Raw genomic sequence first — 72,089 nt, 5'->3', positions numbered from 1 at the left:
TTACATTGCCGAAAATAAAAATGTTAAAAAATATGTGTCAAATATTTTTGAATACGTTTTCGGTGTGTCCGCGACGCACTCGGCAGCTTTCCACGGCGTAACGGTAAAGAAGCGCTGATCTAGTTCAAAATGCAGCATGAAAACGTTAACAAACCGGACGTAGTGAAATCATTCGCGCGAAGCGCGAAAATTTTTCGCACTTACGTAGTTAAAATAGTTAAAAAGTAATTGAAATAAACTTGTATATAGTTTGTCAAAGAGGCGACGGGCCCGATGAATTACAGTAGGTTGCCGACCCCAGTCTTACACCAACATCTGATATTAACGCAGACAACTAACAGCGACCAACATCAGCACCGTCTAACTTGACGTTTTCAGAGAGAAAAACCGCTTGATTTATATTATTAATTGTCGAACACACACTTGCTGATCAGCCAACCCGAACGAATAACAATAGGCGTAAGAGAAAAACTATCGAGCCTTTACGGTCGACTAAACAAAAGACGAAAAATGGCGTTTTGCGTTTGATTTTGGTTTCGCATTTGGTCAAGACGCGTGACCCAATTCCATTAAAAAACACGCAGCTTCGGACGGTGAGTAAAACTCCGACAAAAACGAACAAAAAACGATGATGTCACTTACGAAAAGGGATACGCCACTGTATATGGTGTATATTTCCCAACCATGTATTGTGAATTATATGAACCCCTATAAGCGGTTGCAGAATAACCACCGTATTTAATTACGTAATGGGTGAAATAAAGGCTGTGGAGTCAGGGATGGACTCGGGACGAAATGTCACATTTGACCGGAGTCGGACTCGGGTTTACTTTTTTGGCCGGAGTCGGACTCGGGTTATTTTTAAGCGACTCCGCAGCCCGGCACAACAGTAGTGATATCTTTGCGTGCATTGAGCCCAACCCCTTAAACGCGACTGTTTTTGCGAGTTATCATTATGGATTTGAAAAATATTTATTTTGATAGATTTTTGTTGACATTAAAAGCGGCTACAATAGAGCAGTGTGCGTAACCAGGGAATATTTCACCGTAGGTATAAATTGACGTCATTCGTACCACATAGTGACATCTTTGCGTGTAATTAACCCAACCCCTTAAACGCGACTGTATTTCAAGTTGCTTGTGTTGGACTTCAAACACATTTGGTTTTGATCGGCCTTTCTTAAAGTTTGAAAGCGTCTAGATTAAAGCAGTGTGTTTAGCCAGGTTATATTTCACCGTGCGTACGAATTGACGTCAGTCGGCAATACCTTTATGACTTATAATGAATACAAACTGATAAAACACAATCATCATATACTAGTAATTAGGCCTAAAATTATGATTCGCATGTGGCTTTAAAGCACATTAGCAGCTGGACAGCAATGGTTGCGTTGTTTGGAATACAAAAATTAAAAAAAAAATCCCCATTTTAAACAATATAATAGTATCCCCATTTTAAACCTTTTCCGGACAAAATAAGCGTTTTTTAACCGATTAGTGTCATTTTAAGGGTTTTTGCATTTACCTATAATTAACGGCAAAAAGTAGGTCATGGGGGAGGGGTATTCCCTCGTTTCATTTAAATTGTTATACGATGGCGTTAAATTAACCCCATAATGATGTCAATATCGTTTGCTAGAACGATTTCCAATATTGCTGATCCCAGTATAAGCCTTTTGCTTGTTAAAGAGTTCTTAAGTTGGAGATACATCAAAAGTGATTAGCGATTATACAATAAATAAAACAGTGTAGGTAACTTGGTATAGGCCCTAAAGCAAAATCAGTTGCTGACAAAACAACACACATTAATTTTGGAAATAAAAAAACGTTTATTAATATAACTGAGCAAATCCAGCCTACGCTTACAGAAGGCATTTCTAGCTTATCGTTTGCTCGCGATTCGAGCTGAAGTAAATTAAACACGAGGCGTTAACCATTTACTAACTGTTCGGTGGCTGGGATAAGCTAAGCGTGCAGAGCAAAATGTTACGCTACATATTCTACCAAGAAAGTTATACATTCATGCTAGTTAACTCACATCATAAAACAAAATGTATTTCATTCGTTAAAGAATAGTTTTTTTCCAGCAACATCATGGCAAGAAAAGTCTCAGGAAGCAGCTGACAAGGTCATCGGAACTCTACCAAGCAACCCAGTTCCTCTTGACATCATTCGGAATTCGCAAGCACCATTGGAGGAGTTTGGTTTAAAAGGGTTGAAGCAACTCAGAGAAAAACAGGTCAACTCAACCATTCTTAAACTCAACCAACTATTTCCTGCTGCAAAACAAGAAGCAATCGATGAAGCCAAAAGTAAGAAATTTAGAAATAAAGCAGCATATGACGATTACGTTGAGAGGCATGGCAACGTGGTCGGTATGACTGGAATAGCTGGAATTGGAAAAACTACTGCTATTATACAGACACTAACGGAGCTTGCAGATGAATTACCTGCAGATCAAAAGGGATATTGGCTTTTTAAATACTTGAAGACTTTAGATCTTAATAAAAAAATGGGCGTTTTGGAATTGCTGTCATCCGACCCAAGCTGGAAACACACAAAAGAAATAGATGATCAAATACTGGAAAGACTTTCCAAATCCAACAAGCTGTTTATCTTCCTGGATGGTTTGGACGAACCTAGGTTCAAGGATCTTGACTTGGATGCTCCAGTGATCGGATTGTACGATCGCGCAACGCCGATGGTCATTTTGCAAAACCTACTCCGTGGCGACATTCTTCCAAATGCTCACAAGTTGCTTACTTCACGACCGGGAGCTTTTCTCAAGCTACACCCAAGTTGCAAGCCCCACTTTGTAGTCAAGGTAATCGGCTTCAACGAAAGCTCTCAAGATTTGTATTTCCGACAAATTTGCCCAAAGAAAGAAGAATATGAGAAGGTCACCAAGTCACTTGATCAAAACCCACATGCAAAGGCTTTGTGCTTTCTTCCTATATTTGCGAAAACCGTCGCTCCTTACATCATAAAGCATGGCACTAAAGATGGCACTTTTACGCTCACAGATGTGTTTGCGGCTTTTGTGGATGATTGTATTCGCTCGACTAAGTTTAAGGAACATCCAAGAATTTTGCGCAAACTTTCAGACTTGGCTTTACACGGAATGCTCAACGACAAGATTATGTTCGACGAAGAAGTCTTTGATGAAGTCGGACTTAATTCTGAAGGAATGGAGGACTTTCTCAACATGCAAGTTTTCTCTAGCGACCTCAACCTTCGTATACTGGAAGGGGATAAAGTATTCTTCTTCATTCATTTGCTGTGGCAAGAGTTTTTCACATCACTCAAGCTGTTGTTCGATACAGACCTGGCTACATTTTCTGGGCAGCTGCAAAGCATGGAAAGTAATACGTGGGAAATGGTTCTTCGGTTTCTTTTCGGGTTGCTAAACACGGGACTCCACCGTAAGCTAAAGCCTATTTTTAAAATCTCTTCCACCGATGTTGCTAGCAAGAAACGTTTGCTGAAAGGCTTGGTTGATTCGCTTGGATCTCAACTTTTATCAAACGATGGCGAGAGCTTTAACTCCGATTTGTTTAAGCTTTGCAGTTTGGCGCAGGAATCAAACGATGAAGAAATCACCGCGAAAGTGGCCGATTCCTTCCCTGGAGAGCTTCGTACAAAGGGTGGAACGATCCTTCCCAGTGAAGTGTCAAGCCTCAGTCACGTGCTTCGAGCAACACAAAGAGAGCTGGTCATCAGCATCGGGGACTCTCCCTACTCAGTCACATTTACCGACAACGGTTTAGAAATGTTGATGGAGACAATGGCGAGAACCAAACACAAGGTTTGTGAAGTTTTACTGTTGTTTTAAGTTTTAATTTTTATACACTATTTTCAAATAAATGCAACAAAGCAGCGGTAAACGCTAAACGAACCCTGCACCGTTTTGAAGCCACACAACATTTAACTTTCTGAAGCAGGAGTCGGTAACCTTTTTTAGTCGCGGACCTGACCAAAATTTAAAAAGGGCTCGGCGAGCCGTAATAAATATAAACTTAAAATTTTCGTAAAATGTTGAGTTTTGAGCGTTTCATTATAATAACTGTTAATCAGTGGCGACCTAGTTTTTTTTTAGTTGAAAATCAGCTTTTATCTAACACTAGGCGAAATGCCCGGCGTTTCCCATGTTAAATAGAATATTTACCGGTTATTCTCACTGGTTAAAAAATAATTACACCTACAATAACCATCATAATGTACGAAGTCTACCTGAATTTAATCTAGTTAAACAAAATGAAACAATCCATCATACTTTGGCTCTTTATTACTATTGCACATTACATTGTACCATGTTAAACTGACAGCCTCATGTTATAGCCTATAATTATGGAATCAGCAAATAACCCGAAAGTTATGTTACGGATAGCGTATAAAGTTCTTAAGAGGCATAAATAATGCAAACATATTTTTGTAATGTCATAACAAATTTGCTTATGCCTAAACGTTTGTACTGCGTGTCACTAAATAGAAAATTCAAATCATGTCATATCGTATGTCTAAAATCAGTTAACCTAATGCTTTTCCACAGTCAGAGTAACACCCCACAGCCTGTGTGAAAGCGGCATTAATAGAATGTCGTGTTTAATTATATGACTTATCTGCGTGGCTCTAAAGATCTAATTCTTTTGTCTCAAAGACTAAAAATTAACGTAGGCCTGTAACCTAAAAAGCAGTATCTGAAATTTTGTGTCTGAAATAGGTCACTAAAGAAAAGTCGCGCTGTGGCCGTATAATTACTAATTCACGTGTTACCAGCATAGTATAAGCTTTCTGAAGCCGCAAAATATAGCCGATGATTTAAAAAAATATTGGGGTATTTAACATCAAACCAAAATGCAACGGTGTGTGTTTGTTTTAATTGAGGTACTAAACACACAGGGACGCCGGAGAGGGGGGGGGGAAGCGCCCCTCCTTTCCTTTGCCAAGTGGGGCAAGAGGGGGGGAAAGTGCCCTTTTCATAAAAAATGATATATTGCTTTCACAACGTTAAATATTATGCGACGTAAATCATAAAGGGTCTAGGGATTGAGCTACGGAATAATGCAAAAAAATTCGTAAAATGACATGCTTGACATTTGTTAAAACATTTTTAGTGCCATTTCAAGCCAATCTAGAGGGCGTAAAAATTTTGCCGGGGGAATACCCCCGAATCCCCCAATATTTCGGCTCGCTACGCTCGCTTGCGGTCTATGTTTCCCTTACCAAAAAAGTCGCCACCCTTGCCCTGCAATCGCTCCGGCGTCCCTGTAAACACACAAACTTGGCTAAACACGTCTCGCATATATTTATTAACGAAAACCTGTGAAATTAGACTTTTACGTGGTTAAACAAACTGCAAAAAGCTATAAACGTTTGCACTGCGTGTCACTAAATAGAAATTTAATTATTAGATCATATCGTATGTCTAAAATCGGTTAACCTAATGCTTACCCACAATCAGAGTAACACCCCACAGCCTGTGTAAAAGCGGTATTAATGTGAAAGCGGAATGGCGTGTTTAACTTTGTGACATATCTGCGTGGCTTTAAAGATCTAATGCTTTGTTGCCGTAAATTTCCAGTAAATTGTTCATTTGGTTTAAACAGTGTAAAGATGAAAAATTAACGTATAACCTAAAAAGCAGTTTTGTGTCTGAAATAGGCCACAAAAAATCACTAATTCACGTGTTACCAACATTGTATAAGCTGGCTGAAGCCGTATATTATAGCCGATAATTACAAAAAATTGCGGTATTTACAACAAACAAATTGCAACGTTGTGTGTTTTTTTAAATGGAGCTACTAAACACGACTCGCATATTTTACCTAACGAAAACCCGTGACATATATCGATGGAAAATCGCTTAAAATGTAGTAGCAGCAATTATTCAAATTGGCGAAATTCAAGCAAATACGTAACACCCATACTGCGTCCAACGAAAGAAAATCCTCTTTTAAAAGTAAATTTGCTTAAAGTTCAAACCGCTACAATAAACGCGATATAAACTTTGCCACATGAAACTTTATTTTTACCAAGGCAATGTACTTCACGCAGGTTATTGCCTTATAAATGTGTGAAAAGGTTTAACCCGTTTCGTCATACGGTTTTGCAAATCGCACGCCCGCTCTTTCAAGTTAACATGCAACGAATGTTTTGTGATGTTTTTGAAATGGTATAAAAATTGCTTACCCGTGACCGGTTCGCGACGGCGTTCGCTTGAGATGCGAGACTTTCTCTCATAGAAAGAAACAAATTTTTTTCTGTCTGGGAGCACACGAGTTTCTTTCTATTTTACCGACTTGCTCGGCGACTCGCTTAAGAGGAGCAATATGAGCCATACGTTTCTCTGTCGTTTCCCTAAAACGCGAACATGCTGACCAACAAACTTTTCCATTTTATATATTAGATTTGAAAAAAGGACGGTAAAGCGTTTGCGCCAAGCGCGAAGAAAAGCTATTGTGCAAATATTTGATGTTCCCCGGGGGTAGCGAAAGGACGTGAGGTTCATCGAGTGTGCTGCCGCCGATAAACATAGTCTAATCATAACCAACAATAAAATTGAAAAAAAAGATATGCGGAAAATTTAATCGTTAATCTATGATGTAATTTGAATAGGATATGATGTAATTTAGATAGAACCGTTAAAATGTCGGTATAGTTTATTTTTATATTTAAACCACACAAGAACTATAGTGTGCAGCACCATAAAATACAATCAGACATACTAAGATAGCGTAACGTTCATTGTTGATAGTACTAGTTTATGTTCGTTGATAGTACTAGTTTATGTACTGCATTTTGGCCGAAAAAAATGCGCAAAAAGTGCGCAAATTTTTTACATTTATGTAGTTAAAATGGACAACAAATTCTGGCAACGGCCAAGGCCAAGCGGCCAAGTTGCAAAAGAGGTGAAGGGCCGGATGAATTATATTGGCGGGGTTGCCGACCCCTGCTCTTAAAAGATACTTTAAACTTCTATTACCACATGATGGCAGTAGAGTGTCCCCGAGTTTTTTGACATTAGTGGACAACTTGTTTTTTTCACAACGGTTTGATTTCCTGTTGTTCACCGAGAATTGATGGCACACATATTGCTGTATAGTCGGCAAAACATATTCATGGTCTGATGTTACGACATTTAAATGGCGTTGTTATGCCGAAAAACAGACCGTCATTGCTCGCCTCTGTGATTAAACCGGTGAAATTAAACAAATTACCAACGCGGTTTGTACAACTTTGTTGCGCAATAAAATGCGCGACTTTAATTGAGTCTATTTAGCTAAAAACTCAAAACGCATTTTTTTTTTATACACTAATATTTTTCTCTTTTATTTTCTGATATAACCCTCTTAATTGGCGCGACACATTACGTTTTTCAGTTTGTTATTGGACATTAGATTTGGGATGTTATACTCTGCACTCCCCAAACTCTTCGTAGTCACTGTCTTCCCTACAGCGTTAAACGCTTTCACCCCCAGCAAGTATTTAAGTTTTTTAATTCAGTATCCAGATTTTATTATTTCGTTGATGATACTAACTGGAAACGTTTTAACGCGAGTTTCATGTTTAATGAGGGAATAATTAATTTACAAATAAAAAAAGAAGTTTTAAATAAAAAAAGTTCAAACAAGCGCATTTTTAGGAGCAATAACTACAGTTTGAGTTTAAAACTGTTCGGATCTCATGCCTTAACAATGTGCGTACTCTATACAGCCGAGTAACTAGGAAATTTAGTGAAATTGTTTCTAAGTGCATATATATATAACATTTTAGCTCTACAAATTACTAAATTAATTACAGTTTACAATAAAACGTCATATTGACCCGCATTTTTGCTTCAGCGACTTTGCTTACACTTTTTAACCACGTCATTGACTAAAGGTAGCCAACAATGGCGGGCGAGGCAAACTTATCGGCGTATAAGTTTAAGAACCTCATCTATCTGGGACAGCGTTCTTACCAACATATCTTGTTGTTATTTTGTAGATGGAGGTTGTAAGTGTGGAGATAACTAGATCACGTGACTTCACTGCCTTGTCCAGCTGCGTCCATAAGATAAACCGCCTGGTGTTGGCCTATACGAGCGATCTGTCCGGTTTCGAGGTTCTTACCGAAGCAATCGCACGCAGAGAAACCCCTGTAAGTTTACTTACGTGCAACAATTGACATGGTTATGTCACAATGGTCATTATTGCGATGGGGCGGGCGCAATTCTCCAATCACACTATCGACAATCAAGCGGTTAGGGGAAGTCCCTGGGTGAAACGCGGACGCGTGAAACTGCACAGGGGAAAGTCCCACCAAGCATGGGTAGTGTTTGGGATGTTCGTAGTCACCATCAAGGTTTTATTATTTCGTTGATGATACTAACTGGAAACGTTTAAACGCAAGTTTCGTGTTTAATGAGGAGATAATTAATTTACAAATACAAAAACAAAGTTTTAAATAAAACAAAGTTCAAGCAAGCGAATTTTAGGATCAACATATCTTGTTGTTATTTTGTAGATGGAGCTTGTATATGTGACGACAACTGGATCACGTGACTTCACTGCCTTGTCCACCTGCGTCCATAAGATCAACCGCCTTGTGTTGAACAATTCGAGCGATCTGTCCGGTTTGGAGGTTCTTACCGAAGCAATCGCACGCAGAGAAACACCTGTAAGTTAACTTTCGTGCAACAATTGGCATGTTTATGTCACAATGGTCATTATTGCGATGAGGCGGGCGCGATTATCCAATCACACTATCGACAATCAAGCGGTTAGGGGAAGTCCCTGGGTGAAACGCGGACGCGTGAAACTGCACAGGGGAAAGTCCCACCAAGCATGGGTAGTGTTTGGGATGTTCGTAGTCACCATCAAGGTTTTATTATTTCGTTGATGATACTAACTGGAAACGTTTAAACGCAAGTTTCGTGTTTAATGAGGGATAATTTTTTGAACCAATAAAAAAGCAATTTTTTATAAATAAAAAAACACAATAGAAGCAAGCGAGTTTCAGTTACATTAAACCACAGTTCGAGTTTTAAAACTGTAATTAGGAATTTTAGCAAAATAATTTTGAGCGCATAAATATATGGAATTTTAACTTTTACAACGACTCAATTAAGTACAGTTTAAAATAAAACGTTATAAGAGCGATCTATCCGGTTTCGAGGTTCTTATTGAAGCAATCGCACGCAAAGAAACCCCTGGAAGTCTTACGTGCAACAAGTGACAATTACATGGTTTGTAATTGCCGCAATTATAATTCGCCTAATTGTTAAGTCTATCGACTTTCAACTTAATTTCATCAAAAAATTGATATTGTTTCTCCGTCATTCAGCGAATATGATGATTTGTGTCCAGTAAGTTTACGAAGCCATGAAAGATACATACACGTTTACTTGTCAATTCAACTGAATAAAACCGACATTTTTGGAAAGACAATTTGTGACGTTTTATTCAGATTTCACATTCCGTTACATAATACTCGATATTCGAACACGGTTCAAAAATCTGGAAAATCAAATTTTGTAAAATGATTGAACTGAATTATGAAATTCTTCGGTATATTTAGTCACTCCGAATATTACCGATTTCATTATCCCACCACCTGGTACAACACTTTCACCTAAGGATGCCCGAAACAGCGGATTCGTCCCGATATCAAGCTAAATAAGTCAAGTTCTTTCTCGTAATGTTTTCCGGGTTAATCGGCACGAAATGATTTAGCAATGGTAAACTAAGTCTATATTTTAATATGTTTCCTTGAAGAAATATATTTTAAATATAGAAATTATTGCGTAACTCGGACTATAATGATGAATCACGTGCCGTGTACGTTTGATGTGTTTATTTCTTTAGAGCAATTGGTCGCGCAAATATTTATCGAGTAGAATCTAAAATTAACATTTACAACTTTTCCGGTTTACAATCCATTTGACCTCTGTCTGTATTTAGCTGTTCAAATAGGTTTTATCAGTAAGTTTAAAACTTTCGTTAACAAACCAAACTATATTTTGTGTAGATGGAAGAATTAATCGTGGTCAAGTTGGGGTCACGTGAGTTGAGTTGCCTGGCAACAAGTGTAAACAACATCAACAAGCTGAGGTTGTTTGATTGCGACACTGCTGGGTCAAATCTGCAAGCTCTAACTGACGCCATCTCAAGCAGAAACCATCCCGTATGTTTATGTTAGTTGTGATAAGTAAATACGTTAGCATTAACCGCACATGCATGAGTGTCTGCATATATTAGGGGGATGGGGGGCAAAAAATATTTTTTACGAATTGTTTATATTAAACATACCGAGACATGTAGGTTTATCCTTAATACATCAGTGAGAGTATAATACACGCTTCCATACAACTAAAGTCGGCACTTGTTTGCAAAAAAATGAAAGTCGGCACTTGTTTGCAAAAAATTAGCCTCTCTTGTTTTGTCTAGTTAATAATTCCAACTGTTCTAACAGCCTTGTGCATATTGATAGATGTTTAAAAAGGTCTACAAACAAACACTCAAAAATGTCAGCCGAAGAGGGTTTGGAGACCTGGGACAAGCACATGGGACATTTATCTGTAAACCACAAACGTTCAAAAAATTGTTTATTCAGATACACACTATTTTGCGCGTTCAGTTTTCACAATTAGGCTTATTTGCTCCAATATCTGGATATTTTGTGCAAATGTTTGTAACACGACAAATAAGAAAAATTCAGTTTCGACAGCGGCTTTTGCTTTCACACAGACAATGCTATATTCATTAAACACATTCGGTAGTGGCATGTTTTTCAGGCAAATATGTTGACTTATTTCGGTACTTCACTATTACGACAATAATACAAATTTTTAGCAAATTATTATTCTACCTAGGAAATTTAATTTTGTGTCATAGACACAGCAGTTTCTTGTTTATTCCATAATGCTCCAGATGTTCAGCATGGGCGCCCGCAGAGGGGGGGGCAAGGGGGTGCACTTGCCCCCCTGGAATTTCAAAATGTGATTATTAGTATTATTTGTTAGTGTAATGTGTATTACTTATGAAGGTTAAAAATAATATACACTATCCATTGCCCCCAGTGGCGTATCCAGAGGTGGCGGGAGTTCTTACCACCCCTTTTTGTAAGTGATATTATCGTTTTTGGTTCGTTTTTGTCATGGTTTAACAAACTGTTCGAAGCGGCGTGCTTTTTAAGTAATTGGGTCACGCGTCTTAATCTAATGCGAAGCCAAAATCGAGTGCAAAACGCCGTTTTTCGTCTTTAGTTTGGTCGACCGTAAACGCTGGATAGTTTTTCTCTTTCGTTATTTGTTTAGGTCAGTGGTTCTCAACCTTTTTTCTTTCGTGTCCCATTTACCTTGCAAAAAAATTCTGTGGCCCAATAGAATTTTTATGAAAGAAAAAACTTTAAAATAGGTTTAGAACAAAACACAGCAGAATATATTTCAAAACAGATTGTTTAATCAACCGTGCATTAGTGAGATACTAGCGGCTCAACAATAAATTTACATTCCTTTTTAATACCTCCCAAACCATTATTCCTTTAAAATGAAATAAAATGACAAATGAAACTAAATCTAGCTTTTTAAATTGGTATGTGGCCCACCTCAAATGTTCTTATGGCCCCACTGGTTGAGAAGCGCTGGTTTAGGTTGACTGATTAGCAAGTGTGTATTCGACAATTGACAACGCTAGTCAAACCTTTTTTTCTCGCTAAAAAACGTCAAGTTATACGCAGTATGTTCCTCGCTGTTCGGTCTCTGCGCTAATATCCGATGTTGGTGTAACATCGACATTTGTTTAAATGAAACAGATTCTTAAAAGGAGGTATAATGGTGACTGTCGTGCGCGTTTTAAAGTATAAATTTTTAAGTAATGATAGTTAACGCAAAATTATGCTCTTCAAGAATACTCTAAGACCACGTGCTAAGTGTGCAATGGACACGACTTATTTCCCCTCAACCAAAGCTTGTAATTTAGCTGACTTGGCACACAGCTTGGCGCAGATGTTGCGCCAATCGTGGCATAATAACACCCGGTAAAAACGATCTTCGTTTAGTATTGCACGTGGTGAAAGGATTGCTTGTAATTTAGCGCTAGTTCCGTTTATGGAACTTGAAAACTGCGCTGCTGATAGTCGAATTATGTATGATTCTACCACAATTAAACACACATATTTCACGGTCTTGGTTTGTTTTTTTGCCCGAAGTTAACGATTGTACACCGTGGTTTCGCAGCTGGCGCCTGACAGGATTGTCGACGACGCACGTGTTCGCTTTTGCTGGACGTATTTGGCTGTTTCTGGGTTTTTTCTATCACGTCTTGCAATCACCATTCTATGACGTAATACTGTCACAATTTTAATGACGTCATTATTCATTAACATCAGGCGAAAAATAGGGGAATTCCCTAAGTTGAAAATTTAGGACCCCTTTTTTGATTTTCTGGTTACGCCCCTGATTGCCCCCCCCCTGAAAAATTTTCTGCGGGCGCCCCTGGGCTCGAGCGCTACTGCAGTATTTCACTTTTTGTAGTGATGTTAATGGTTTCGTTTCGTGTTTATTCTGTTTTTAAGATGTTCTTTTATTTACATTAAAATTACACGTGTGTAGTTAAGTAACTGAAGATATAATTCATGGATTAGGAAACTTTCTTGAATTCTAGACTAATTGCTACTTTTTACGACCGATTTGGATTATGTTTAGTTACTAACTCTCTTTATTGCCACTTTTAATTAAAACTGCATATTTTCTGCAAATTATCTGCAGTTTTAGCTTTGTCAAAAATTCCCTGTGATTAGCACTGCATGATTTCTGTCCAATAGACGTATTTATTTTCTGAAATACACATATTATCGAACGATAACGGCCCTATTCAAAAACAGTTTGGCCGAGTTGCAGATAAACGATAAACGTTATCACCCTATCCAACAATATTTGTTCATATTTTAATATAATAACACCTCAGCAACTGGGGATGCAACTACTTTGCGCGGATCTATAATGTTTTTGTATTGTGTGTCGTCACACCTTTTGAAACATGATTTACGAAATGGTTAATTTTTGCGCTGCAGGCTACATTGCTACGTGGTTCTACGGAACCTTGTTACTGCTGTGGAGTCAATACGCTCACAACACAATTGTCAAAATCAGCTTGATAAATTATTTTTTTGCGATTCGCACCACCAACAGTAAATACTTTTTTAAATTGTCTCATTGATATGTAATTCAAAAAGACCGAATAGTTTTTCGTGGGGGGAAGCAAGAGGGAATGACCAAAAACGCCTTTATATTGTTTAAGTTGCCCAAACTTTTATTTTGGGGTGTGCGATGAGACGCACGACGCAATTTGATCAAAGTGGGCTAAACCTAGAAACATAATTAGATTCGCGCGGAACGCTAAAAAAATTCCATTTACTTGAGAAAATATACAGTTTGTGGGGGGGGGCATAGCAACGTATTATACCTGGCAAAAAAATAAATTTGCGTTAAAGACACAACAGTTTCTTGTTTATCCCATACTATTCCCGATGTTGAGGGGGCAGATGCTCCCCTATTGCAGGCACTTATGGTCCAGGATTAGCAGACGACACCTTCGGTGTTATGGAAGCTAATAGAGGGGAGATACGTAACAGTTAAAACTTCTTGTCATTGTAGATGGAATTGTTGGGACTGGGTGAAAGCAAGCTGGATTCACGTGGTTTTAGTTGCCTGGCAACAGGTGTACACAACATCAACCAGCTGGAATTGGAGAATTGCAAAATCGTTGGTTCTGATCTTCAACCTCTAACTGACGCCATATCACGAATGGATCGACCTGTAAGTGTGTGTTGTTGGAATGAAGGATATGTTGAATATTGGAATAACATTGAAGTGGATAAACCACGCAACAGCAAAGAGTGTAAACTTTGGTAGCTGAACCACTGTCTGGTGTACAAAACAAATTTCCGTATATGAAGTCACCACTAGGCCTACTAAGTGATTACTGGCAGGGGCGAATGCGGTATTTATGTTTAAGGGGGCGTTAAAAAAATGCAGGAATAATGTCACAACGTTTTTTTGTTAGTGGGCTAAAACATACTAGAAACATAAGTTAGATTTGCCCGAATTGCGAAATATTTTTGTATTCACTTAGTTACAAAAGGAATAATACAGTTTAGGGGGAGCCATGGCCACTTGCCCTCTCCCATGGATCCACCCCTTAATGGCCTCTAAAATGGCACTGGCCTGGGATATTTATTCTGATAGCACTTCTTCTCAATGGACCTTTATTAACTGGACATCAATTTTTGACTGGGTTTACATATATATTTAATTTACCAACCAAAGCTTTTTACGATTATTAGCTCGATAAACATGTTGCTGATAAAATGATTGCACCCCCCAAAAAGATCCTACTTTAGCGCAAAGAATATTTCTGGAAATCGTACACGACATTTAGTGTTTATTTGCTACATGGCTGATCTTGCAAGCTCAGTTGCTTAAGTTAATGTCCTGGTATGGCCGAGGTCATTAGTTGGAATCTTACCGCAGGTAATTTTTACTTGCCTTGCTTGCACGAAAATATTTGCAAGACCGACCGAATATGTTTAGACATTCTCAATAAATAACATTTAGCGGCAGTGTTGTAAACAAGTCATTTTGAAATGACTTAAGTCCCAGACAAGTTATTTGTGAAATAACTTAAGTCCAAGTCAAGTCTTTTCAAATAAATAAGTCAAGTTCCAGTCCAAGTCATAATTAAAGCAAGTCAACTTCAAGTCATGTCCTTGTCATAAAAATAAAGCGTTGAACTATTCGAAGTTTTACACTCGCATGATTATGAACAATAACTGAACTAAAAAAATAAGGAAAACAGAACATATAGCAATCAATTTGTTTTTGTGCAAAAATTTGGAAAAATAGCTCAATTTTATAAAAAAAAAAAATACTTGAAGAAATGCTTTATTTCAACCCAAGTCATTTGTTCAAAAGACTTAAGTCAAGTCAAGTCATTTTGCCCAAATGACTTAAGTTAAGTCAAGTCATTTTAAAACAGTGACTTAAGTGCACTTAAGTCAAGTCATTGAAGTCATTGACTTAAGTCATTACAATACTGTTTAGCGGTGGTTGTTTTTTCAAACTGTAGGCCTAGGTCGTGGAGATATTCAGTGCATCATACTTAGACTGCAATTTAAATTGTTTGCCCGAAATTGATACAATAACGTTTTAAATTTAGACCGCAATATTATTGTTATTAGATTTGCAATTTTTATTAAATGCCAGTTCAATTCGTATAGCTTCAGTCTATCGCCAAGTGAATGGATAAGAAATACGAATAAATTTAAGCGAGAGAGTTTACGTTAAAATACAAACGCCGGGTTCTTTCTGCATTTTAATTGTGTGATTTTGCAAAACCTAGGTAGAAATAATTAACCTGTCGTGCATTTTTTGAAAACTCGTACACGGAAGTAATCACCAGGGGCCTGGCTTATTTTAGCGATTTAACGAAAAATAACAATTCATTTAATAATTTTAAGTTGCTTGAGTTCACTGAAACGTCCCATAAAATTATTTTGTCCATCATTGCCCCAATAGGTAATATATATCCCAGAGGTGATACCTGACCTATTGATCGGAGGAAAGCGAGTCTTTGTGATATTAAGTAATTCATCCTTGACCTATTACACAACCTTAGTATGCGGCCTGCGAAATAGTTTGTTTTTTGCTTGTTGTGGCCCTTGCACCATTTTAATTTGTACAGGCCAGGTTTAAACTCATCTTCCTTGTACAATTACACTGTGCCCAACAAGTTTCGAGTTTTTTGGATTTGGCATTTTAAACGAATTGCTCTGTAAAAAACAACACAAAAGCTAAATAGTTATTTATGCGAAAGTTAAGCAGAATATTTAACACTATAGGTTGTTTAAAGCGAAATATTAATATAGCTCTAATATTTTAAAATAAGTTTACTGCTTCAACCTTAATTTCCATAGATGTTGTGTGAGTTTATAAAGTAGGCAAATCTACCAATTAACTTTTTTTATTGTCACAGTTGGAGAAACTGGACATAAGTTACAACAAGCTGGATTCACGTGGTGTGAGTTGCCTGGCAACAAGTGTACACAACATCAACCAGCTGGAATTAACGTATTGCAAAATAGCTGGTTCCGATCTGCAACCTCTAACTAATGCCATATCACGAATGGATCGACCTGTAAGTGTGTGTTGTTGAATTAAAGAATATGTTGATTATTGGAATAACATTGAGGTAGATAAACCAGACAAGAGCATTTCGTACAAGATGTGGTAACTCAGCCACTATATATGGTGTACAAAAGATTTTTGGTAAACGAAATTTTTCTTTCACCATTACTAAGTAATTACTAATTATAAAGAAGGTTCTTCCGACAATTATTTATTCTATACCGACGTTTCGATAACCTATCCAGGTAATCTTCATCAGGGCATATAAACTTGTAACCTTGCAGAGGTATATATATAGTGAAGAAAAACGACGAAAAAACAATGTGGCAAAACGAGGCGAAAAAGAAAAAGAAAACAAGGCGCGAATAACGTGAAAACGTGGAAAGTAATTACTAGCAGGGAAGAATGCGGATTTTTGTTTAGGTGTGGCATGAAAAAATTGCAGGTATGATGTCACAATGTTACGTCAAATCGTGACGTTGCAAGTAACGGACATAGCGTTACGTCAAAACGTGACTATTTTTTTATATTATAAAGACGGAAAAGCACTCGCGTGCAGCGTGAAAAAATGCCTTTGTAAAGTTTACGTTTCCCAAACTTAAATTTGCGATAAGACGCACGGCGCCCATGGATAAACCTGTTTTCAAATGGGTTAAAACATACTAGAAACATAACTTAGATTCGCGGGTATTCCGAAATACTTTTGCATTCACTTAGTTACAAAAGGAATAATACAGCCACGTTCCATCTCCAATGAATCCATCCCTGGTGAATGGCCCTGGCCTGGGTACATTTGTTCTGATAGCACCTATTCTCAATGGACCATTATTAACTGGACATCCTTTTTGTTTGTGTTTACTTATGGGAGTAATTTACCAACCAACACTCGAATTGCGATTATTCCTTTGTAAGAACGTTTTCCTGTTGAAGATATTGCACCCCGAAAAACGCCTATGTTACCTCACACTTTCACGCAAACAATATTCCTGGAATTTTATAGCTGCATTATTTTTTATTTGCTTCAGCGCTGATCTTGCATAGCTCAGTTGCTAGAGTGACTTTCCCGGTATGGCCGAGGTCATTAGTTCGAATCTCACCGCAGGTAATTTTTACTTGCCTTGCTTGCACGAAAATCCTTACAAGACCAACCGAATATGTTTAGACATTCTCAATAAATAACATTAAGCGGTGGTTGTTATTTCAAACTGTAGGCCTAGGTCGTGGAGATTTTATTTCGTGCATTCAGTGCAGCACCATACTTAGACTACAATTCAAACTGTTTGCCCAAAATTGATGCAATAACATTTTAAAGTTAGACCGCAATGTTATTGTTAATAGATTTGCAATTTTCATTTAATGCCACTTTAATTCGTATAGCTTCAGTCTATCGCCAAGTGAATGGATAAGAAATACGAATAAAGTTAAGCGAAAGGGTTTACGTTAAAATACAAAGGCCGGGTTCTTTCTGTATTTTATTTTTGTGATTTTGAAAAACTTATGTAAAAATAATTAAACTGTTGTGCATTTTCTGAAAACACGTACACGGAAATAATCACCTGTGTTACGACTTTACTAGTAATTCTAGAAAATTACCTAGGCCTCCTGTAAAGTCGCTGTGAGTTCTTATTTTCGGGCAATAAATAACCTACCAAAGAGAACTTATATTAAAGACCACAACAAGAAAACCCAATGTACAGATGTATTGGTTGCAAGAGTAGAATATTTCCAAACCACAAACAATAATGACACTTAGACACACACAATTACTTACAAAAGCGACAGACAGAGCATAATGAAACTTAAAGTTTTACTCGCTAATTTCACAAGGCTACACCCAGACGTCTCCCTCGCTGTAGGCGGTGAGCCGCTCGTAATATACGCTAAAACAAAACTCCTTTTAACGGGAACCGACGCGCTCCCGGAAACCCCAGGCCTGCCTTACAGGGCGGCCGTTTCGTGGAAAGATAACATTGGGCGGACCTTTTAGTGAGAAGTTAAACCGCGCCGAAAAACAAGCGATAAATGATTGTGAGATTTGCAGAAATGTTTGGAGACAGGAAAAAACATGTCTAAAGTCCAATTAACGGCGAACACCACAGCGCACAAGAATATTACGTTAATATACAATTATACATGTCTCGAAATGCGAAAACCTAATTCCTAGCCCTACATTTAAGAACAAAGGCGCAAAATTAATAATGAATGTTAGAATTTACAGTCGGCGTAATTAGCAACCGGTGATAATTTTGTAGTGCTAATTAAGCACGTAACACCTGGGACCTGGTTTATTTTAATGGATTTAACGAAAAATAACAATTCATTTAATAATTTTAAGTTGCTAGAGTTCACTAAAACGTCCCATAAAATTATTTTGTCCATCATTGCACCAATAGGTAATATATATCCCAGAGTTGTTACCTGACCTATTGATCGGAGGAAAGCGAGTCTTTGCGATTTTGCGTATTTGTTACCTCTTCTATTACACAACCTTAGTATGCGGCCTGCGAAATTGTTTGTTTTTTGCTTGTTGTGGCCCTTGCACCATTTTAATTTGTACAGGCCTGGTTTAAACTCATCTTCGTTATACAATTACCCTGTGCACATCAAGTTTCGAGTTTTTTGGATTTGGCATTTCAAACGAATTGCTCTGTAAAAAACAACACAAAGGCTAGATAGTTATTTATGCGAAAGTTAAGCAGAATGTTTAACACTATAGGTTGTTTAAAGCGAAATATTAATGTAGCTCTAATATTTAAAAAAAAGTTTACTGCTTCAACCTTAATTTCCCTTAAGTTAAGCTCTCTGAATTTAATTTCTATTCTACAGTTAATATTAAAAAAAAATACTCTTGATGATGTGCATTATAGGCGATGGTCAATCCTTGCACACCCAAATATAATTAAATTAATGCGGTTTGAGTCACCGGTTTTATATTCGCAGATGTTGTGTGGGTTTATAGAGTAGGCAAATCTACCAATTTATTATTGTCACAGTTGGAGAAACTGAATCTAAGTAACAACGAGCTGGATTCAAGTGGTTTGAGTTGCCTGGCAACAAGTGTACACAACATCAACCAGCTGGAATTATGGGATTGCAAAATCGCTGGTTCTGATCTGCAACCTCTTACTGACGCCATTTCACGAATGGATCGACCTGTAAGTGTGTGTTGTTGGAATGAAGGGTGTGTTGAATATTGATATAACATTGAGGTGGACAAACAACACAACAGCATTACGTATAAGATTTGCTAACTCAACCACTGTCTGGTGTACAAAAAATTTTTCCGTAAATGGAATTTGATGATTTTTTTTGAAGTAATTACTGGCAGGGCGAATGCGGGATTTTTGTTTGAGGGCGCATAAAAAATTGCAGGTATGATGTCACAAGTTACGCCTAAACGTTACGTCACAAGTAACGGACATAGCGCTACGTCAAAACGTGACTATTTTTTATATTATAAAGACGGAAAAGCACTTGCGTGCAGCGTGAAAAAATGACTTTGTAAAGTTTAACTTTCCCAAACTTTAATTTTCGAGGGTGTGATAAGACGCACGGCGCCCATGGATAAACCGGTTTTCAAGTGGGCTAAGAAATACTAGAAACATAACTTAAATTTGCGGGTATTGCGAAATGTATTTGCATTCACTTCGTTACAATAGGAAAAAAACAGTTTGGGGGAGCCATGGCCACGTACCCTCTCCCATGCATCCACCCCTGATTATTGGACTCTAAAATGGCCCTGGCCTGGGTATATTTATTGTGATAGCACTTCTTCTCAATGGACCATTATTAACTAGACATCGATTTTTGATTGGGTTTACTTATACATTAAATTTACAAACCAAAGCTTTTTACGATTATTAGCTCGATAAACATGTTCCTGACAAAATGATTGTACCACGAGAAAAAGATCCTACTTTTGTGCAAAGAATATTTCTGGAATTTTGTAGCGACATTTAGTGTTTTTTGCTACATCGCTGATCTTGCATAGCTCGGTTGCTTGAGTGACGTTCCCGGTATGGTCGAGGTCATTAGTTCGAATCTCACCGCAGGCAATTTTTACTTACCTTGCTTGCACGAATATCCCTGCAAGACCAACCGAATATGTTTAGACATTCTCAATAAATACCATTAAGCGGTTGTTGTTTTTATCAACCGGTACTAGGTCGTGGAGATATTAATTTTCGTGCATTCAGTGTAGCATTATACTTAGACTACAATTCATTTTTTAGACTACAATTTAAATTGTTTGCCCAAAATTGAAGCAATAGCATTTTAAAGTTAGACCGCAATATTATTGTTATTAGATTTGCAATTTTTATTTAATGCCACTTAAATTCGTATAGCTTTAATCTATCGTCAATGAATGGATAAGAAATACGAATAAAGTTAAGCAGGAGGGTTTACTTCAAAATACAAACGCTGTGTTCTTTCTGCATTTTAATTGTGTGATTTTGTAAAACATATTTAGAAATAATTAAACTGATGTGTATTTTCTGAAAACTCGTACACGGAAGTAATCACCAGGGGCCTGGTTTATTTTAGTAATTTAACAAAAAATAACAATTCATTTAATAATTTTAAGTTGCTAGAGTCCACCGAAACGTTCCATAACATTACTATTTTGTCCATCCCCAATAGGAAATAATAGCCCAGAGTTGTTACCTGACCTATTATGCAACCTTAGTATGCGGCCTGCGAAATTGTTTGTTTTTGCTTGTTGCGGCCCTTGCACCATTTAAAATTGTACAGGCCTGGTTTAAACTCATCTTCCTTGTAGAATCACGCTGTGCACAATAAGTTTTGAGTTTTTTGGATTTGGCATTTTAAACGTGTTGCTCTGTAAAAAACAACACAAAGGCTAGATAGTTAGTTATGCGAAAGTTAAGCAGAATATTTAACACTATACGTCGTTTAAAGCGAAATATTAATATAGCTCTAATATTTTAAAATTAGTTTACTGCTTCAACCTTAATTTCCCTTAAGTTAAGCTCTCTAAATTTTATTTCTCTTCTACAGTTAATATTTAAAAAAATACTCCTGATCAAGTGCATTTTAGGCGATGGTCAATCCTAGCACACCCAAATAATGTTAAATTAATGCGGTTGAAGTCACCAGTTCTATATTCGTAGATGTTGTGTGGGTTTATAGAGTAGGCAATTCTACAAATTTATTATTGTTACAGTTGGAGAAACTGAACCTAGGTGGCAACGAGCTGGATTCAAGTGGTTTGAGTTGCGTGGCAACAAGTGTACACAACATCAACCAGCTGGAATTACGGGCTTGCGAAATCGCTGGTTCTGATCTGCAACCTCTAACAGACGCCATATCACGAATGGATCGACCTGTAAGTGTGTGTTGTTGGAATGAAGGGTGTGTTTAATATTGATATAACATTGAGGTGGACAAACAACACAACAGCATTACGTATAAGATTTGCTAATTCACTGTCTGGTGTACAAAAAATTTTTCCTTAAATGGAATTCGATGATTTTTTTGAAGTAATTACTGGCAGGGGCGAATGCGGGATTTTTGTTTGAGGGCGCATAAAAAATTGCAGGTATGATGTCACAGGTTACGTCTAAACGTGACGTCACAAGTAACGGACATAGCGCTACGTCAAAACGTGACTATTTTTTATATTATAAAGACGGAAAAGCACTCGCGTGCAGCGTGAAAAAATGTCTTTGTAAAGTTTGCTTTCCCAAACTTTAATTTTCGAGGGTGCGATAAGACGCACGGCGCCCATAGATAACCGGTTTTCAAGTGGGCTAAGACATACTAGAAACATAACTTAAATTCGCGGGTATTGCGAAATACTTTTTGTATTCACTTAGTTACAAAAGGAATAATACAGCTACGTTCCCTCTCCCATGAATCCACCCCTGATTACAGGCCTTTAAATGGCCCTGGCCTGGGTACATTTGTTCTGATAGCACTTCTTCTCAATTGACAATTATAAACTGAACATCATTTTTATTTGTGCTTACCTATATGAGAATATTTTACCAACCAACACTTGAATTACGATTATTACTTTGTAACAACATTTTTCTGTTGAAGTAATTGCACCCCGAAAAGCGCCTACGTTCCCTCATACTTCTATATCTCCGCAATTTTGGAGCGACATTTAGTGGTTGTTTGCTGCATGGCTGATCTTGCATACCTCAGTTGCTTGAGTGACGTTCCCGTTATGGCCGAGGTCATTAGTTCGAATCTCACCGCAGGCAATTTTTACTTGCCTTGCTTGCACGAAAATCCTTACAAGACCAACCGAATATGTTTAGACATTCTCAATAAATACCATTAAGCGGTTGTTGTTTTTATTAACCGGTACTAGGTCGTGGAGATATTAATTTTCGTGCATTCAGTGCAGCATTATACTTATACTGTAATTCATTTTTTAGACTACAATTCAAATTGTTTGCCCAAAATTGATGCAATAAACTTTTAAAGTTAGGCCGCAATATTATTGTTATTAGATTTGCAATTTCTATTTAATGCCACTTCAATTTGTATAGCTTTAATCTATCGTCAATGAATGGATAAGAAATACGAATAAAGTTAAGCAGGAGGGTTTACGTTAAAATACAAACGCCGGGCTCTTTCTGCAGTTCAATTGTGTGATTTTGTAAAACTTATGCAGAAATAATTAAACTGATGTGTATTTTCTGAAAACTCGTACACGGAAGTAATCACCAGGGGCCTGGTTTATTTTAGTGGATTTAACGAAAAATAAGAATTCATTTAATAATTTTAAGTTGCTAGACTCCACCGAAACGTTCCATCAAATTATTTTGTCCATCATTGCCCCAATAAATAATATATAACCCATAGTTGTTACCTGACCTATTATACAACCTTAGTATGCGGCCTGCCAAATTGTTTGTTTTTGCTTGTTGCGGTCCAATTGCACCATTTTAATTTGTACAGGCCTGGTTTAAACACAAATTCCTTGTAGAATCACGCTGTGCACAATAAGTTTTGAGTTTTTTTTATTTGGCATTTTTAACGTGTTGTTTTGTAAAAAAAAAATAGCTAAGTATGCGAGAGTTAAGCGAATATTTAAAATTACCAGTTGGTTAAGGCAAAATATTGACTTAGCTCTAAAATTTTGAAATAAGTTTACTGCTTCAATAACCTTGATTTTGGTTAAGTTGAGATCACTAAAATTTATTTTTTTCTCTACAGTTATTAATTAAAACAAAATACTCTTGACAATGTGCATTGTGGGCTATTGGGCAACAGCGTTGCGTATAAAATTTGGTAACTGAACCACTGTCTGGTGTACAAAAGATTTTTCCGTAAACACAATTTTTATGTCACCAAAAGTAAGCAATTACTGGCAGGGGGAAATGCGGGATTTTTAAGAGAAAAGCACTAACGTGAAAAATACTTTTGTATAGTTAATCTTCCAAAACTTTAATTTTCGAGGGTGTGCTAAGACGCACGGCGCCCATGGTTAAACCGGTTTTCAAGTGGGCTAAGACATACTACAAACATAATTAAATTTGCAGGTATTGCGAAATGTATTTGCATTCACTTCGTTACAATAGGCAAAATACAGTTGGTGGGAGCCATGACCACGTGCACTCTCCCATGGATCCACCCCTGATTACTGGCCTCTAAAATGAACCTTGCCTGGGATATTTATTGTGATAGTACTTCTTCTCAATGGACCTTTATTAACTAGACATCGATTTTTGATTGGGTTTACTTATACATTCAATTTACCAACCACAGCTTTTTATAATTATTAGCTCGATAAACATGTTGCTGATAAAATGATTGCACCCCCCAAAAAAGATCCTACTTTTGCGCAAAAAATATTTCTTGAATTTGGTAGCGACATGTAGTGTTTTTCTATTTGCTACATCGCTGATCTTGCATAGCTCGGTTGTTTGAGTGACTGTCCCGGTATGGCTGCGGTCATTAGTTCGAATCTTACCGCAGGCAATTTTTACTTACCTTGCTTGCACGAACATCCTTGCAAGACCAACCAAATACGTTTAGACATTCTCAATAAATAACATTAAGCGGTGGTTGTTATTTCGAACTGTAGGCCTAGGTCGTGGAGATATTCAGTGCATCCTACAAAAACAGCAATTCAAATTGTTTGCCCGAAATTGATACAATAACATTTTAAAGTTAGACCGCAATGTAATTGTTATTAGATTTGCAATTTTCATTTAATGGCAGTTTAATTCGTATAGCTTCAGTCTATCGCCAAGTGAATGGATAAGAAATACGAATAAATTTAGGCGAGAGGGTTTACGTTAAAATACGAACGCCGGGTTCTTTCTGCATTTTATTTCTGTGATTTTTCAAAACCTAGGTAGATATAATTAACCTGTTGTGCATTTTTTGAAAACTCGTACACGGATGTAATGACTTGGGGCCTGGTTTATTTAGTGATTTAACGAAAAATAACAATTTATTTAATAATTTTAAGTTGCTAGAGTTCACTAAATCGTCCCATAAAAATATTTTGTCCATTATTGCCCCAATAGGTAATATATATCTCAGAGTTGTTACCTGACCTATTGATCGGAGGAAAGCGAGTTTTTGCGATTTTACGTATTTGTTGCCTGCCCTATTATACAACCTTAGTATGCGGCCTGCGAAATTGTTTGTTTTTTGCTTGTTGTGGCCCTTGCACCATTTTAATTTGTACATGCCTGGTTTAAACTCATCTTCCTTGTACAATTACGCTGAGCACAATAAGTTTTGAGTTTTTTTTATTTGGCATTTCAAACGAATTGCTCTGTGAAAAACAACACAATGGCTAGATAGTTATTTATGCGAAAGTTAAGCAGAGCATTTAACACTATAGGTTGTTTAAAGTGAAATATTAATATAGCTCTAATATTTTAAATTAGTTTACTGCTGTAACCTTAATTTCCGTTAAGTTAAGCTCTCTGAATTTAATTTCTCTTCTACAGTTAATATTTAAAAAAAATAATCTTGGTCAAGTGCATTATAGGCAATGGTCAATCCTAGCACACCCAAATATAATTAAATTAATGCGGTTCAAGTCACCGGTTCTATATTCGTAGATGTTGTGTGGGTTTATAGGGTAGGCAAATCTACCAATTAACCGTTTTTTTTATTGTCACAGTTGGAGAAACTGAACCTAAGTTCCAACAAGCTGGAGTCACGTGGTTTGAGGTTCCTGACAACAACCGTACACAACATCAACCAGCTGGAATTATGGAATTGCAGAATCGTTGGTTCCGCTCTGCAACCTCTAACTGACGCTATATCACAATTGGATCGACCTGTAAGTGTGTGTTTATGGAATGAAGGGTGTGTTAAATATTGGAATTGCATTGAGGTGGGTAAAACAAGCAACGGCATTGCGTATAAAATTTACTAACTGAACCACTGTCTAGTGTACAAAATATTTTTGATAAACGGAATTTTATGTCACCAAAAGTAAGTAATTACTGGCAGGGGCAAATGCTGGCAGGGGCAAATGCGGGATTTTTGTTTGAGGGGGCATTAAAAAATGCAGGTATGATGTCACAATGTTACGTCAAATCGTGACGTCACAAAACATAGCGTTACGCCAAAACGTGACTATTTTTTTTAAGAGGGAAAAGCACTACCGTGAAAAATACTTTTATATAGTTAATGTTCCCAAACTTTAATTTTCGAGGGTGTGATAAGACGCACGGCGCCCATGGATAAACCGGTTTTCAAGTGGGCTAAGACATACTAGAAACATAACTTAGATACGCGGCTATTGCTAAATGTGTTTGCATTCAATGCGAAATGTGTTTGCATCCAATGTTTGCATTCACTTCGTTACAATAGGCAAAATACAGTTTGGGGGGAGCCATGGCCACTTGCACTCTCCCATGGATCCACCCCTGATTACTGGCCTCTAAAATACACCTGACCTGGGTATATTTATTGTGTTAGTACTTCTTCTCAATGGACCTTTATTAACTAGACATCGATTTTTGATTGGGTTTACTTATACATTCAATTTACCAACCACAGCTTTTTACAATTATTAGCTCGATAAACATGTTGCTGATAAAATGATTGCACCCCAAAAAAGATCCTACTTTTGCGCAAAGAATATTTCTGGAATTTGGTAGCGACATTTAGTGTTTTTTTATTTGCTTCAGCGCTGATCCTGCATAGCTCGGTTGCTTGAGTGACTGTCCCGGTATGGCCGAGGTCATTAGTTCGAATCTCACCGCAGGCAATTTTTACTTACCTTGCTTGCACGGACATCCTTGCAAGACCAACCGAATATGTTTAGACATTCTCAATAAATAACATTAAGCGGTTGTTGTTATTTCAAACTGTAGACCTAGGTCGTGGAGATATTCAGTGCATCCTACTTAGACAGCAATTCAAATTGTTTGCCCGAAATTGATACAATAACATTTTAAAGTTAGACCGCAATAATTTTCATTTAATGCCAGTTTAACTCGTATAGCTTCAGTCTATCGCGAAGTGAATGGATAAGAAATACGAATAAATTTAGGCGAGAGGGTTTAAGTTAAAATACAAACGCCGGGTTCTTTCTGCATTTTATTTGTGCGATTTTGCAAAAAAGATTTAGATAAAATTAACCTGTTGTTCATTTTTAGAAAACTCGTACACGGATGTAATGACCTGGGGCCTGGTTCATTTCAGTGATTTAACGAAAAATAACAATTCATTTAATAATTTTAAGGTGCTAGAGTTCACTAAAACGTCCCATAAAATTATTTTGTCCATCATTGCCCCAATAGATATTATATATACCCCAGAGTTGTCACCTGACCTATTGATCGAAGGAAAGCGAGTCTTTGCAATTTTACGTATTTGTTGCTTGAATATGCAACCTTAGTATGCGGCCTGCGAAATTGTTTGTTTTTGCTTGTTGTGGCCCTTGCACCATTTTAATTTGTACAGGCCTGGTTTAAACTTATCTTCCTTGTACAATTACACTGTGCACATCAAGTTTTTGGATTTGGCATTTTAAACGAATTGCTCTGTAAAAAACAACACAAAGGCTAGATAGTTATTTATGCGAAAGTTAAGCAGAATATTTAACACTATAGGTTGTTTAAAGTGAAATATTAATATAGCTCTTATATTTTAAAATAAGTTTACTGCTTCAACCTTAATTTCTCTTAAGTTAAGCTCTCTGAATTTAATTTTTCTTCTACAGTTAATATTTAAAAAAATTACTCTTGATAAGTGCATTATAGGCGATGGTCAATCCTTGCACACCCAAATATTATTAAATTAATGCGGTTCAAGTCACCAGTTCTATATTCGCAGATGTTGTGTGGGTTTATAGAGTAGGCAAATCTACCAATTTATTATTGTCACAGTTGGAGAAACTGAATCTAAGTCGCAACAAGATAGAGTCACGTGGTTTGAGTTGCCTGGCAACAAGTGTACACAACGTCAACCAGCTGGAATTATGGGATTGCGAAATCGCTGGTTCCGATCTGCAACCTCTAACTGACGCCATTTCACGAATGGATCGACCTGTAAGTGTGTGTTGTTGGAATGAAGGATGTGTTTAATATTGATATAACATTGAGGTGGACAAACAACACAACAGCATTACGTATAAGATTTGTTAACTCAACCACTTTCTGGTGTACAAAAATGTTTTCCGTATATGGAATTTGATGATTTTTTTGAAGTAATTACTGGCAGGGGCGAATGTGGGATTTTTGTTTGAGGGCGCATAAAAAATTGCAGGTATGATGTCACAAGTTAAGTCTAAACGTGACGTCACAAGTGACGGACATAGCGCTACGTCAAAACGTGGTTATTTTTATATTATAAAGACGGAAAAGCACTCGCGTGCAGCGTGAAAAAATGTCTTTGTAAAGTTTAACTTTCCCAAACTTTACTTTTCGGGTGTGCGATAAGACGCACGGCGCCCATAGATAACCGGTTTTCAAGTGAGCTAAGACATACTAGAAACATAACTTAAATTCGCGGGTATTGCGAAATATTTTTGCATTCACTTAGTTACAATAGGAATAATACAGCTACGTTCCCTTTCCCATGAATCCACCCCTGGTGAATGGCCTTTAAAATGTCCTGGCCTGGGTACATTTGTTCTGATAGCACTTCTTCTCAATTGACAATTATAAATTGGACATCATTTTTGTTTGTGTTTACTTATGGGAATAATTTACCAACCAACACTTGAATTGCGATTATTCCTTTGTAACAACGTTTTCCTGTTGAAGTAATTGCAACCCGAAAAGCGCCTACGTTCCCTCATACTTTTATATTTCCTCAATTCTGGAGCGACATTTAGAGGTTGTTTGCTGCATGGCTGATCTTGCATTGGTCAGTTGCTTGATTGACGTTCCCGGTATGGTCGAGGTCATTAGTTCGAATTTCACCGCAGGCAATTTTTACTTGCCTTGCTTGCACGGAAATCCTTACAAGACCAACCGAATATGTTTAGACATTCTCAATAAATAACATTAAGCGGTTGTTGTTTTTATTAACCGGTACTAGGTCGTGGAGATATTAATTTTCGTGCATTCAGTGCAGCATTATACTTAGACTACAATTCATTTTTTGGGCTACAATTCAAATTGTTTGCCCAAAATTGATGCAATAACATTTTAAAGTTAGACCGCAATATTATTGTTATTAGATTTGCAATTTTTATTTAATGCCACTTCAATTCGTATAGCTTTAATCTATCGCCAAGTGAATGGATAAGAAACACGAATAAAGTTAAGCAGGAGGGTTTACGTTAAAATACAAACGCCGGGCTCTTTCTGCATTTTATTTGTGTGATTTTGCAAAACCTAGGTAGAAATAATTAACCTGTTGTGCATTTTTTTAAACTCGTACACGGAGGTAATCACCTGGGGCCTGGTTTATTTTAGTGGATTTAACGAAAAATAACAATTCATTTAATAATTTTAAGTTGCTTGAGTTCACTGAAACGTCCCATAAAATTATTTTGTCCACCATTGCCCCAATAGGTAGTATATATTCCAGAGTTGTTACCTGGCCTATTGCTTGAAGGAAAGCGAGTCTTTGTGATTTTACGTATTTGTTGCTTGACCTATTATGCAACCTTAGTATGCGACCTGCCAAATTGTTTGTTTTTGCTTGTTGCGGCCCTTGCACCATTTTAATTTGTACAGGCCTGGTTTAAACTCATCTTCCTTGTACAATTACACTGTGCACATCAAGTTTCGAGTTTTTTGGATTTGGCATTTTAAACGAATTGCTCTGTAAAAAACAACACAAAGGCTAGATAGTTAGTTATGCGAAAGTTAAGCATAGCATTTAACACTATAGGTTGTTTAAAGCGAAATATTAATATAGCTCTAATATTTTAAAATTAGTTTACTGCTTCAACTTTAATTTCTCTTAAGTTAAGCTCTCTGAATTTAATTTTTCTTCTACAGTTAATATTTAAAAAAATTACTCTTGATCAAGTGCATTATAGGCGATGGTCAATCCTAGCACACCCAAATATTATTAAATTAATGCGGTTCAAGTCACCAGTTCTATATTCGCAGATGTTGTGTGGGTTTATAGAGTAGGCAAATCTACCAATTTATTATTGTCACAGTTGGAGAAACTGAGCCTAAGTGACAACAAGATGGATTCACGTGGTGTGAGTTGCCTGGCAACAAGTGTACACAACATCAACCACCTGGAATTGAAGAAATGCAAAATCGCTGGTTCTGATCTTCAACCTCTAACTGACGCCATATTACGAATGGATCGACCTGTAAGTGTGTGTTGTTGGAATGAAGGGTGTGTTTAATATTGATATAACATTGAGGTGGACAAACAACACAACAGCATTACGTATAAGATTTGCTAACTCACTGTCTGGTGTACAAAAAAATTTTCCGTAAATGGAATTTGATGATTTTTTTGAAGTAATTACTGGCAGGGCGAATGCGGGATTTTTGTTTGAGGGCGCATAAAAAATTGCAGGTATGATGTCACAAGTAACGGACATAGCGCTACGTCAAAACGTGGCTATTTTTTATATTATAAAGACGAAAAGCACTCGCGTGAAGCGTGAAAAAATGTCTTTGTGAAGTTTAACTTTACCAAACTTTAATTTTCGAGGGTGCGATAAGACGCACGGCGCCCATGGATAAACCACTTTTCAAGTGGGCTAAGACATACTATAAACATAACTTAAATTCGCGGGTATTGCGAAATATTTTTGCTTTCACTTAGTTACAATAGGAATAATGCAGCTACGTCCCCTCTCCCATGAATCCACCCCTGATTACTGGCCTTTAAATGGTCCTGGCCTGGGTACATTTGTTCTGATAGCACTTCTTCTCAATTGACAATTATAAATTGGACATCATTTTTGTTTGTGTTTTCTTATGGGAATAATTTACCAACCAACACTTGAATTGCGATTATTCCTTTGTAACAACGTTTTCCTGTTGAAGTAATTGCACCCCGAAAAGCGCCTACGTTCCCTCATACTTCTATATCTCCGTAATTCTGGAGCGACATTTAGTGGTTGTTTGCTGTATGGCTGATCTTGCATAGCTCAGTTGCTTGAGTGACGTTCCCGGTATGGCCGAGGTCATTAGTTCGAATCTCACCGCAGGCAATTTTTACTTGCCTTGCTTGCACGAAAATCCTTACAAGACCAACCGAATATGTTTAGACATTCTCAATAAATACCATTAAGCGGTTGTTGTTTTTATTAACCGGTACTAGGTCGTGGAGATATTAATTTTCGTGCATTCAGTGCAGCATTATACTTAGACTACAATTCAAATTTTTTGCCCAAAATTGAAGCAATAACATTTTAAAGTTAGGCCGCAATATTATTGTTATTAGATTTGCAATTTCTATTTAATGCCACAGCAATTCGTATAGCTTTAATCTATCGTCAATGAATGGATAAGAAATACGAATAAAGTTAAGCAGGAGGGTTTACGTTAAAATACAAACGCTGTGTTCTTTTTGCATTTTAATTGTGTGATTTTGTAAAACATATTTAGAAATAATTAAACTGATGTGTATTTCCTGAAAACTCGTACACGGAAGTAATCACCAGGGCCTGGTTTATTTTAGTGGATTTAACAAAAAATAACAATTCATTTAATAATTTTAAGTTGCTAGAGTCCACTGAAACGTCCCATAACGTTACTATTTTGTCCATCCCCAATAGGTAATAATAGCCCAGAATTGTTACCTGACCTATTATGCAACCTTAGTATGCGGCCTGCCAAATTGTTTGTTTTTGCTTGTTGTGGCCCTTGCACCATTTTAATTTGTACAGGCCTGGTTTAAACTTAAATTTCTTGTACAATCACGCAGTGCACAATAAGTTTTCAGTTTTTGGATTTGGCATTTTAAACGTGTTGTTTTGTAAAAAAAATAGCTAAGTATGCGAGAGTTAAGAGAATATTTAAAACTACCAGTTGGTTAAGGCAAAATATTGACTTAGCTCTAAAAATTTGAAATTAGTTTACTGCTTCAATAACCTTGAGTTTGGTTAAGTTGAGCTCTCTAAAATTTATTTTTTTCTTTACAGTTATTAATTAAAGCAAAATACTCTTGACAATGTGCATTATGGGCTATGGGGCAACAGCATTGCGTATAAAATTTGGTAACTGAACCACTGTCTGGTGTACAAAAGATTTTTCCGTAAACACAATGTTTATGTCACCAAAAGTAAGCAATTAATGGCAGGGGCAAATGCGGGATTTTTGTTTTGAGGGGGCATTAAAAAATGCAGGTATGATGTCACAATGTTACGTCAAATCGTGACGTCACAAAACATAGCGTTACGCCAAAACGTGACTAATTTTTTTAAGAAGGAAAAGCACTAACGTGAAAAATACTTTTGTATAGTTAATGTTCCCAAACTTTAATTTTCGAGGGTGTGATAAGACGCACGGCGCCCATAGATAACCGGTTTTCAAGTGGGCTAAGACATACTAGAAACATAACTTAGATTTGCGGGTATTGCGAAATGTATTTGCATTCTCTTCGTTACAATAGGCAAAATACAGTTGGGGGGGGGGGGCCATGGCCACGTGCACTCTCCCATGGATCCACCCCTGATTACTGGCCTCTAAAAATAACCTGGCCTGGGTATATTTATTGTGATAGCGCTTCTTCTCAATGGACCTTTATTAACTAGACATCGATTTTTGATTGGGTTTACTTATACATTCAATTTACCAACCAAAGCTTTTTACGATTATTAGCTCGATAAACATGTTGCTGATAAAACGATTGCACCACGAGAAAAGATCCTACATTTGCGCAAAGAATATTTCTGGAATTCGGTAGCGACATTTAGTGTTTTTTTATTTGTTATATCGCTAATCTTGCATAGCTAGGTTGCTAGAGTAACTGTTACGGTATGGCCGAGGTCATTATTTCGAATCTCACCGCAGGTAATTTTTCTTGCTTGTACGAAAATATTTGCAAGACCAACTGAACTTAGACCTTATCAATAAATAACATTCGGCGGTAGTTGTTTTTATCAACCGGTAGACCTAGTTTGTTTGTTGATTTTCGTGCATTCAGTGCATCATATTAGCCTACAATTCAAATTGTTTGCCCAAAATTGATACAATAACATTTTAAAGTTAAACCGCAATATTATTGTTATTAGATTTGCAATTTTGGTTTTTAATGCCACTTCAATTCGTAAAGCATTATTCCATCGCCAAGTGAATGGATAAGAACAAACAGATTTTAGTGGGCGGGTTTACGTTAAAGTACGAACGCCGGTTGACGATCTTGGTCTCTGACTTGGTTGGCCACCCTAACCTAGTTTAAAACCTACCCGGGTATAGTTACAATAATTTCAGACGAACACGTAAAATGTAAATTAATCAAGCAGCATGTCAAACCATGGTTCTTATAGTTTAACCTTGTATTCGTCCTTGCAAAATCAACCAGGTTACACATGCTAACTCTACGCAAATTGTGGATTTAATGAAAAATGACAATATCTACAACCACTATGGGCATTCAATAAATTTTCAGCTGCTATAGTTCACCAAGGCCCATAAATTATTTTTTTCCACCATTATCCCAATAGATTTTATATTTCCCAGAGTTTTTTCCTGACCTATTACGAATTGGAGTTTTTTATTGGTGTAAGTTGCGAATATGCATTGTTTAATTTGGTAGAACCTGTATGCAGCCTAACACCTGCCTGTATTTTACATTATGTTGTGCTTATGTAGATGGAGTGGTTGGGCCTGAGCTTCAACGAGTTGGGATTGCAAGGACTCGCTTTCCTCCGAACTTGTGCCCACAATGTACAAGAGCTGGAGTTAGAAGGATGCGGTATCGATGAAGCTTATGTGAATTCTCTGCGCAAGGTAGGCACTCATCAGAACGTAAGAATATGTTGCCGGGGCAACGTTGCGACACTAGTGACGTCAGTGTTTAGACGTGTGACGTCATGACGCTTCCCGTTGCATCAAACGTACAAGTTTAAATAAGGAAATATGTCGTTATTAGCAAAATACCCATATCCAGCTTGATGGTAGTTAGTGGCGTTCAGGCGAATAAGTTGTGAAGTAAGGAGCTTGGAATTCTGACGTTTTTGCGATCGAATGCATTCGCTTGTTTCTCGCTGAGATCAAGTTTGCTTCGATCTGTCCAGGCCCGACTGAACTAAGAAGCAGAACTAAAACAGGAAAACCTAAACACAAAGCTTCGGGTTCAGAACGAAACAACCTGGCTTGACTCGGGCGAGTAACGAGTTGAGCGAGTTGCGCAATAACGATTCTCCGAGTAATCGGTTAATTATATGACTTTATTATTATAATGATATTTAATGAATGTTTATATAGTGGCAGTTGCGTTTTAAATAGGCGCTATTCTAAGTTCAAATGTAACAACTTATCTTTTAGTATGAGTGGCGCCTAATGTTGTTACAATGATACGCGTAAATCCGCTATAGCAAGTTTTGCTTTTATAAATAACCGACCAAACCAACAATACAAATACTCAATGTACCGAGGTAATCTCAACAGTTTTGCGCTTTCCTACATTCTGCATTTTTGCCGCCATGAGTAACTTAAGTAGTTTGATCAAACACATATACAGAACATAGAATCGTTATATAATCTATTCACGTCTTAAAAATCTGTCTCCACAGTTATATCAAGAAAAGCAAGCGGAACCAGAAGCAAGTCAAAGTCAAGGAACATACACTGGACAAGATTTGGACGATGAGACAGATCATGTAAAAACATTTTAACATAAAGTACCAATACATGCTTCTTACTGGTGATACCAAGTGTTGTAACAATAATTTTTCTAATGGCTTTTTAATATACAAGGTTTGAAAATAAAGTTTTAAATCACAACAATATTAATAAATATGCTGTTGCTACCTGGCATAGTATATTTAAAACAGGTTCCTCTGGCAATTTATATTATTTTCTACCAACGTTTCGGCTTACTATCCGGCAAGCCTTCGTCAGGGACTGACACACAAAGCCAACAAGACACAAAGTAAAATCACAATAAGAAAAAAGGAGATAAAAATGTGCGAGACGCGTTCAAAATTCACAGCGATAAAACAACGTTCAAAATATAAAGCGATAAGACAACGCGCAATTTAGAGGTTATCTTTTAGCACCTGTCGGTACGGCGCTGGAAACAAAACGTCCGTTTTGATATTCATCGTATCCGGCGTTCGGTGTATCTGCCAGGATTCGCGAAGCAGCCAAACGCTTTTTTTCCGCTTTGCGCCAACAATATACTGCCTCCATAAATTTAAATAAACACGTACAGTTGTTCTAAAGGGTTAATAACACAATTCCTAGTTAATATTTTGTGCGGCCCGCAGAGACCTTACTGAGTATGGTTTGGGCCCGCGACTAAAAAAAGGTTGCCGACCCCTGTTTTAAAGAACCAGAACAAGTGGCGCGAACCTGGGATTCATGTAAGGGCCCCCAATTCAAAAATTAGGGGAGAGAAAACTAAAAAATACGTTACGCAACTTAAAAGTGACGTTTTGCTAATTTCGGGTTAACACAATTTTAGTGATGTTCTAGTTTTTAATGCAGCCCCAGCTGAGTCCACCGCCGCTTTGCGCAAAGTGTATTGTGGATATATCTCGCATCACCATAGCTGCATGGATCCGGTAAAAGAAATATATTAAGCGCAGTGTTATTCGCACCAAATTGATGCGCCATTATTCGTCGTAAATGTGTTAAAAAAATCAAAAACAACATGCACAGAAACCATTTGTCGAATTAAATTCTACATTCCTTTTTGTTATTAACGCTTCTCAACTCGTACATTCGCCTGGCAAAGTAAGACGCACGGCGCCCATATGGATAAAAAAAACAAGTATTATAAAGTAGAAATTTAAGAGCTTAGACCAACTCTTTATAAGCCACTAAATATGAAAGGGATAATATTTAGGGAAAATTTTTCCCAAGTGAAATAAATGTAATTGTTTTTACACTCCCCACAAAATATAAGGACCTTATTAAATCAAAAATAAAATACCCTTAGATATACAATGCTCGTTATCAGCGCATACCACTCAATTGAAACCAACGACTTTAGCGTAAAATAATTGCATCTGCTTAAGGCTACTGTAACTACTGTAAATCGTAAAGGTGGAATAGCATAGATTTTGGGTTTTTTCAACCAAATCTACGTTATACGGGTGCGTGAGTTACATTACACCCCTATGACTGGATTGCTGTATATCCGCCTTATTTTGGTTACACTGGTTGTTTTAAACCGATCACGCAGCACTGGAATAAAGTGGTGACGGGGATAGGTGTAATACAGGGCTGTGGGTCGGAGCCGGACACGGGACTCTATGAAGGATTCGGCTGTATTTTTTAGCCAGGGTGAAACCCCGGTTGTTTTAAACCGACTCCGCAGCCCTGTAGTATGGTGTGTGATGTACAAAGCATTTTATTGCGTTTGTTTTGTGTTACAGCGATCAGCTCGGAAAAGGCGCAGACGTCAGTGATACCTTCTGCTATGAGGATCAGAGATCGAAATGAGAATCTATCAACGGGAAAATAATTTTGCGCTGGATTGTAAGCGTAAACCAAGGGTTTATAGAAACAAAAGAAACTCCCAAGCAATTTCGACCATCGCAAAAAGTTGGCTATAGAACAGAAAGGTGAACGGACAAAGTTGTGTTTCATGCAAACGCACCACTAAAGCGGATGCATTCACCTTTGCATGTTTTTGTCGTTTCGTATTTTCTTGCAACAGTAGCAACAGGGTTTATTTTCCATCCTGTTTAAACAGTTCGTCTGCGCTTCAAACAACCAAATAATACACGAACACAAGCAAGATAATCTCGACGGTTCACTACCTATTTTTTGTGTATAAATGGGCGGTAACAATTGGTCAGTAACCTGGCAATACTGGACTGTTACTTCAGTGTTTTCCTTCTTCTACCCATCCTTTTGATTATAGTGATCATAGAATGTCAGCATCTGGGGCCACAATGATTTTTGCGTTTTTGTCGCAAACCATATACAGTAGGCCCCAGATTTAATACTTTTTTGTTTCCTTAATTTACCAAACTTTATTAGCTTTTCTTGTTTTTGATATGTTCTTGTTATGGGTAGAACGCGAACACTCTGCGAAGAATGCTATGCGACAAGAGCATAAATATAAAGTTTGAGCGTCACTAAATTAAACAATTTTCTACAGATAACGATTTTGCGCCGGGCAACAATTGGTCCACGTGCCTTGGTTTTGTCAACCAAGCGTTAAGCCGTGCTTCTAAAACTGTTTGCATGGAGAAATTCTGAAACGTGGCGTGCAGTTTGCACATTTGTATAACAAACTGTAATGCCGGCAAGCATGCTAGACTTGAATGCAAACCACCAATTATATAACTGATAGCATTATGGTTTTTACCTGTTGCCTTGTTGTGTAATTTCGATAAGTTTTTCACAGCCACTTAGTTTTCAGACAGCGTTTAATTTGTAAGGCCGCCACATATAAAGTTGTGGTACTGGCACTTTACAAATGGTATCACTTTCCTTGCAAGGATGTGTAAATAAAAAACCCAACTCACCTAAAGTCAACTTTCAATGTTTCAAACCCTTTAAAACCATCGCAATTAGCAATAAATTGAGTCAACTTCAAACTAATTACAATTTGACAGATGGTAATGGTTGGACGTGTTTCAAGTTTAAAAGAAATGAATTGTAAATGAAATATTTTTAAATAATAAACAATGAACAGGCAGTATTTTACTTTTATTCGTGCTGTAAACTTTCTGCTTTCGATTTTTGTGTCATTTTTCGCCCGAATAAATGGAAGTTAAACAATGGTTGGCTGCAATGCGAATAATGTCAATATGAGTTAAATAAAGGTAATTTAAATGTGGAATAAAACCCCAACCTTTACTCTTTCTTTACATTTCAATAACTGTTAAATGTTTTGCTTGAAATACACATTTAAAACTTTCTCTTAATAAAAAAAAACATTACAGTAATAGTAAGCAAAAAAAGAAAAACATAGTTCGGTTGCTTTAGTCTTAAACTAAGTTATAAGTGATACACAAACAAAATAAAACTCTTAACTTACCTTATCAAAGAAGACTTACAGCTTTCATCAGCAGCAAACTTAACACAGAGGTCAACTACAACACAACTAGCTCAACTGATGATCAAATGCTTTTCTCGTGTGATTGCTTACGGCTCATTCTGCACCAAACTGATTGCGTTTGCTTCGGCGCCTTTAAATCGTTTTGCTCAACATAAAATCGGCCAGTTTAAATGGCCGCTTTCAAATCAGCCGTTTTTTCATCAGGTCTTGCGGTTTCATATAAGGCACGAAACGCGGCCTAAATAATGGAGCCGGCTGATTGCATTGCAAGCCGCGACTCCAAGTAGGACAGGAAAGCATAATATCAATTATTACAAAACTCAAAATATAAATTTGAGAGACTGTGATTTAAACGTCTCCTGTGCAAGGCCAAAAGTAATATGACTTAAAATACATGGAAGTTTTCGAGATGACGTAAGAACAGGACGTCTAAAACAAGCAACGTTTCATTAAACATGGAGAAGGGTGCGCCAATTTTATAGTTTGCCCCCGGGCGCAAAATACTCTGGCTATACGCCACTGGGTACAATCAAGCCTTTATAAGTTGTCCCTAAAAATCCAGCATTTTATCCTGATTGTGTTATTTCTGTGTTTCTCAACAAACCTTGGCTCAAGTGCTACGTAATATCGTAAATGCCAATGGAACGCGAGAAATTTTGAGTTTATCAAAATTACCTTAAATGTAATAATATTGTAATTGGCGTGAGTTGTATTCTCTATGTGCCACAATAACTTGGCCTTTAATACAAAATCGGATGTCACTGGAAGGTAGGTTTTTTAATTTGTTACTTTAGTCTTGTGTTAATTCAGGGGTTCCCAACCTTGTTACGATCTCGTACCACTTGGACGCTCTGTACTGTCACGCGTACCACTTTAGCAGAAAAATAATTTAATTGAATCATATTTTGATCTATTTTTAGCTTACAACTAGCATTATTCAACGCTATTTGTAGCTTAGGACTTAAGGCCCGTTTACACTACAGCTGCACCGAGCTGAGCAAAGCGTAATTTGCATTTAAATTCTATTGTGACGAGAGTTTCAAGCTTTGCTAAACTCAAGCCCCGTGCAGCAGCTGCAGCTAGCTTAAAAATACGCTTTGGAGCGATTTTCACGCTTTGCTAAACTCAAGCCCAGTGCAGCTATAGAAACACATTACGTTTGGAGCGATTTTTACGCCCAGCGCAGCTCACTGCACCTGAAGTGCAAACAATTTCACACCCAGTGCAGCTCAGTGCAGCACGGGCCTTGTAAACGGGCCTTTAAGCTTTAAAACAGTCGATTATATCTATCAACAGCAATCATTTGGCATAATTAACGCCCACAGTCTCACAGCATTGTACACTTTACAAAGCAACTGTGATCCTTGTCAACAATTGACACGGCGTGTATTTTGAAGATTGCGTTGTTTCGAAACAACAGGAACAGCTACGTAACAATAAGAATGGGCTTCGGGTAAATTTTTTATTTAAATAAAACAAGAAAACAAAAATATAAAGTTGTGAAAGCTACTCGCGTACCACCTGAAAAACCTACGCGTACCACTAGTGGTTCACGTACCACAGGTTGGGAACCCCTGTGTTAATTGGATCAGAATGGCTTGCTGTGAAACCCGGCGGTACGCAGCAAAACTAAAAGCCACTATGCGATGTACACTGCCGGAAAACGCACCGGTGAAAAAACGAGACAGTGACTTAAATGTACGCTCTAAGGCTACCAGGCGCGGATCTAGGATGTTTGTTTGGGGGGCAATGAATTGTTTCGAATATGACGTCACACAGCTGCACAACTAACCTTATGAAAACCAAACAGTTGGTTTATTTCCAGGTTGGAGAAGTGGTGCTTTTAATACAAAAGTTATATTACAAACTTGTAGCACGAAGCGAAAAATTGCCTTTATATCTTTTAAGTTGCCAAAAGCATTTATATGAGGTGATGAGAGTAACGATGCCTTTGGTCTAAAGCAACTTTAAAAAAGCGGGCCAAGAGATATACAAGAAGATTAATTTTGAGATTCGCGAATATTTTGCATTTATAATAGTTCCACTAAAGACAAAACATACAGTTTTTTGTCAAAATACTTTAGCTTTTTTATTCCAGTAAAATATGAAGAATAACTAAACCATAAAACATAGCTACAACAAAACGGCTGTATTTACAAATACGATGCGTTTCTACACAGTATTAAAATCGTTGTGATTTTTACAGTTACCTACATTTGGGAGGCATTGAAATAAAAAAAACAAAGTCTATGTTAACATTAAAGAACAAGTATAAAGTAAAGTGTAAGCTTTGAAACAGAACAATAACGAAGAAATAATTACACAGTAAAAATGGAAAAGTTAGCATTTGCACAAATGGATGACAACACTGAAATATTTGTTCTTCCTGTACAACATACCTTCTGCATAGCTATGTAAGCCCAGAATACAAAGAGCTCTATTGCGATGAGATTCGAACCAAACGAAAGCTATCTTTACACGCGGCAAAATAAAACCGCTCAATGCTTCTTTGTAATCCCCGAGAGAATGTCAAGTGAGCCTCGAAACTTTTTGTAATATTGGAAAAGAAATTATTTGTATTACCAATATGCATAGACACAATCGTTTTAGACTTAAATACGCACTATCCATGAAAAATTATTAAAATTGAGACATTTAGATACAGTTTGTAGTGGATTTAGGTTTTTGCATGCCATAAAGGTAAAACCCACTTTAGGTTTTGCAAGTCGTGGCTTATGTAAAACACAATGAATCGTGTTGCGATAAAATCGAAGGCAAAGAGAATACTTGTGAAATTATAGAAGGGCGAGTGAGTCGCCGATGAACTCTGTGAGTTGCCAGAGCGAACTCGTCAATCCACTTGCAACGGCGAGACCGCAAACTCCTAAGGCAGCTCCCGAGTAGAAGCACTTCTCAACCAAACGCAATCTGAACAAATTAAACACAAGGTTAAAACGGGCTCAGCCATCTTGTTTTAGTTGCAATGTTTTCTGGTTAACTAATCTTCTTAGGTAACAACAAACATTAAAACGCAATCTGAACAAATTAAACACACAGTTAAAACGGGCTCAGCCATCTTGTTTTAGTTGCAATGTTTTATGATCAACTAATCTTCTTAGGTTTCAACAAACATTAAAACGCAATCTGAACAAATTAAACACACGGTTAAAACGGGCTCACCCATCTAATTGCATTTTAAGATAAAACGCATGAATAAACTTTGTTTATTTTAACTTTTTATGTAATACTTTCTAATAAGACCACAAAACAAAGCTTAAATAGACACATTTTGGCGCCGATACTACGTCAGTATCGGACCAGTGGCGATACGATAAATCTGATTATCGGATAGACAAAAGTAAAAACATAAAAAACGGGCCCAACCATCCAATAGAGTTTTAGATAAAAAGGAAATTCGGTGATGAATCGGCGAAACTAGGATATGAACAAATATGAAGGTAGATTCTAGGGATTTCAATATTTTGGCGAAAAAAGTGTGATCTAATGAAACCACTGCGAATTCTAGGGCAGTGGTCAGCAAACTTTTTTCGTCGCGGCCCAAAGTATTTTTTTCAGAGCTATTGTAGGCCCACTAAAATCACTACGAAGCAATGTCGGATTCTGAATATTTAATTTTTAGGTGAAATATTACACGGCGCCTTGATGCCCAAAACTCTGCCATGCCATATTATAAAACATACTACACAACGAAGAATATACGCGCGAAGCGAGAAAAAATTTTCAATTACACATAGTTAAAGTTGACAAAAAATATATTTGGACAGGCATTTAGGACCACATTGGGCACGTGGGTCTTTTCAAACTGAGCCAAATTAAAAATTCTATGCCACACCAATATTAACAATAAAGTGCAATGAACGTACGGCTATCACGCGGCCCACAACTACATGATATCACTCAGCTGCTCAAAAGTAACTCGCGGCAGACATCTGGGCCACGGCCCATAGTTTGCCGACCACTGTTCTAGGGATTTCGATATTTTGGTGGAAAATGTAATCTAATGAAGTCACCACGAATCTTCTTTAGAAAAATGCATTGTTTTACGTTTACAGTGTCATGTCACAAATAAACATGAAAGTATTTATAAGATCGAAATTTATTGCTTTAAACAAAACTTCCACAAGCATAAAGTTCATTACTTGGTTAGTTTTTGTTTCGATTGTAGATCGTTGTTCTTCTGCTTTAGAATGAACTGGTTGCAGCCGGCGATGTAAGTTGTGAAGTAATCTTCCCACTGATAAACCCCGCAATCAAGGTTGTAAGCCTGAGAAACAATTAACAAAAGCTTGATAATGAGTTTCAAGCCAAAAAGTTCGAGTAAATCCACATCATCTTGATTAAGACGTTTCGATTCACACTTGTATCATCGTCAGTTAATCTCATTGTTTTTTTAACAGCACTTTCTGAACACATAACTTATACTGAGCATAAAATTAATTCAAAGACTGTTCAAAAACGTTGGGAAAATAAGGTTCCACAAAATATAGGGCTTTTTTCATAGACTGATGATGCCAGATTGGCGAAATATATTTCTCTATTAATAACTAGTCTAGAACTTATAAATGACTGATTATGACTCGGACGAGAAAGTCTAAAGTATATTGCTACCATCCACTTGAAGTTATTGTCGTCATTAACGTGTATTGGGGCGAGGAGATATCTTCTTTTTTACAGATTCAGTTTGCGTTCTACAAAGACTTTTCAATACGCAAATCAATTCAAAGGCATTTAAACGCTTTTAAAGATTCAAATAATTTGTAACAAACGTGCAACACACAAATTTAACCCTATGATTAGATGCTCTGAACTAGAAGATCTTGTAATATTTCACCTTTTGGTCTTCAGCATTCAGTGAAGAACGCAGCTGATCGACATTCGTGTTGCTGAACTGAAAGTTCGTCGAAAAAAAAAAATTCCATCACTTCCATGGCGCTCATGATCTTTTCATTGAGTCTTGCCATTCTGAAAAAATAAAGAAATATTGAAGTCTTTGCCATTCTGAAATTAAACATTATATTTTGTGGGATTAGCGTAGCATTGGGTTCAGAATAAAGTATTTTTGTGAACTGGGACCAATAATTTCAAGCTAAATAAAATCCTAAATTCTTGCCTAAATGGTCATTCAAGTCATTCAAACAAGTAATCCAATTTTATGTCATATTGAAAAAAAAACAGACAATTGTTATAACATAATAAAGGAAGTTTAAATCCTAACAGTTTGAGAGGTGTAAAGACAAGTTGACAAAAAGCTAGATATTGAATGATAAAATAAAGTTCCATCTAGACTAGGGCCTTAAACATTAAAAAAAAACAATAAAAAAAATCAGACAAAGCATTGCACCATTCAACAAACGAAAATTTCAAAAGTGTTCAATCCACAATAAGGCATAGGTGGCAAACTAGAGTTTTTAGCATCTGCTTAGACTTTATTTTATTTCAAGTATAACTCACTTTTGTTTTTTCCTCATAAGGGCCAGACCTGCATCCATCGCATGGGCAGGAATAGTTTGCGAATAAAAGGTGGTGAGCTCGTACAGCTTTCTGCATATAAATAAATAAATTGTTTAAATGAACACAACTTTGCCGAAAGTGTTGGAATAATGAAAACTATATCTCTTCATGTTAAATAGAGTAATCAGGTGGCACTATAAAAACAAATTGTATTTAATAGCTTTCGCACAAGAAACTCTTTTTTGGAAAACTATATTTAACAATTTTTGATAAAATGTGACAATCACAAAAGCAAAACTAAAAAATCTATTTCACCTGTTATTGGTGCATAACACCCAAGGGGCACGGAATGGGTCGCTTGGATTCTCTGCCACATTGTTCTTTGCAAGCGAAACTGAAAACAAAAATAAAAATTGTAAATGATGAATTTAAGCCAGGGTTGTGGAGTCGGGACTCAACAGAGTCGGTTAGTTTGCTGGAGTAGAGAACACGGGGCTTAAGTTAGAAGTAAGACTATCCTTATGGGTTAATAAATTATATGACACACTACGAGTGGTATGTTGAACATATCTACCTGATTTTCGTTTAATAAATGTGTGAAATACAGGCTGTAGAGTCGGATCCGGACTGGGCAATCGCAGAAACAGGACATTTGGTGAAAGTCGGACTCCGGATTGAGTAAGAGTACGCTAAACTAAGACTACACAAACATAAGAGTCCCGAGTGAGACGTGCACAGCACCAAATTTCAAAACTGATAAGGTCACAAACTGTAAAGTGTAAAGGTGAAATACCATAAGGTAGATAAAGTCAATTTTGTTTATAAGATCCATATCTTTGACTTTGCCTTAAATTTTCCCTTCGGCAAAACTTTGCCCAACTTAACTGAACAATTTTAGATATGTAAACTGCTGCAGCCTGCAACCCAACAAAATCAACATGTCAACACAATTTTTCCCATTGGTTAAGAAACACTAAAACCTACATTTACTGATGTAACACTTTTAGTTAAAGTTGTCCATTCTTACTCAAGCGGTCCATAGCAAGGCCATTTTTGATGCCAGAGTTGACGTGGTAGATGGGAAGTGATCCATTGACCCTCGGAACTCGGTCGCAAGTAAAGGAACTGATGCTTTCATTGTCCGAAGATGAATCCCCTGGAAATTCATGTTTAACCGGTTAAGTTTTAAATTAATCAACTTATTCAATAAATATAGGTGGAATTAGTTATTCATAGTAGACAACCTAAAAACCTCTTGGTAATTTAGAATGACTAAACTAGAGTAAAAATGCAGTTTTGGAACAGATTTTTTATACAGGACTCAAAATACAAAAAGAACACAACAACTATGAAGTAAAAAAAAATTACATGTTTTCGAACAGGGGTTTGTTTATCAAATGAATACAAAATTAGGAATAAATTCAAACACTGGCTAGATACAGGGTTTTTTTCTCAAGCTTAAAATAGTTTTGTACAATTTAAAACGAAATAAATTGTAGAATGAATATCAAGGCACATGTATAACTAAGTAGCATTTTGTGGAAATTTAAAAAAATTCTTTGTTGATTTTCACATGGTCAGATGACAAATTGCAACCTACTTCTGTATGGGCTTTGATATTCATTCTACATCTAACTACAACACCAGCGGATATGAACAAAAACGCCAACTGTTTGGTAATCTATCTGTATTTACAACCTTGTAAGCCAATTTCCCCAAGCGATGAAACTGCACTGTCACTCTCGTAGCCGAGCGAGCACCTCCTTTCTGCTGAGTCACAAGCGGTTTTCATCACCGCGCAAATCACGCCGTTCACAACAAAGTCGACCGGTATGAGGTCACAGGTTATCGAGTTGTCGACAATCACAGAACGAAGCACACCCTTGGCGTACGCTATTATGAAAGCGGTGGGTCCAGACACGTTTGTACACCAACCCTGGAGAAAAAACAAGAATTTTTTATATCAAAGGCTATAATGCAGTGAAATTTGGAACACGATTAAGCAGTACACCGGAAGCCATAGACTAACCCAGTGGTTCCCAACCGGGGTGCCATTTGGAAGCTTAAAGAAGGGTAATTGAAGTTCCTTAAAAACATAATTATCGCTCTTTTTAAAATCCTATTAATACAACTTTTTGTGTATGATTTGGGTGCAGAAATCAAATGATATGTTTCTACATGCAAATAAATTTGATTGCGATGTCCCAGTTCCGTTTTTAGTGACACTACAGAAATCAACTTTCAAGATTCAAGTAGTTGTGCCGCAATCTATTTATTGTTCCTTATGGGTGCCGCAAACCATAAAAGGTGGGAACCACTGGAGTATCAGAATCAGTCGATCAACTAAGAATTTTTGTGCAAGCAAGGCCAGGCTAGAAATGCAACTGCGGTGTGGTTTGCACTCCAAACTGGCCTTGCTTGCATGAAATCCCTAATTGGTTGAATGATTTCATTAGTCTTTATCAGTGATTTAAGTTTCATTACACAGGGCAATTTAAAAAAGCTAGATTTATAATTATTTGTGTCACTTACTTAATTTTACAGGAATAATGGCTTGGGGAGAAATTGATAAGGAAAGTAAAAGAAATGTAAATCCATTGTTGGCAAGTATCTCGCTAACGCACAGCTGAATAAATATCTGCTTCAAAATATGTTATGCTGTTTTTTGCTCTAAACCTATTTCATAGTTCTTTTTTATTTATAAAAAATTATTGAGCCACAAAATTTTGTGCAACAAAAATGGGCTTTGCTTAAATTGGCAAACCCTTTAATAAAACACGCTTTAAACCTAAGTTTCAGAGATTGAATAGGACTGCTTCAAGTTATTTAATCCTTCTAAATGTTTAACATCAATGAAACCACTCAAAATGTTTAGTATTTTAAACACATTTAACTCTTTTTGTGTTCTTTCTGCACTGAAAAAATATCTAACTTACAACAAGTCTAAAAACATACCGGCAGGCGGCAACGGTTCTTTGTAAGCTGGTATTATCATGCTGGGCCTGACGATGCAGATTGGAAGATGAGATCCTTCTCTTGCAACGACGTCCTCAGCAAGCGCCTTCGTCAGCGTGTAAGTGTTCGGTCTGAAACGAAAACGCAACATTTAGCTACAACTTTAAACCAATAAATATATTACACTTAAAGCCTTCGACAGCGTGTAAGCGTTCGGTCTGAACGAAAACGCAACAGGTTACATTTCAGTCAAGAGAGGTATTTTGATCCAAAACGGTTCTTTTTTGAAGCATTTGGCTTGTTTAGTTCACAAAAAAATGTTGTATTTGTGTGATGTGATATGTATAAATTGTTTATTGGAAAGTTTGTATGGTCCCTGTTCTGAGGCGATTTTTTTTTTTAGATTTTTGTTTGCTTGACAGTTTTCAAGTTACGTCAAAATACGACTTAATAAAGCAATAAATTTTTAAAATGAAGTTTTTCCAGCGAACTTGTGCACAAATATGCAGCTGAACAATAGCTTAATTGCGTGAAGGACTAAAAAAATTTGTATTTACATAGTAAAAGAACTTGAAAATATAGTTTTTTGGGAAAATTTGAAGTAGTCTCTGCTAGAAACTAGAGAAAAGTGTTATGAAGGTCAACACAAGAAGAAGGACAATCGTGCAGCATGCCATGAGTCCAGTTTTTGAGATATATATATATATAGTTAATTATTGCTACCGCTAGATGATAACAAAAACGAACATAATGGCCAAAGTATCTCAGGCAGTGCATATTAAATATGTGGTGTTAAAACATTCTAGCTTGTGGCACATTAAGTATAAAGTATTTTAGGCACTGTTTTCTTCTAGCAACACTTTTAAAACTTGGTATTTGTCCTTAATATATTGGCAAGAACACGGTTTAAAGCAGGGGTGACGAACCTATTTGCTGTCGCGGGCCACTTTGTCAGTTACCGCTGACGGCGCTGAGTACAACATTTTTTTTTTTTTTTTTTACTTATACTGTAAAACCTGTTAAAATCACAAACAATTGTTCATCAAACCAAACTAATTGAAACCCATGCAAACCATACAGCTTAAATTATTTAATGTAATATTGAAATATGAAATAATAAAAAATAACAAATAAACATTTAATGAATTTTGTTGCTCAATGAGAAATTTGGAAACATTTTTGCTTTGCTAAGCACTTGATATTAGGACGAACTGTCGATGTGGCAACTCTCAACTGCATACTAAGATATTCGTCTGTTAGCCTTGACCTGTAACGACTTTTTGTGATGTTCATTTTACAAAAAAAATGTTCGCATAGATATGTGCTTCCAAAAACCTGCGGGCCACGTTTTCGTCACCCCTAGTTTAAAGGATTAAAATAAAAACTTAAGCAGGGTAAAAACGAAATAATGCAAGAGTTCAATTCAAATATTAAACTTCTTGGGCCACTTCCAGGGTAAAACAAACACTTTTTTCAAAGTGACCTTTGTCAAAATGTCCTAATAACTAACCTAAGGACTTTAATTTCGGTTTGAATTAGCGAATATGGTCACCTACCTCTTGCCAAGAAGCTGTGGTGTGACCTTGGTGATAAGGGCATCGCCCATTCACCGGAGGGAGCCCTCAAGATCGAGGTAATCGATTCCAACATTGTAAAGCTGTTCATCGGTTTCTTGTTGGTTGCAATAGACGTACGCTGGACAAAAATGATGTAAATTCGTCTACCTTCTACTGTTTTATGCATTATTCTCTATATATCAAACAATACAATGGTTTAAGTATAGATAAAAAAATGTTATAGTTAAAAAAAATAACTTTTTTTATAAAATATAGATTATAGTTTACACAAAAAAAGTGTATGACAATAGCACTTTATAAGGTAGTTACAACGTCAAAACAATTTTCTGGCTTTTTAATTAAATATATTTAACCTTATCCTTAAACAAAAATATATAAGAAAGATGAAGGTTTAAATTACAATTTCTTGCGACAAAATTCCATGGATGGGGGAGAAGTTAAATCAGTAGTTTCTAAACTTTTCAGCTTGCGGCACAGTAAAAAACTAACACATTTCATGCCACACCATGTACAAAAACAACAAGTTTACCAGATAAATGCCTTGAAAAGGCCTATGAAATAAATCGTCTATCTTTGCTCATTTATTTTTGATACATTGAATTTTGGAATCTTTGTAACTGTTTTTTAAAGTATTGTCAGTAGTGAATGAAATTTATAACTCTACGACAATTTTTAGCTTGCTACATGATAATTTAATTTTCCTCATTTAAAGATAATTTAATAAAGTTAATAAATATTGACAAAAGAGTTACACCTGGTCTGCGCTCGTACATCCTAACAGTTAACCGACCTGCGATGGTCAGGCCCAACAGTTACCCACCCTTCAGGAAAAAAATGGTAACCCTCGGCCTAGTGTGTGGAATATGGGTATATTTACCCTATAATAGAGTAACCTTAGCACAAATTTATAAAGTTAATCACATAAAGCATTTGAAAAAAAGTGTGATTTTGAAAGCTTTATCAATTAATAAAACAGCAAAATTAAGTTTTTTTGTGTAACACTGCATATTGCTAATAAACACCTGTGGAGATGTGAACGAATGCTTGGAGGTTGTTTCGTTCAGGTCAAAATATTATGAGAAGCCTCCTCACACACTGGACGTTTATCTCGAAGGCCAACCTGTAGAAATTGATAAAGAAACCAGTGGTTAACAAGCTTTTTTAGACGGCAGCAAACTAAACAGACAAAAACAAATTAGGGGTATACTTTTTACACCATCATGTAATTAACACTTAACAAGCATGCGGGGCATTATGAACTATACACATAATTCAATTCAGTAACTGTGATATTAAAATGTAGATACGATTTTATAAAAGTAGACATTTATATACAAATCAATATCATACATCTGAAGCAACAAAATTTAAAACAATAATAATAATGGCATTTTTTTTTATGCCAGACCGGGGGTAACCCCTTGGGAGCAGCCATGCGTGGGGGTTGGTCAAGTATTATTTTTATTAGTACTGCTTAACCTACCCAAACCCAAACGCTAAGCTGCACTGACCTTAAGTCAAACAATGTTCGTTGTGGGATCCTAGACCTGCGCCCAGTAGCTTGATTATTTTGAAAGCGTAATACTTTTGCCGAACATATCAAATAACAAAAGTAGATCGTAATTAAATACAAAGTATCGGAAATCCTGAGACGTTGTGTATACTTAAGTGCCCTCACCGCAGGTGTTCGTTGAACTTAAGTGCCCTAACCTCAGGTGTTCGTTGAACATAAGTGCCTTAACCGGAGGTGTTCGTTGAACTTAAGTGTTGCAGCGCAGTGGATGAAAACCTGGCATTTCTTCTATAGAATCTCCCTCGAAGTTTGATCCAAGCCAAGATCTTCAGCGCCAAGGTCGCACGAAACAAATTCGAGCTTCAACGCAAAACCATAGTTGCCATTTTTTTCTCACAGTAATCATCTAGATTTACCAAAAAAATAATCTAAAAACATCTAGATTTTTATGGAGAAATCTAAAAAAATAATCTAAAGATGATTTTTGAAAATATTTAATACTTTTGGACAAAAAATCAACATAAAAGCTTAATCAACGCCTGAGGCTTAATGCCGTATAAAGTTGCATAAAGGGACTTGCTTGATGCTTTAGATTTAAGATTTCTGCTTTATAAAACATTTTACTGAACGTGACGAGTCGAGTTACTGAAATTTCGATTTTATATCTCATCATTTTTTTTCAGTTTGAAAAAAAATCTTTTGAAATTACTGAAATATTTATCGTCAATAGCGAATCTGTCACTAATTTTATACAATATTTTTTTATAATAATCTAAAAAAACATCTAACATCTAGATTGTATAATCCTACATCTAGATTCAAACCAAAACATCTAAATCTAGATTAAAATAATCTAGAATGGCAACTATGCGCAAAACTCGGCTGCAGCTCACGAAGAACGTCGAAAGCCTGGAAGGGTAAAAGGTTTAAACGTCAAATGACTCAAAGAGATTTAAACGAATGAGTGGAAAGTTGGGGAAAATGGCGAATTTGTTTGGTCGTCTGTCCCGCTCTGGTGCATATGAAGAAACAACAAAGTTTAGAGTAGACTCGTTTACTCGTAGTTCTGTTTGTGCCATCAACAGCCTCTGATTGGTACAGGGTTAAGCACCTTTTTGCCTCGGATCGCCAAAAAAAGTGTTGAAGAGATTGGCATGGCTTTTCAACTATGATTTGAGTTCAGGCTAAGTCATTTAGCCGCGGTATATACTACTACCACAACGAACATTATTTGGGTTAGGGTGTGGTGCGGGTTAGCGTTTGGGCTTTGGTAGGTTAACCAGCAATATTGTTAATGAATATCAATAATACTTGATACGCCATCAACCAAACACTAACCAACACCCTGATCAAAATATTGTGCTTTGCTTTAATAATTGTTTTAACGCTGTGGTTGGATTCTAGAACAAAATCGTAGCACAACGAAGCGAGCCAAAATTAAAATATTCAAAGAAGAATTCTGTAGTAATCTATAGTATATTTATGGATTCCTTAAGCCTTGCAATTAAAAGCAAGTCCGCTTGTGAGAAGCTGAGGCAATCTGGCTTACTTTGTTTGCCAAGTTCTCGTCTTTTAAATGATTACAGGTACCATAATAAATTATGTATTTTTAGTTTAAGAAAAATATATAAATATTTTATAAACAAAAGCGAAGGTGGTCTAGAATCCTAACAGATGCCTCTTTCAATCACTTAAAAGGTGAAAGTTGTTAACGTAAAATCCTGGAAGGGTTAAAGTTTTAACTTTAAACGCCAAAATCCTTTGAAGGATAGAGGCTTTAACGTCAAAATCAAGAAAGGGTAGTAGTTTAAACGTCAAAATTCTAAAAGGGTAGGCATTTCAACTAATATCAAACTCTTGGAGAGATAGATGAAAAAACGTCAAAATTCTGGAAGATTAGGGGTTCATCCCCAGGGTTTAAGTTTTTAACGGCTAAAATGCGACCCCGAAAAAACACTGCGACTAAGATATATAAACGTCGAAAACATGAAAAGGGAAAGAGCTAACGTCAAACTCTTGGAAGCGTAAAGGTTTTAACATCAAAAACCTGGAAGCGTAAGGGTCTTACGATTTGTTCGCTTTGAGCTTAAAACAGTTCAGTGAAGAGAAATTAGGTCGCCAAAGCTTCGCTGTTTTACTTATGCCTATAGTATTCGGGTAGCAACCACAAAAAAGGTTTAGAAACACTGTTGATCACAAGAACAACTGAACATTTAACCCAGGGGCTCTTGAACTTTGAAAAGCGGACTCATGGGGGTACGTGGACCAATTTTCGAGGTCTAAGCATGCCGAGGTAAAATCGTAGTGTATAATAAAAATAATAGAATAACGAAAAATTTAGTTAAGAAAAATTATTCCTTAGTTTCACATTTGCTGAGCCGAATACGCAACCAATTATTTTTAGTGGACTGCTTTAAAAAAGTTTAAGAACTCCGGTTCTTTACTGAACAGCAACGCAATTAATATGACCGAATCGTAAAAAGTCTCTTTCTAATAATACGACCGACTTGAAAATCTAAACCAAAGTCTGATGGACACAGGCATAACTCAGGGGTGGCGGTGGGATACATATGTTCCCGGGCGCCAATGTTCAGGGGCGCCGAAATGAGGCTTTCAAATGCCAAAATGAGGCTGCTTCTTCTTTAAATACAATGTTCTATTAAAATTTGAATTGTTTTGCCGTATGAAGTAAGGTATATTATGTTAACGTAATGGAAAATGTGATTAAACATGAAGGAGGGGGCGCCAATTATAAAGTGTGCACCCGGGCGGAAAATACCCTAGCTACCAATCTGCTTATGGAGTTGGAGAATAGAAAACCAGGGATAAAAAACAAGAATGCATAGAGTTACTTTCTTAAGACGAGGTTTTTGGGTAAACGAAATCCGTAAGATGAGGTTAGTTAGCCTACTTCCCGCATTTCCTTAATGTAATGCTGGTCCATATGCTATTGCTCATTGCTAAATTTGCAAGAATTCAACAAACTCATTTGGACACTTTTTGAAACTTGGGTGAAGTAAGCATTGGGTACTTAAGGTATTATATTTAAATATCCTTGCAAACTATTGATCGCGTGGGCTCCAGAAAACGATTGGTGTTGAAAGTCTTTAAAAACTCTTTTACATTTGTAAAAAAAGTGCGTTTAGCGGATACAGTGGTGGCAATCAGGTCTAACTTAGTTCCTTTAACGTTTTTATTGGATCGAACGAATTTCGTAAGAAGATCCTCAGCATGATTTTAATCAGGGCTTTCCAAAATGTTCTCTCTGCAAGTAATTTTACTCGAAAACACTTAAGTCTTGACTTAAGGGCACCAGCATCGGCCGAACTCGTTGCGCGCTTTGTCGCCACCCGGCGGCACCGCTATAAGAAATCACCTGGAAAAAGCGGTCACTTGAAGCGTGAGCGAGCGAGCACACGAGGTGCTCGTATCGCGTGACCCGATCAATCGACGGCCGCCAAAGTTATTCAAGTTCTTAAACGGACCGCGTGGTCTATCCATTAACTTGAGTCATTGCAACATTGGTTTAGTGTCTTTAACACTCGTCAAATAATGCTTAACAATCGCATAACCTGTTCTTATTAAAGTTAGGTGATTGTGAGTGTTTGCCCAGACAAATCTCATTTGTATTTTTAGGTGTTTTAAACGAAAGCAATGAATAAGTCACAAACTTTCTAAATCTGTAAGTTTAAAAGCAACTTCATTATGAACGCAGTCTTACATAAGGTTGTTTTGTCAGTTGATATTTCACATTAGAGGTATTATTAAAATGTTTAGAGTAAGCTATTATTAATATGTGTATAATGGCTCATTCAGAGCTGCTACTCCACTAGTTGGCGCTCTGGCGCAAAACTTGGACAACTAGATTTATTTGAGAGTTAATTTAAATTTCATTAGCAATAAAATTAGCCGCATTTTGCTCCAAAATTTCAACAAGCCACTAGAATTTGCCTGGTGCCACCTCATAATGTTCCGGCAAAATATTTATCTTAATTAGAGCGGACTTGGCGCTTTTGCAGCGAAATCACCTAAAACGTTTGCCAAAAGCGCAAAAAAAGTAAATGTGTTTATTTTCTTTTAACAGTTTGGTCGGTGCTACTGGGGATATACAGCAACAATATGACACAGACGTTTTATACGTGTATATTTTCTTTTATGGCAAACAATTGCAATATGGATAGTCGGAGTCCACATAGTGCTATTCTGTGGACACATAGAAAGGGTGAAAATACTGCACGGTGACGTTAGCTGGAAATATACCTTAGAAATGTCAAAACCTAAGAAAAAAACAAAGAATGAAAACAAATTGTATCTTGATGGCTAAGGTGATAGCAACGGTCCGGTCTGATTTAACGTATAATGGCTTATTTATAAATATACTGATTTCCAAAAGGGTCAATCGTACAGCAGTCAACAACATAGTGTACGGTTATCGCTGGTGCGTTTCCTATTGATCCTTGAACGAAAAAAATTGAGGCAAATATCAAGGTTTAAATACATTCCTGAATACTAGGACGTCTGATACTTGACATTTTATTCCGATACCCGATATCGTTGACACAAAGTATCGCGATCCGATACCAAATGACGTCATTGCCGTGCTTAAATAAGCAAAACATTGACTACAATTACTTTTTATCAGATTTTAGCTATAAAACCTAATATTTTACTTTACAACCTTTTCTTAAACATTTGTTGTCGGATAGGTATCATTGGTAATTTTTATGCGACACGCGACATGAATCGAACGTCACGCGACACTTGTATGACGTAACGCGACAGACATCTTAGCGAGAATGTGCCGACCTAGTGTAAATGCGTAAAAAAAGTGGCAAAATGGTGAAGGGAGGGTGGTTTTGTGTCGCTGGAGTCTGTTGAGAAAAAAAGGATTTTCCAGCATATATTCGGTGGATGTTCAAGTATTCAGCATAACAATTGTCAGCTGAAGTAATATTCATACGCTTTTTCATGATTCTAAGTAAAACCAGGATTTGTAGGAAAACAAATTTGTTGTAGGTGTTTCAGGCTTTAATTTCGTTTACTGAAAGTAGCAATATTTAAAATAAGCAGTTGATAATTTAATCGTTAGGCCAACTAGCAACCGAAACCTATTATTACTATTTTATATATAAATGCTTGAATCGATTAAAAGGTGTTTAGTGTAAAAAATATCAAACAGATGTATTGCAAAAATGAAATTGAACATTGCAATGAATCTTTAACCGTTTCTTGCATCTGTAAAAAAATGAAAAAAATAAATACTTGCATTCTTTGATGGTGTTTTGTCCATACTAATAAACATGTAGGTTAGGTCAAGTAATAAAATGAGAGTAAAGTTTTGATGGTCACAAATGCAGTTCTTTACACAAATACGCTCTTAAGTATACGCTTTATACAGCCACGTCGATTGTTGTTTGATAGACATTTGTTTGGTGATAATTGTTATCCGAAGTTTGCCACTTCAAAATATTAGGTAAGAGTGCACTTTACTCTGTTCAAGGTATTATTCAATATGCGCTTTCACATATTTTAACGGGGGTATTTGGTGCGTGAAAATAGTTTGTGCTGTAGTCAAGTCTTACTGAGGGTCGCACGAGATAATTTGAGTGCGTCAGCGGGTCGCAACAACAGAACTAAGAAACAAAAATACGTGGCAAGCAAAGTGAGCGCGAAATTTGTTGATTATATCCGCATTTCTCTGAAATAGGGTATTCATAAAATTTCAAAAAAGTGTTGCATAAAATTCATATGTTTTTTTTATTTTTCTATTTGCTGGCCGCGCACCAGTTAAAAAGCAGTCAATATTAACGTTTTAACAACATTCATGAATACAAAGTGATAAAGTTGCACGGAAGCCCGCATAAATTTTAACGTTTCCGAGCGCCGAATATGCAACGATTTTGGAGAGTATTGCATTAAATTGTGGATATTTTTTTATAAACTTTTGAAAATCAGCAAATCCACCCAGTTAAGACAGCATTCGTAAGCTTCAAACGTGGTTTATGCCTCAGATGCAAAAATTGAGAAACTATTAGGCGTGTGTGTAAAGTGCGGCATGCGACCTAAAGGATGCATGTTTGACACAACTTATTAGACAGAATTTCTCAGTTTTAAACAGACAAACTTGCCGCGTTTATTTAAGTTTAGTTTTCAGCCGTAAGTTAGCAATAAGTTAAAAAACGCCAGTGCGATTATTGGTGTGTTGATAAAAAAATAACGGTCTTTTTTGACGCCTTTTTTTGCTTAGAGCGTGGAAGACAATTTTCTGTTCTCCAAAAATTTATAAAGTTCTCACGGGTCGCACAAAATAGTCTCCGGCCGCATGTTTGACAACCTTGAGTTTAAGATTAGAGGTGCTTATGTTTTGGTTGACTGTACTTGGTGTTAAAAAGTGTTTTCTACTGAATAACGATTTGTGATCAGCCTTTATATTATATTTTTACGACATCGCTATTTTGCTGTGGTGTTTTATTTTTGCACAAAATCATTAAGGAATGACTGATACTATCGCAATTTAGTCAGAAGCTCGTGAAAATTGAACCTTTTTTTCAGTTGATTATATTATTTCAAATCTTATTTCAAAGTATTTGCTGTTTTTCAGTCGCTCTTTAATATTCGGTATGGAATCGAGATCGCGTGAGAGTTGTTAATTACAAACGGCGAGCACAATACCCACGGTGTGTGGCAGTAAGCGCAAGTTTTTTGCTTCATTAAAAACATATATATATACTGTTTGCTGGTGCGATTTTCATTCAAAGAAAATCACCGCATTACTTTTTCGTCAATTGTTTCATTGGAAGTCTTGTTTATATACTAAAAATCATTTTCTGTTGTAGTGTTGGGTTTTAACGATGCGCACATCACACCAAGTTGGCCTGTTGCCTTATTATTGTCTAAATAACTTCATAGATTATTTTTGCCTTTTTTAATCGCATAGGGTAGAATAATTTTCAACCACGTTTTGTGGGTGACTGAGTTAATTACGATCCGATGAGTGTATTTCTGTATCCACCTTATTTAGTTAGACGCCAATATATCCAGCAATGTACATTTTTTTATCTGTGCTCGACCCCTCTATGTCTAAATTATTAATTACATTTTAAAACTAATAGCCTATAGTAGCAATTTATCTTTCTTTCAAATAAGACTTAAAATGCAAATTTGCGCACCACTTCCAACGTAAAGTTTGTTAGCTTATTTGTCTTATAGCGTCGGAGTATGACGTCATTTTGGGTATATTCGAGATCCTATTTTGACGCGGCCCTTCACAACATTTTAGTTTTCTCATGCGGCCCGCGGTTAAAAATAATTACTCACCCCTGGCTTAGAGTTTACTTACGCAAAAAGAAGTGAACTTTTTACCTTTAAGCTACAGTCTTTCTAACGGCTGAAATCAGCATCCATTATCCAGAGGGGACTCTGTTAGGTTTTATTGGCGATCTTTGCCTTTCGTTATCGCTTAAAACACGCGCTTAATGAAATGTAATTTTACGCAATGCGACAGATCGGAATGATTTAAAGTAGAACACTTTATTTATGTTGACCACATCAGTATATCAAGAAATATTTCAGTTTTTTATGAGCTCCAGTTGTCACACAAAGGCTTTTTATATCAAACTCTTGTTAATAAGACTGTTATGTTATAACTTCATGTTATGACTAAGTTTGGCAACGTGTGTTGGTTCGAAAAGTATCGCTTAAAATCCACTTGTAAGCAAAAAGATGCTGGCCTGTAAATTCTTGGAGAAAAGTTTAAGCTACAGAAACTCCATCGATGCGTGGCGACCCCGACCTTGACTCTTTCCACAAACGAACGCAACCAACAGGAATTTCTCGAGTGAAGCAAACGTGTAGAACAAATTAAAGAATTCGAAATATATCTTTTGTTAATCGCTGAGTTTTGTAGAAATTTTGTGTGATAAAAATACGCGATAAACTGTCGTTTTATGAAAAATAAATAAATTGCTGATGTATAGGTAAACAAAAACATATTATTATAGAAGAACTGCTAATTCTGACTATAGTTCTAAGGCGACACGTGACACCAAAATACCCGTTGGGATCCAAGAATACCGCGATTGAAAACTTCAACAAATTATTTAGTGTTGGCACACAATGGTATTTTAAAGGAGGTGAAACTGGGAAACATATGTACATTATGTTTGACAATTTTATTGCCGTTGGTTTAACGGAATACAAAAAGTGTCACTGGTTTTGTTCAAGACTGCGGACTTGTGTCTCGAGTAAGACTGTCCTAGTCCCAAGTCCAACGTGCGCACTGCTTAATTCGAACACAAACTGACAATTACAAAGATGGAATAACATATGATGGGACATTTCCTAGTCACATATTGTGAGTGGATGAGTTGTATTGCAACCCTATGAGTGCTTGCTGGAAATTTACCCTATTTTAATTACATAAATGGGTGAAATACAGAAGGGACGCCGGAGCGATTTCAGGGCAAGAGGGGCAACTTTCTTGGTAAGGGCAACATAGACCGCAGGCGAGGGTAGCAAGGCGAAATGTTGGAGGGTCCAGGGGCACTCCCCCTGAAAAAATTTTGCGGCCACGCCCTCTAGATTTGCGTAAAATGGTACCGAAAATGTTTTAACAAATGTCAACCATGTTAATTTTACGAATTTTTTTGCATTTTTCCGTAGCTCAAGACCGATTTCCGTCGCATAATATTTAACGTTGTGAAAGCAATATATCATTTTTCATGAAAAAGCTTTAAGTGGATTCGGAGTTGTATTCGGTGGAATGGGCAAACTTGCCGAGTCGAACTCGACTTTATTTTATCGGCTGAGGTTGGACTCGGGTTGTTTTTAACCGACTCCGCAGCCCTGGCGCTTGTGTGCATTTTTTACAAAAAGACTCGTTTTGGATTTTGCAAAAGTCTAAGATTGTAAAAAAGCCGTCTTGATATCATAGCGAAGTTAAAAACTACTTTATTACGAGAGCATCCAAGATGAAGAGAAACTCATATTGTACGCTTGCGTTTCTAATGGCAAAACCACCAAAATAAAAACAGCCACCGTTGAATAGTTTCGTGATCCAAGGACGCCGAAACAGCGCGTCGTATATTTGTTCCCAGTCATTGTGAACAATCACGTTTCAGCTCTTCTTTGTCCGAACCTGCCGACGGTTGGTGGGACGAGTTGCTACAAACCAAGCGTTGCCAAGCGTTGAACGAAAAATTCGCAGCGCCAATCTTGCTCGTATCTCACCCTCTCAGTTAAATAGGCTTCTAAGTGATTTAATTAGGTTCACTGACGACTTATAAGCCATATACATCAAAGCTTGGATGTTAATTTCCATCCTTGCGCAACATTTTACAGAATACAATCTTACAGTCGACCAATATTTACATTCGCTAAATCAAGCCTTTTACTTGCGGTGTTGCATTTCGCCCATGGAATAAAGAAATAAAAAAACGACTAAAATAACAAATTTTGTACAACAACCACAACCCTAAACCTTTTAAAGAAAGTCAGGTGTATAGTGAGTGAGGCCCGACACCTCTATTGTTGGCTCTGTATGATAATGTCGATATTGTTTTAGCGCACTTTATTTTTTCGACTTTCTTGTGCTTAATACTTTGTTTCCCCAAACAAGGTTGTTGTCATCTAAACTAATATGTTTTCCTTTTTTTCAGACAAGCCTGTTTATGTTAGCTATAAAAAACTGTTCAACGATCAACCAATAAAACACTAGCACCAAAATGGCACATCAAGTAAGTTTTTTCGTACTAAATAACAAAATCGTGCGGTGTTTTTTCCCTTTAAACAATCTGTCCTTTATACGTGACCCTTATAGCATCCCTACTTTTGAGGTTTAAAAATACAACGAAATTGGTGAATCGAGGATTTAGTTTAAAGTGAAAGTGTGTGTTCGACTTACGACATCATTATCTAGTATTGTCTTGTTGCCAATTTACGCAAACTCTAGATTCAAGAACAAACGGGAATCCAAGTTTTTTTCTGTAGGTTCGTGAAAGTTTTTTAATTTGCAGCAACGTTAACGAAAGTCCGAATGATTTTTACTAGGTTATAGGGTACTTTAAGTATAGAGTACTTTGCTTTGCCGCTCTATTTATCTTTAGATAAAACATTGTAAAATTTACACTTGGTAGGAAATACATATTTCAGTAAAATACGGAGAACTATGTCTGCGCGGGAAGGAAAGTTAGCTTCGTCGTCACAATATTTTTTAGTATTTTTAAATGTTTTGTTGTATTTTATATTTTCGGTTTTGTGACTTTTCGTTATTTTGTAAAATTTGTGAGGACAAAAAACAGCTATCTTGTAATGTTGTTATTAGAGTTGTTTCTTTTCGTGTTTAACAAATATATATTTGGATGTTGAATCACAAATACACTTAAGTTTAACAGCATCAACGTTTTCGCCATAGAATCCACCTAGAAACAGCCAGCCAATCAATGCCGAGCATGTAAATGTCGGTGACATACAGAATCGTGGTCCAATACATCAAGTTTTCGTTCAAGGCAACTTCTATGACGCTCGAAACCAAATAAGACCGGATGTGGCTCATGACTCAGCAGAGCCCTCATCTAACAGTGGTTAGTGATAACGTTTACTCATAACAGTGAGACACAAACATGCAGAAATGCAAAATTCTTAAACGTCACTTTATTAAACTATTAACCATAATCACACAATTGTAGCACTAACATTAAGTCAATCAAAATGAACGATAATATATAGAATGCTATACAATGCTATATTTATTCGAATTAAGGTAAGCATATGGGACCACTGGTTTCTAAATATATATATAGAATGCTACATGAATTTCCAATGGCTGATTGTATTTCACGATTAAGCAAATTGTTTATGTTTTATCTACGAGAACAAACTGTTACTTATTAATTTGTATTAAGCAGCATTTTTGTAGGATATGTTTATATAGCACAAATCAGTACCTGGAATCAAAGCGTGCCCAAATTGCATTTTGAACTAAAGTTACAAAATAACAAGTTAAATTTGGGTAGTAAGACAGGTTATTACTTACTAACTTTTAATACTTTAACAAGGGGACGCGCGTGGTTTAATATCAATAATATTCTGTAGACCAAACGTCAATAAATCGGTAAAAAATAAAACTTTCTCTGTTTCTCATATTGTGACTCCTGAACCCGTGCTCCGCAAAATTTTTTACATTCGTGGGTGTAAATACTTCATCTTTACAATTTGCAATGCCTCATCGGTTCCTAACTTGCTACTGCAAAATAGTCAAACAAGTTGAGATTTTTGTTTTTTATACACAGCTTGTAATAACATCCTAAGTCATTTTATCATATCGTCATAGCTATTTAAGTGTTGGACTGTGAAGCTGAACACAGATGAAGGTAAACGTTAGTGCAAACCAAGTAGCCCGCCTCTAGTCTTTTGTTAGGGTTCTGCTGTTTGCTAAGGTTTAAAGTTTGGTAATTTGATGCGCTATAAAGTTAACGTTTCGCTTAAGGTCGGAGAGGACCTCCTTAACGTCACATATGGCTTTAACGCACGCCTTTATAAGCCGCTATTACCGAGACAGCCCACACTAAATGAAAGAGAGATTAAAAGTCAAAGCCATCTTTAAAGTAAAAAATGTGGATATAAAAGTAACCAAATTTAATAATATTAATATTACTCAGAAGCATCATGGCAAGAAAAGTCTCAGGAAGCAGCTGATAAGGTCATCGGAACTCTACCAAGCAACCTAGTTCCTCTTGACATCATTCGGGATTCGCAAGCACCATTTGAGGAGTTTGGTTTAAAAGGATTGAAGCAACTCAGAGAAAAACAGGTCAACTCAACCATGCTCAAACTCAACCAACTATTTACTGCTGCAAAACAAGAAGCAATCGATGAAGCCAAAAGTAAGAAATTTAGAAATAAAGCAGCATATGACGATTACGTGGAGAGGCACGGCAACGTGGTCGGTATGACTGGAATAGCTGGAATTGGAAAAACTACTGCTACTATACAGACACTATCGGAGCTTGCAGATGAATTACCAGCTAATCAAAGGGGATATTGGCTTTTTAAATACCTAAAGACTTTAAATCTTAACAAAGAAATGGGTGTTCTGGAATTGCTGTCATCCAACCCAAACTGGAAACACACAAAGGAAATAGATGATCAAATACTGGAAAGACTTTCCAAATCCAACAAGCTGTTTATCTTCCTGGATGGTTTGGACGAACCTAGGTTCAAGGATCTTGACTTGGATGCTCCAGTGATCGGATTGTACGATCGCGCAACGCCGATGGTCATTTTGCAAAACCTACTCCGTGGCGACATTCTTCCAAATGCTCACAAGCTGCTTACTTCACGACCGGGAGCTTTTCTCAAGCTACACCCAAGTTGCAAGCCCCACTTTGTAGTCAAGGTAATCGGCTTTAACGAACGCTCTCAAGATTTGTATTTTCAACAAATTTGCCCAAAGCAAGAAGATTATGAGAAGGTCACGAAGTCACTTGATCAAAACCCACATGCAAAGGCTTTGTGCTTTCTTCCTATGTTTGCCAAAACCGTCGCACCTTACATCATAAAGCATGGCACTAAAGATGGCACTTTTACGCTCACGGATGTGTTTGCGGCTTTTGTGTCCGATTGCATTCACTCCATTAAGTTTAAGGAACACCCCAGAATTTTGCGCAAACTTTCAGACCTGGCTTTACACGGAATGCTCAATGACAAGATCACATTCGATGAAGAAGACTTTGATGAAGTCGGACTTGATGCTGAAGGAATGGAGCACTTTATCAACATGCAAGTTTTCTCTAGCGACCTCAACCTTCGTATACTGGAAGGGGATAAAGTATTCTTCTTCATTCATCTTCTGTGGCAAGAATTTTATACATCACTCAAGCTGTTGTTCGATACAGACCTGGCTACATTTTCTGGGCAGCTGCAAAGCATGGAAAGTAATACGTGGGAAATGGTTCTTCGGTTTCTTTTCGGGTTGCTAAACACGGGACTCCACCTTAAGCTAAAGCCTATTTTTAAAATCTCTTCCACCGATGTTGCTAGCAAGAGAGGTTTGCTAAAAGGTCTGATTGATTCGCTTGGATCTCAACTTTTATCAGACGATGACGAAAGCTTTAACTCCAAATTGTTTAAGCTTTGCAGTTTGGCGCAGGAATCAAACGATGAAGAAATCACCGCGAAAGTGGCCGATTCCCTCCCTGGAGAGCTTCGTATAAAGGGTGGAACGATCCTTCCCAGTGAAGTGTCAAGTCTCTGTCACGTGCTTCAAGCAACACAAAGGGAGCTGGTCATCAGCATCGGGGACTCTAACAAAGCAGTCACATTTACCGGCAACGGTTTAGAAATGTTGATGGAGACGATGGCGAGAACCAAACACACGGTTTGTGAAGTTGTACTGTTGTTTTCAGTTTTAATTTTTATACACTATTTTCAAAAAAATTCAGCAAAGCAGCGGTAAACGCTAACGAACCCTGCACCGTTTTGAAGCCACACAACATTTAACTTTCTGAAGCAGGAGTCGGTAACCTTTTCTAGTCGCGGACCTGGCCAAAATTTAAAAAGGGCTCGGCGAGCCGTAATAAATATAAACTAAAAATTTTCCTAAAATGTTGAGTTTTGAGCGTTTCATTATAATAACTGTTAATCAGTGGCGACCTAGTTTTTTGGTTGTAAATCAGCTTTTATCTAACACTAGACGAAATGCCCGGCGTTGCCCAGGTTAAATAGAATATTTACCAGTTATTCTTACTGGTTAAAAAATAATTACACCTACAATAGCCACTATAATGTACGAAGTCTACCTGAAATTAATCTAGTTAAACAAAATGAAACAATCCATCATACTTTGGCCCTTTATTACTATTGCACATTACGTTGTACCATGTTAAACTGACAGCCTCATGTTATAGCCTATAATTATGGAATCAGCAAATAACCCGAAAGTTATGTTACGGATAGCGTATAAAGTTCTTAAGAGGCATAAATAATGCAAACATATTTTTGTAATGTCATAACAAATTTGCTTATGCCTAAACGTTTGTAGTGCGTGTCACTAAATAGAAAATTCAAATCATGTCATATCGTATGTCTAAAATCAGTTAACCTAATGCTTTTCCACAGTCAGAGTAACACCCCACACCCTGTGTGAAAGCGGCATTAATAGAATGTCGTGTTTAATTATATGACTTATCTGCGTGGCTCTAAAGATCTAATTCTTTGTGTAATTTCCCAATACTTTTTTAATTTGTTTAACACAATCTAAAGACTAAAAATTAACGTAGGCCTGTAACCTAAAAAGCAGTATCTAAAAGCCCTCTTGCCCTTTGCCAAGGGGGGCAACAGGAGGGGCAAAAGTGCCCTTTTCATAAAAAGTGATATATTGCTTTCACAACGTTAAATATTATGCGACGGAAATCATAAAGGGGGTAGGGTTGAGCTACGGAATAATGCAAAAAAATTCGTAAAATGACATGCTTGACATTTGTTAAAACATTTTTAGCATCATTTTAAGCCAATCTAGAGGGCGTGGCTGCAAACATTTTGCCGGGGGAATCCCCCCGAATCCCCCAATATTTCGGCTCGCTACGCTCGCTTGCGGTCTATGTTGCCCTTACCAAAAAAGTCGCCACCCTTGCCCTGCAATCGCTCCGGCGTCCCTGTAAACACACAAACTTGGCTAAACACGTCTCGCATATATTTCGTAACGAAAACCTATGAAATTAGACTATCTTTTACGTGGTTAAACAAACTGCAAAAAGCTATAAACGTTTGCACTGCGTGTCACTAAATAGAAATTTAATTATTAGGTCATATCGTGTGTCTAAAATCGGTTAACCTAATGCTTCCCCACAATCAGAGTAACACCCCACAGCAAACACCCCACAGCTTTTACACAGACTGTGTAAAAGCGGTATTAATGTGAAAGCGGAATGGCGTGTTTAACTTTGTGACATATCTGCGTGGCTTTAAAGATCTAATGCTTTGTTGCCGTAAATTTCCAGTAAATTGTTCATTTGATTTAAACAGTGTAAAGATGAAAAATTAACTTATAACCTAAAAAGCAGTTTTGTGTCTGAAATAGGCCACAAAAAAAATCACTAACTCACGTGTTACCAACATTGTATAAGCTTGCTGAAGCCGTATATTATAGCCGATATTTACAAAATAATTGCGGTATTTACAACAAACAAATTGCAACGTTGTGTGTTTTTTTAAATGGAGCTACTAAACACGACTCGCATATTTTACCTAACGAAAACCCGTGACATATATCGATGGAAAATCGCTTAAAAAGTAGTAGCAGCAATTATTCAAATTGGCGAAATTTAAGAAATACGTAAAACCCATACTGCATCCAACGAAAGAAAATCCTCTTTTAAAAGTAAATTTGCTTAAAGTTCAAACCACTACAATAAACGCAATATAAACTTTGCCACATGAAACTTTATTTTTACCAAGGCAATTTACTTCACGCAGGTTATTGCCTTATAAATGTGTGAAAAGGTTTAACCCGTTTCGTCATAAGGTTTTGCAAGTCGCACGCCCGCTCTTTCAAGTTAACATGCAACGAATGTTGTGTGATGTTTTTGAAGTGGTATAAAAATTGCTCACCCGTGACCGGTTCGCGACGGCGTTCGCTTGAGATGCGAGACTTTCTCTCATAGAAAGAAACCAATTTTTTTCTGTCTTGGAGCACACGAGTTTCTTTCTATTTTACCGACTTGCGAGGCGACTCGCTTAAGAGGAGCAATAAGAGCCATACGTTTCTCTGTCTGTTTCCCTAAAACGCGAACATGCTGACCAACAAACTTTTCCATTTTATATATTAGATTTGAAAAAGGACGGTAAAGCGTTTGCGCCAAGCGCGAAGAAAAGCTATTGTGCAAATATTTGACGTTCCCCGGGGGTAGCATTCAGACATACTAAGATAGCGTAACGTTCATTGTTGATAGTACTAGTTTATGACTTCGCATTTTGGCCGAAAAAAATGCGCAAAAAGTGCGCAAAATTTTTACTTTTATGTAGTTAAAATAGACAACAAATTCTGGCAACGGCCAAGGCCAAGCGGCCAAGTTGTAAAAGAGGTGGAGGGCCGGATGAATTATATTGGCGGGGTTGCCGACCCCTGCTCTTAAAAGGTACTTTAAACTTATATTACCACATGATGGCAGTAGAGTGTCCCCGAGTTTTTTGACATAAGTGGACAACTTGTTTTTTCGCCACGGTTTGCTTTCCTGTTGATCACCTAGAATTGATGGCACACATATTGCTGTATAGTCGGCAAAAAATGTTCATGGTCTGATGTTACGATGTTTAAATGGCGTTGTTATGCCGAAAAACAGACCGCCATTGCTCGCCTCTGAGATGAAACCGGTGAAATTAGAACAAATTACCAACGCGGTTTGTACAACTTTGTTGCGTAATAACATGCGCGACTTTAATTGAGTCTATTTAGCTAAAAACGCAAATCGCATTTTTTTTATTTTTTTTTTTTTATACACTAATACTTTTCTGTTTTATTTTCTGATATAACCCTCTTAATTGGCGCGACAAATTACGTTTTTCAGTTTGTTATTGGACATTAGATTTGGGGTGTTATACTCCGCACTCCCCAAACTCTTCGTAGTCACTCTTCCCTACAGCGTTAAACGCTTTCACCCCCAGCAAGTATTTAAGTTTTTTAATTCCGTATCCAGATTTTATTATTTCGTTGATGATACTAATTGGAAACGTTTTAACGCGAGTTTCATGTTTAATGAGGGGATAATTAATTTACAAATACAAAAGAAATGTTTTAAATAAAACAAAGTTCAAACAAGCGCATTTTTAGGATTAATAACTACAGTTTGAGTTTAAAACTGTTCGGATCTCACGCCTTAACAATGTGCGTACTCTATACAGCCGAGTAACTAGGAAATTTAGTGAAATTGTTTCTAAGTGCATATATATATAACATTTTAGCTCTACAAATGACTAAATTAATTACAGTTTACAATAAAACGTCATATTAACCCGCATTTTTTCTTCTGCGACTTTGCTTACACTTTTAAAACCACGTCATTGACTAAAGGTAGCCAACAATGGCGGGCGAGGCAAACTGATCGGCGCATAAGTTTGAGAACCTTATCTATCTGGGACAGCGTTCTTACCAACATATCTTGTTGTTATTTTGTAGATGGATGAAGTACGTGTGTGGACAACTGGATCACGTGACTTCACTGCCTTGTCCACCTGCGTCCATAAGATAAACCGCCTGTGGTTGTACAATACGAGCGATCTGTCCGGTTTCGAGGTTCTTACCGAAGCAATCGCACGCAGAGAAACACCTGTAAGTTAACTTACGTGTAACAACTGACATGATTATGTCATAATGGTCATTATTGCGATGAGGCGGGCGCGATTATCCAATCACACTATCGACAATCAAGCGGTTAGGGGAAGTCCCTGGGTGAAACGCGGACGCGTGAAACTGCACAGGGGAAAGTCCCACCAAGCATGGGTAGTGTTTGGGATGTTCGTAGTCACCATCCAGATTTTATTATTTCGTTGATAATACTAACTGGAAACGTTTAAACGCGAGTTTCGTGTTTAATGAGGGACAATTTTTTGTACTAATAAAAAGCAATTTTTTATAAATAAAAAACACAATAGAAGCAAGCGAGTTTCAGGTACATTAAACCACAGTTCGAGTTTTAAAACTGTAATTAGGAATTTTAGCAAAATAATTTTGAGCGCATAAATATATGGAATTTTAACTTTTACAACGACTCAATTAAGTACAGTTTAAAATAAAACGTTATAAGAGCGATCTATCCGGTTTCGAGGTTCTTATTGAAGCAATCGCACGCAGAGAAACCCCTGGAAGTCTTACGTGCAACAAGTGACAATTACTTGGTTTGTAATTGCCGCAATTATAATTCGCCTAATTGTTAAGTTTATTGACTTTCAACTTAATTTCATCAAAAAATTAATTTTGTTTCTCCGTCATTCAGCGAATCTGATGATTTGTGTCCAGTAAGTTTACGAAGCCATGAAAGATGCATACACATTTACTTGTCAATTCAACTGAATAAAACCGACATTTTTGGAAAAACAATTTGTGACGTTTTATGCAGATTTCACATTCCGTTACATAATACTCGATATTCGAACACGGTTCAAAAATCTGGAAAATCAAATTTTGTAAAATGAGTGAACTGAATTATGATTTTTTTTTGTAAATTCATTATCCCACCACCTGGTACAACACTCGACTGTCTTTCACCTAAGGATGCCCGATACAGCGATTTCGACCCGATATCAAGCTAAATAAGTCAAGTTCTTTCTCGTAATGTTTTCCGGGTTAATCGGCACGAAATGATTTAGCAATGGTAAACTAAGTCTATATTTTAATATGTTTCCTTGAAAAAATATATTTTAAATATAGAAATTATTGCGTAACTCCGACTATAATGATGAATCACGTGTCGTGTACGTTTGATGTGTTTATTTCTTTAGAACAATTGGTCGCGCAAATATTTATCGAGTAGAATCTAAAATTAACATTTACAACGTTTTCCGGTTTACGATGAATTTGACCTCTGTCTGTATTTAGCAGTTTAAATAGGTTTTATCAGTAAGATTAAAACCTCGTTAACACAGCAAACTATATTTTGTGTAGATGGAAGAATTAATCGTGGTCAACTTGGGGTCACGTGAGTTGAGTTGCCTGGCAACAAGTGCAAGCAACATCAACAAGCTGACGTTGTCGAACTGCGACACTGCTGAGTCAAATCTGCAACCTCTAACTGACGCCATCTCAAGCAGAAAGCATCCCGTATGTTTATGTTAGTTGTGATAAGTAAATACGTTAGCATTAACCGCACATGCGTGGGCCTCGACATAAATTAGGGGGATGGGGGGCAAAAAATATTTTTTACGAACTGTTTATATTAAACATACCGAGACATGTAGGATTATCCTTAATACATCAGTGAGAATATAATACACGCTTCCATACAACTGAAGTCGGCACTTGTTTGCAAAAAAATGAAAGTCGGCACTTGTTTGCACAAAATTACCCTCTCTGATTTTGTCTCGATAATAATTCCAACTGTTCTAACAGCCTTGTGCATATTGATAGATGTTTAAAAAGGTCTGCAAACAAACACTCAAAAACGTCAGCCAAAGAGGGTTTGGAAACCTGGGACAAGCACATGGGACATTTACTTGGAAGAAATCTGTAAACCACAAACGTTCAAAAAATTGTTTATTCAGATACACACTATTTTGCGCGTTCAGTTTTCACAATTAGGCTTATTTGCTCCAATATCTGGATATTTTGTGCAAATGTTTGTAACACGACAAATAAGAAAAATTCAGTTTCGACAGCGGCTTTTGCTTTCACACAGACAATGCTATATTCATTAAACACATTCGGTAGTGGCATGTTTTTCAGGCAAATATGTTGACTTATTTCGGTACTTCAGTATTACGACAATAATACAAATTTTTAGCAAATTATTATTCTACCTAGGAAATTTAATTTTGTGTCATAGACACAGCAGTTTCTTGTTTATTCCATAATGCTCCAGATGTTCAGCATGGGCGCCCGCAGGGGGGGCAAGGGGGGGCACTTGCCCCCCCCCCCTAGAATTCAAAATGTGATTATTAGTATTATTTGTAAGTGTAATGTGTATTACTTATGAAAGTTAAAAATAATATACACTATCCATTGCCCCCAGTGGCGTATCCAGAGGTGGCGGGAGTTCTTACCACCCCTTTTTGTAAGTAATATTATCGTTTTTGGTTCGTTTTTGTCATGGTTTAACAAACTGTTCGAAGCGGCGTGCTTTTTAAGTAATTGGGTCACGCGTCTTAATCTAATGCGAAGCCAAAATCGAGTGCAAAACGCCGTGTTTCGTCGACCGTAAACGCTGGATAGTTTTTCTCTTTCGTTATTTGTTTAGGTCAGTGGTTCTCAACCTTTTTTCTTTCGTGTCCCATTTACCTTGCAAAAAAATTCTGTGGCCCAGAAAAAAACTTTAAAATAGGTTTAGAACAAAACACAGCAGAATATATTTCAAAACAGATTGTTTAATCAACCGTGCATTAGTGAGATACTTGCGGCTGAACAATAAATTTACATTCCTTTTTATACCTCCCAAACCATTATTCCTTTAAAATGAAATAAAATGACACAAATGAAACTAAATCTAGCTTTTTAAATTGGTATGTGGCCAACCTCAAATGTTCTTATGGCCCCACTGGTTGAGAAGCGCTGGTTTAGGTTGACTGATTAGCAAGTGTGTATTCGACAATTGACAACGCTAGTCAAACTTTAAATGAAACAGATTCCTAAAAGGAGGTATAATGGTGACTGTCCTGCGCGTAAGTATAAATTTTTAAGTAATGATAGTTAACGCAAAATTATGCTCTTCAAGCATACTCTAAGACCACGTGCTAAGTGTGCAATGGACACGACTTATTTCCCCTCAACCTCAGCTTGTAATTTAGCTGACTTGGCACACAGCTCGGCGCAGATGTTGCGCTAATCGTGACATAATAACACCCGGTAAAAACGATCTTCGTTTAGTATTGCACGTGGTGAAAGGATTGCTTGTAATTTAGCGCTAGTTCCGTTCATGGAACTTGAAAACTGCGCTGCTGATAGTCGAATTATGTATGATTCTACCACAATTAAACACACATATTTCACGGTCTTGGTTTGTTTTTTTGCCCGAAGTTAACGATTGTACACCGTGGTTTCGCAGCTGGCGCCTGACAGGATTATCGACGACGCACATGCTCGCTTTTGCTGGACGTATTTGGCTGTTTCTGGGTTTTTTCTATCACGTCTTGCAATCACCATTCTATGACGTAATACTGTCACAATTTTAATGGCGTCATTATTCATTAACATCAGGCGAAAAATAGCGGAATTCCCTAAGTTGAAAATTTAGGACCCCTTTTTTGATTTTCTGGTTACGCCCCTGGTTGCCCCCCCCTGAAAAATTTTCTGCGGGCACCCCTGGGCTCGAGCGCTACTGTAATATTTCACTTTTTGTAGTGATGTTAATGGTTTCGGTTCGTGTTTATTCTGTTTTTACGGTGTCCTTTCATTTACATTAAAATTACACGTGTGTAGTTAAGTAACTGAAGAAATAATTCATGGATTAGGAAACTTTCTTGAATTTTAGACTAATTGCTACTTTTTACGACCGATTTGGATTATGTTTAGTTACTAACTCTCTTTATTGCCACTTTTAATTAAAACTGCATATTTTCTGCCAATTATCTACAGTTTTAGCTTTGTCAAAAATTCCTTGTGACTAGCCTACCACTGCATGTTTTCTGTCTAATCGACATATGTATTTTCTGAAATACACATATTATCGAACGATAACGGCCCTATTCAAATACAGTTTGCCGAATAGTTTTTCGTAGGGGAAGCAAGAGGGAATGACAAAAAACGCCTTTATATTGTTTAAGTTGCCCAAACTTTTATTTTGGAGTGTGCGATGAGACGCACGACGCCTTTGGGCTAAAACAATTTGATCAAAGTGGGCTAAACCTAGAAACATAATTAGATTCGCGCGGAACGCTAAAAAAAATTGCATTTACTTGATCAAAAAATACAGTTTGTTGGGGGGGAGGGCATAGCAACGTATTCTACCCGGCAAAAAAATAATTTTGCGTTAAAGACACAACAGTTTCTTTTTTATCCCATACTATGCCCGATGTTGAGGGGGCAAATGCTCCCTATTGCAAGCACTCATGGTCCAGGATTAACAGACAGTACCTTGGATGTTATTGACGCTCATAGCGGGGATATACGTAACAATTAAAACTTCTTTTCATAGATGGAATCGTTGGAACTGTATGGAGGCAAGCTGGATTCACGTGGTTTGAGTTGCCTGGCAACAAGTGTACACAACATCAACCAGCTGGTATTATGGGATTACAAAATCGCTGGTTCCGATCTGCAACCTCTAACTGACGCCATATCACGAATGGATCGACCTGTAAGTGTGTGTTGTTGGAATGAAGGGTGTGTTGTATATTGAAATTGCATGGACCTGGATAAAACAGGCAACAGCATTGCGTGTAAAATTTACTAACTGAACCACTTCCTGGTGTACAAAAGATTTTAGGTAAACGGAATTTTATGTCGCCATAAGTATAATTACTGGCAGGGCGAATGCGGGATTTTTGTTTGAGGGGGCACTAAAAAAGGTATGATATCACAATGTTACGTCTAAACGTGACGTCACAAGTAACGGATATAGCGCTACGTCAAAACGTGATTATTTTTTATATTATAAAGACGGAAAAGCAGTCGCGTGCAGCGTGTAAAAACGTCTTTGTAAAGTTTAACTTTCCCAAACTTTAATTTTCGAGGGTGCGATAAGACACACGGCGCCCATAGATAACCGGTTTTCAAGTGGGCTAAGACATACTAGAAACATAACTTAAATTCGCGGGTATTGCGAAATTTTTTTGTATTCACTTAGTTACAATAGGAATAATGCAGCTACGTTCCCTCTCCAATGAATCCACCCCTGATTACTGGCCTTTAAATGGAACTGGCCTGGGTACATTTGTTCTGATAGCACTTCTTCTCAATTGACAATTATAAACTGAACACCCTTTTTATTTGTGCCTACCTATATGAGAATATTTTACCAACCAACACTTGAATTACGATTATTACTTTGTAACAACATTTTTCTGTTGAAGTAATTGCACCCCGAAAAGCGCCTACGTTCCCTCATACTTCTATATCTCCGCAATTTTGGAGCAACATTTAGTGGTTGTTTGCTGCATGGCTGATCTTGCATAGCTCAGTTGCTTGAGTGACGTTCCCGGT

The 72,089-nt window shown here is 37.0% G+C and overlaps 1 protein-coding gene and 1 pseudogene across 1 annotated transcript; one reads left to right on the top strand and one right to left on the bottom strand.

Annotated features, from left to right (window-relative positions):
* Positions 1–40,524: 40,524 nt before the first annotated feature.
* LOC146137278 (fatty acyl-CoA reductase 1-like) lies at positions 40,525–51,816 on the bottom strand (annotated as a pseudogene).
* A 7,152-nt stretch (positions 51,817–58,968) lies between these two features.
* LOC146137277 (NACHT, LRR and PYD domains-containing protein 3-like) lies at positions 58,969–71,849 on the top strand. Its single transcript, XM_083393813.1, has 8 exons — positions 58,969–58,980; positions 59,658–59,826; positions 60,904–61,055; positions 61,239–62,621; positions 66,417–66,569; positions 67,902–68,057; positions 71,083–71,244; positions 71,754–71,849. Exons 1-8 carry the CDS (start codon positions 58,969–58,971, stop codon positions 71,847–71,849), a joined length of 2,283 nt encoding a protein of 760 aa, XP_083249939.1.
* Positions 71,850–72,089: the final 240 nt, after the last annotated feature.

Source organism: Ascidiella aspersa, chromosome 7 (genome assembly GCF_963924565.1).
Source record: "Ascidiella aspersa chromosome 7, kaAscAspe10.2, whole genome shotgun sequence".
NCBI classification, from domain to species: domain Eukaryota; kingdom Metazoa; phylum Chordata; class Ascidiacea; order Phlebobranchia; family Ascidiidae; genus Ascidiella; species Ascidiella aspersa.
The sequence above is the reverse complement of the archived record's forward strand: the minus strand, read 5'-3'. Positions and strand labels throughout refer to the sequence as shown.

What these genes read in the sequence shown, in the direction of transcription:
- LOC146137277 (XM_083393813.1), top strand. An exon ending in TCTCAAGCAGAAAGCATCCC is followed by an intron (nt 68,058 to 71,082) that starts GTATGTTTATGT and finishes TTCTTTTCATAG; the next exon opens with ATGGAATCGTTGGAACTGTA. An exon ending in TATCACGAATGGATCGACCT is followed by an intron (nt 71,245 to 71,753) that starts GTAAGTGTGTGT and finishes GGAATAATGCAG; the next exon opens with CTACGTTCCCTCTCCAATGA.